Source organism: Papaver somniferum, chromosome 2 (genome assembly GCF_003573695.1).
Source record: "Papaver somniferum cultivar HN1 chromosome 2, ASM357369v1, whole genome shotgun sequence".
Lineage (NCBI taxonomy): Eukaryota > Viridiplantae > Streptophyta > Magnoliopsida > Ranunculales > Papaveraceae > Papaver > Papaver somniferum.
In genome coordinates this window covers 31,002,345-31,073,882 of record NC_039359.1, presented here as the reverse complement: position 1 = coordinate 31,073,882, position 71,538 = coordinate 31,002,345, and the positions used below count along the sequence as shown (strand labels likewise).

The window sequence follows — 71,538 nt, the reverse complement described above, 5'->3', positions numbered from 1 at the left end:
AATTATCACCTCCATTTTGAATAAAATTCAAAGAGAAAGAGACTGAAAAAAGAATGAGGTCATTCCGAGTTCGGAAGAAGAAGATACGACCAAAACAAGTTTACCGAATATCGACGTCAAGTATGCATACGGATTTGCAAACGAATTTTCGTATCCTGGAGCAGTATGCAGACGGGGTTTGCGAACTTAAACCCCTGGACTTTGGATTTAAATGATGTTATGAATACTTAGTATGCGTACCATGAAGTCCAAACATCCCGAACTAATGTTTTCAAACCTAAACATTTAAGAACCTTAAACACAGATCAAGTTAGGTAGAAATGAACGATAAGAAAGGTACATGGATCATTATAAATACTCTAAGCAAATAAATAAAAGCACCAATATTTCTCAAGTTTATAGACATTACCTTTTTGGATGAATCCAATCGAATTCTACAGCCTTACCAAACATGATCTCTGCGCCCCAATTTTCGTGCTTCCCTCACCGTATACATAATAGGGTATTCCTTAGTGAGGATGCACTTACAACACAATCAAGTTGCGTTGGGGTGAACAATGTCTTACTCACAACAAGTTACCGTTGGATTATCATGAAAGAGATCGCTTTTAGAACCTTCCACATCCAATTCCATTTTCCCAAAAAACTTGTAAAGTTCCAACATCATGGATACTGCCTTCTCCATAGTCATGGAATTTTCTGGAAGATCATTTATTTTCACACTCAAAGCATCATTGCCTTTATTTGGTACCCACTTCTGAGTGCGTTTAGGAATAGCCGGAACCTTCTTCCCATTACTCTCTTCAAGATTTCTCAGAAGAGAATTGGATTGACTATTCTTTTGCAAGTTAGTCTTTCTCCAATTGGGAGCATCGGATTTTGTCTTAGTCTTTGCGTAGTTATTCTTTTGATAACCATTACGATTGTGAAAAGACTTTGTATGACTTTTATAGGCAAATCTAGGATTATCACAACACTGATTCCTTTGGCTAAAGGTTGGACTTTTACTGCCCATAATGTCGAGAGTGTTATCCTTAACATATGATACCGGTTTAATCAATTATTTTGACACCCAAACAAGAATATCATGAAGTTTTTCATTACTTATACGAAAACAACATCTCCTTTCCAGGTGACCTTTGTTTCCACAATAATGACAAATATAAGGAACGTTCTTACCCGGATTCATGTGTGCTGATTTTGGAAGTTGATATACTTTGCTCTTTTGAACCTTAACTTCCGGTGAAGGTATCTCACTTTTGCCATCAGTGGAAACCTTTTTTTGAGAAGAATCACTAGCCTTGACAAATTTTACCTCTTTGATAATATTTGGAGCATCTATTCCCTTATATCCCAATCCTCGTGTATCACGATGATTTTTACTTTCTCCTAGCATAGTGGTTAATTTGCTTGAACTAGTATTGAACTTTTTCAAGTCATCTTCCAACATCTTGATTTTATCAAGAGCAGCAGTTAAATCAGCCTCACGTTTTTCTCGAACGAAACAGGCACTTTCTCTGTCATCAAAACTAATTTGTTGAGAGTTACACCTTGCTTCGGATTCTGCAAGTTTCTCTTCCAACAAAAAGTACTTTTGATAAAGATTATCACATTCAAGTGACTTCATACATAGGTTTTCCTCAGAATCCTTGAGGATCGATTCGTTAGAACGATTCGAAAAATAAACACCTGCGTAACATCTTCTCAACTTCTTGTTTTCTCGATAGAGAGGAGTCAGAAGAGGTGTGACATGAGAAGTTTTAATCTTCTTCATTTTCCACGAATCCAAAAACTTAACATACTCTGAGATTTCCTCATCAATATCTCTACCAATATCTGAATCACCTTCATCAGAAAGTTCATCCAACTGTTCTTGTAAGAGTGTTTCCCAATCAACAGTTTTTACATCAAGAGAATGGTTAGATATTGACTTAGATGTGACAGTTCTCTCAGGTGAATCCAAGCTTTCAAAATCATTTGGTAATTTATGAACTAGTACGTTATTAGAGATACACTCGTCCATAATCAGATCACTACAAACACAGACTTATAAGGTCTTTAATATGTTTGCCTGTTCTGACAATTGAAAAAGCGGGGGTCTAACAACACCACCCAATATTTCGCTTAGCAATCTGTATGAACTAACTCCGATATACTTTCTAGAGAATCAACTAGACAGTTAGACTCAATCTAGGTAAAAGTATTATCAAGGAGTTAATATCTCTCTCTCTCTTGATTTGATTTACTCAAGCTAATAGATATCAGCGAGTCTTTATCAAATACAAGGAATAACTTGGATGGTACCAAAGACCAACATCCAAGTGTCAATCAATGTAAATCAACAACTACAAGGTCGGATATTCTAATTGATTGAACTTCAATGCACAACCTGTATTATTTCAATTATAATGATAAACAATATAATGCGGAAATTGAAATAACACAGACAACAAAATTTTGTTAACGAGGAAACCGCAAATGCAGAAAACCCCCGAAACCTAGTCCAGATTGAACACACATTGTATTAAGCCGCTACAGACACTAGCCTACCCAAGCTAACTTCGGACTGGACTGTAGTTGAAACCCAATCAGTCTCCCACTGATCCAAGGTACAATTGTACTCCCCACGCCTCTGATACCAGCAGGATACTGCGCACTTGATTCCCTTAGATGATCTCACACATAACTAAGAGTTGCTACGAACCAAAATTGCAGGCTTTGACAATAAACAAATCTGTCTCACACAGACAAGTCTATCAAAGGATCAATCTATTTCCCACAGATAAACCCTAAAAGATTTTGTTCCGTCTTTTAATGATAATCAAGGTGAACAAAAACCAATTGATAATCCGTTCTTATATTCCCGAAGAACAGCCTAGAGTTATCAATCACCTCGCAACAATCTTAATCGTATGGTAGCGAAACAAGATGTTGCGGAATTACAAATAATGAGACGAAGATGTTTGTGATTACTTTTTATATCTTGCCTATCGTAGATATCAATCTCAAGCCAATCAATCTGATTGTACTCGTACGATAGAAGATGCAATATCAGATCACACAACTACGATAAAAGTAGTATCGGTCTGGCTTCACAATCCCAATGAAGTCTTTAAGTCGTTAACCTGGTCTTAGAAGAAGAAAACCAAAGGTTAAAGGAGAACCGACTCTAGCACGCAAACTAGTATCACAAGTGAGGTGTGGGGATTAGTTTTGCCCAAATACTAGAGTTACCCTTATATAGTCTTTCAAATCAGGGTTTGCAATTAAGTTACCTTGGTAACAAAGTAATCAATATCCACCGTTAAATGAAAACCTGATTTAGATTCAAGCTAATATTCGTCAACCGTTAGATCGAAAACTTAGCTTGTTACACACACTTGACAATGCACGCTTCTAGGTTTGTCAACCGTACCCAAACGTATGCGCTTGTTGGGTCAACAATAGTTAACCAAATGGTTAGCCATATGAGCATTTCATATCAACCATGTTCTTCTTCACCATAACTAGTTCAAATGATTTCAAATGAACTAGTTACAGAGTTGTGCAATTGCAAGGAAATCTCATGTACTACTCAAGACACAATTGAAGCAAAGATGATTTGATCCACTCGAATCGGTATGAGAAATTCGCAGGTTCGCGGACTTAGTTTCACGCAAGTAGTTTGTCAACTCTAGCAGAAATACTCGGGTTTGAGAACTTTGGCAGTTCGCGGACTTGGCTCACGCCATTCTTCCGGTTCTCTTGATCAACAAAGTTCGTAAACTTTGGTTCAAGGAATAGGACTTATACATAAATGTGTTTCCTCAAAAATGCATATATCCACCATTGGTTATGTAATCTAAACTCTCATTTCAATTATTGAAACATTCTTAGAGGACGTTACATAGTTATTACACCATTTCTCGTCAAAGCAATTTTCAAGATGATTGAAACATATCATGACTTTCGTCACATGGTAAAGATAAACTTGGTTAAAGCGAAAAGCTTACCAACTCATATTTCGAGATATAGATAGACGAGGTATACTCGGCTCGAAATACCAAATGTGTATAATCAAAGTCTATATATATCGCAGACGACTTCTTGTCTCAAAGAGTAGGAGATAGAGTAGACAGACTTTTGAGTGATAGATAAGTTCAAGTCTTCACATACCTTTTTATCAAGAAGTTCCACCGGTTCCTTGAGTAGTTCTTCTACTTATATGATGAATCGCCATGAAGTCCTTGAGCTCAACTACACTTTTTATCCTAGTCCGAGACTTAGCTATAATAGACTAGAAATCAAGACTTATAGTTTTGATCATTAACATTGACAAACATGCTTGAGATAGCAACTGGGAAACCTAATCCCCACACCTCCTGTGTGATACTAGTTGCATAACTAGAGTTGATTATCCTTTAACCTTAGGTTTCTTCTCGAGACCCTGTAGGTTAACGACTTGAAGACTTCATTTGGATTGTGAATCCATACCCAACTATTCTCTTTGTAGTCGCGTGATCTGATCTTGCCGTTTCTATCGTGATTGAGTGCAATTGTAAAATTGGCTTGAGATTTATATCTCCGATAGGCAAGATAGAAAAGTAGTCACAAACACCTTTGTCTCATCGTTTGTGATTCCACAATAACTTGTTTCGCTAGTCGATTAAGTTTATTGTGAGGTGATTGATAATACTAGGTTGTTCTTCGGAAATATAAGTTTAGTTTATCAATTGGTTCCTGTTCACCTTGATTTATCAAAAGAAAGAACAAAAACTTTTGGGTCTTTCTGTGGGAGACAGATTTATTCAATCCTATAGACTTTTCTTTGTGATACAGATTTTTTTATCAAGTCTTCGACTTTGGGTCGTAGAAAATCTTAGTTGTGGGTGAGATCAGCTAAGGGAATCAAGTGCGTAGTATCCTGCTGGTATCATAGACGTAAGGAGCACAACTGTACCTTGAATAATTGTGAGATTGATTAGGGTTCAACTACAGTCCTGTCCGAAGTTAATTGGTAGTAGGCTAGTGTCTGTAGAGGCTTAATACAGTGTGGTGTTCAAACTGGACTAGGTCCCGGGGTTTTCTGCATTTGCGGTTTCCTCGTTAACAAAATTCTGGTGTCTGTGTTATTTCTTTACCACATTATATTTTGTTATATAATTGAAATATCACAGGTTATGCGTTAAGATCAATCAATTATAATATCCAACCTTTGGTTGTTGATTTACATTGATTGACACTTGAACATTGGTCTTTGGTACCGTTCAAGTAATTCCTCTTATATTTAGTTGGGCTCGCAGATTTCTATTTGCTGATTGCGGATTGAATTAAGAGTTAGAGATATTAAACTCTTTGATATACTTTATTCCAGATTGAGTCTGACTGTCTAGTTGATTCTCTAGAAAGTATATTGGAGTAAGTCCTCTCAGACTGCCAAACGAATTATTGGGTGTGGTTGTTAGACCCCCGCATTTTCACCTAGAAAATTAATTTCAAATAAGTGATTCTTGATTTCAAAGAAAAAAAATCAATTATTTTTCAAAAACTCTTTATTAAATCGATGTGCAATTGGCAGGTTTAACAAATTCAATTGTTGATTGGACAATAAGCACCAATTTTTATGATTTTTTTTTTTACAATCGGTAGTTTCGTCAAGTTATTTAAATACCGATTATAGAAGTAGCTCCAGAAATAAACTTTCCAAATTTATAAAATTTTGGTTTCTTCTCCTTTCATAATCAGTAGTTTAACTAATTAAATATCTAACGATTACGAAAGTAGTCCCGAAATATATTTTTCTCAAACTTTAAAATTTTCGAATTTTTCTACTTTAACAATCGATAGCATTAGCAGATTAGATATCTACTAATTTTGAAAGTAGCCCCAGAAAATAATTTTTCCAAATTTATAAAACTTTGAAGTTTTCTCCTTTCATGGTCGATAGTTTAGCTAATTAAATATCTGTTGATTATGACAATAGTCTAGAAATACTTTCCCAAAATTTTGGACGTTAAAATTTTCTACTTTCATAATCGATAGTTTTAGCAAATTAGTTATCTACCGATTATGAACGTATCCCCATAAGTAAAACTTTCCAAATTTATAAAATTTTGAATTTTTCTATTTTCATAATCGGTAGTTTGGTTAATTAGATATCTACCGACAATGAAAGTAGTCCCAAAGATAAATTTTCCCAAACTTTTAAATTTTTAGGATTTTTTGACTTTCATAATCGGTAGTTTTAGCAAATTAGTTATCTATCCAAGAGCAAAGGAGATGGGGTGTCTAAAAAAAATGTTAAAAGTACTACCTTACTAGTACAATTTTCGTCTCTGTCCTTTAAACCTTAAACTATTTTTTTTTCAATTTAACATTTTCTCTTTTTTTACTTTTTACTTTTTTTACATAGCTTGGTTAACTTTATTAGCTTCTTTGAAATCTACCTTTCCTGATCCACTGGTCTACACAGAAAGTCGAAAGATTTAAAGTAGATTCCTTTAGAGGTAGTGTATTTTCCCCACCACAAGTCTCTTTGAATGTCATTTATTCTCTTTATAATTTTTTTAGGCTGAACAAAATATCTAAAGTTCGGGCTTTTACTCTTGTCCTTAGAATCAAATGTAATTTGGGCGGCGAAAGTTTTCGTTTTTTATAACAAATATGTTATCAAGCATAGTTGAAAAGGAGATAGCCTATGGAAAATGCTAAACTACCTTTATTGGAATGACAATGTAACGGTGTGTCAGAACTCTTCCTTTGGAGAATATGGTCCTTTCTTATCAATATTACGAAGAAAACCTCTTTTTCCGTTAAAACAAAACAACAACAAATCATCTGAAAGACATATAAAGGTTAAAAAATGATTTCGAAATCCAAAATGAAATAAACAATTAGAATCTAAGAAGTACCAACAACAACAAATTATTCAAAAGGTATATAAAAATTAATAAATAGTAGTTTTCAAATCCAAGATGAAGTAACAATTGATAACTCGATAGATTTTATTTTTTTGTAAGTAAGATATTGCATAAAACATCTAAACTCAAAAAGATTCGCCGTTACAAAAGAAGTAGAGCCATCTAATATAGGATGTTGAGAGTTCCCAATATTAGATTTATCTACTAGAATTTTGTTTCTACTACAAATTGGAGGACAAAATCCCCATTCAAGACTTGAATTTAAAGACCTAACATGTTTTGCCAAGGTATCTGCTACTTGGTCACCTAGTCTAGGAATAAAAGAAAATCCCAAAAAGTTGTCACAAGATTGAGCTATTATGTTAGCTTCCATAATACAAGCTTTAGCTTTCCAGGAAATGTCTACATTTTCGTCATTTATGTAGTTGATGATTTTCTCACAGTCTCCTTCTGTACTGAAAATTTTGGAGTTGTTTTTCTTTAGCCCAAATTGCCGCTTGAAGGGTAACTAAAGCCTCTTCCTCTTGTGGATCTGAACTTGTTGCTTGCTCTTCTTTTCCTCCTTCATTATCACCTGTATCCTTTCTCAAAATAAAAGCATAATTAGATGGTAATAAATCAGAGATCCAAGTAGCATCTACATTGATCTTTAGAGTATCCTTATTTGGAGCTTTCCAAATAGGAATTGGTTTCTTCTTTCCAGCATAATTTCTCTTAGATGTTTTTTGTTTTCCTGAGAACCAGAAGTCTATGTGTCGTTGTATTTATATAGCTAAGGTATTAGCATTCTTAGTTTGGCTCTCAAAAGTTCAATCACACCTTTCTTTCCATATAAACCACATCGTGGTAAGCAATAATTTAGTAGATGTATCATTCTTGGGATTAGACATCCATTTTTACAGCAGTCAAGAATAGAATCTGAAACATCTATATTAAGATTGACAGGATTAGGAGAGGAATTCCAAACAGATTGAGATAAGGGCAATGAAAAAGAAGATGCTCTGTTGTTTCTATTTTAGTCTTACACATAGTACAAAATGGATTAACATCTTTAACTTTACCAAAGAGTTTAACATTTGTAGGCAGAGCATTTTGCAAACATTTCCAAAGAAAAAGCTTAATTCTTTCAGAGATATCAAGTTTCCATAGCGATTTCCAGAAAGATTCTGGTAAGGACAGACTTGTTACGCCCTGTCCGATTTCATTCAATTTCTCGTACATGGATTTGACAGTAAATTTACCAGAGTTTGTTAAACACAGTGTATTTTTTCCTTTCTAAGCTCATGGTTATGGTCTTTGAAAATATATACATGACTACTTTTGTGCACAATGTCAACAGGAAAAATCGAAGGAAGTAAGGACAAATTTCAAGAGCAAGTTTCAATATTAATTAAATCTGAGACTCTAATCAGGTGGTTGTTACTAGGATTATTAAAATGTTGTAAGGTTCCTTGTAATCCTGGTATCCAATTATCCTTCTAAATGTTAATATCCTGCCCATTTCCTACTTCCCAAATACTGTACTTTTGCACCAAATTTAATCCTTGTCTAATACATTTCCAAGTTCAAGAGCTTTTAGCAAAACATTTAGTTCTAAGAGGAGATTTGTTTCTGAAGTACCTAGTACCCATAGTTTTTACCCATAGAGCATCTGGTTCTTTTACCATTCTCCATGCTAACTTGGTCAGCATAGCAAGGTTGAACTTTCTAGCATCCTTAAAACCTAGTCCTCCTTTAAGAATTTGTTTACAAAGGGATGGCCATGCCTTAGGGTAATATCCTTTTCCCCCAGCATCCTTACCCACACCAAAAATCTCTTTGAATAACATCTATTTTATTTGTTATTTTCTTTGGTAAAAGAAGCAACCCATAAGATAAGTAGGTATACTAGCTAAAACTGCTCTATTTAGAACTGCTCTACAGGGTTGAGCCAATATCAAACTTTTCCATCCTTTTGACTTTGATTCCATTCTTTCCATAATTGGGGTAAAGGTTTTTATTTTTGATCTTTCCATAAAAAAGGGGCTCTTAAATAAGGGTCTCTAAGGTTTATGTGTTTAATCTTCGACATTTTTGACATCATCCTTTGATGTTTTGGTTATACTTTCCTACTAAAGAACACTCCGGATTTTTCAAAATTAATCAATTGCCTTGAAGCTTTACTAAAGATTGCAATAGTATATAGTAACTTTCTACACTCTAACAGACCGGCTTTAACAAAGAGTAAACAATCGTCAGCGAAAAAAGATGTGAGATTGGTTCACTTTTAGGTGTGATTTTAACTCCATGTAAGGTTTTATTTTGTTCTTGAGCTAGAAGAAGTCTAGAGAAGATTTCCATACAGATAATAAAGAGGTAAGGCGATAGGGGATCTCCCTGATGCAAGCCTCTAGAAGGGTTAAAAGCTTCACCAGGTTTACCATTAAGAAGGACTGAAATAGAAATCGTTGAGATACATTGTTCAATCAATTGACAAACCTCACCATTAAAACCAAAAGTTTTAAGAGCAGTTAGCAAGAAATTCCATTTAACTCTATCAAAAGCCTTTGACATATCTATTTTAATTCCCAAGCCTCCAGTTCTTGCTTTTCTCTTTTTGAAAGAATGAATTATTTCACGGGCTACTATAATATTGTTCGAAATTTGCCTAGAGGAAAGAAAAGTTGATTGAAAGGGTGAGATGATCTTTTGCATAGAAGGTTTTGTTCTATTAGCTAGTAGTTTCGCTATAACTTTGTAAATTGTGTTACAAAGACCAATAGGTCTTAATTGACTAGGATTCTTAGGGTGCTTGAGCTTAGGGATAAGAAATAGATGTGTTTTAGTTAAATCTGGGTTCATTTTCTTATCTCTGAAGAAGTTTTGAATTATATCTGTCACTTGTGCTCCCACTACATTCCAGTTGTGCAAGAAAAAACTAACTGGGAAACCGTCCGGTCCTGGCAATTTATTCGGTTTCGTGTTTTTTAAAACCAAATGAATTTCATCCATAGTAGGGATAGCCAAAATTCTATCATTATCTATTAGTGAAATTCTAGTAGTGATATTAGAGAAGATAGTATTAGAAGAAGTAGATTCAGTAAAAAGATTCTTAAAACAAGAGGTTAAGATGATATCAATTTCTTTCATATCTTTTATAACAGTGTTCTGGTCATTTACTAGGCTCTCTTTGGTATTCCATTTTCTTCTTCTCAAGGTTATAGGATGGAAGTATTTCGTGTTCTTTTCTCCTAATTTGATGATATTATCTCTAGATTGTTGTTTGGCTATGGTTTCTTGAGTGTCATACAAGTTTTCTAGTTCTTTTAATTTTCTCTGTTGATGTACAGTTATGCTATCAGATTGAAGTCTTTCAATCTCTTTTAGTAGTTTATTAATCTGTTTATTAGGGAGATCAAAAACATTCTTTTTCCAATCTAATAAATTTTTCTCTGCTTGTCTGAGATTTTGAACTAAGCACTCGGAAGCAATTTCGGTGGAAGAAGAATTCCAAGATTCATGAATCACTTGAATGCACGACCTTTCCTTTAACCAAGTATCATAGAACTAAATGAATGTGAAGGATTTGAAAACAACTCAAAAACTGAGTTAACTCACTTTATCGCCGGATTACCCGAGTGCCGGTAAAGACATCTGACTCACACTAGGGAATCTTATTTTCTCCGATTCCATTATGCCATCCCAGTACGCCGATAAAATATAGACAAACACAGATTGGATTGCCTCTTGGCTCCCTTCACTCACCTTTTCTTGTTATTATTTGTTGTCGCGAATTTAATGATTCTGGGAAGTGGATTGAATAGAGACTAGAAAAAAAGGATTGAACTTTTTCCTTTGTCCTCTATACCGAAATTTCCTTCTATTGAATTCAATGGCGCATGGAGTCGGTATTTCTCCCTCATTATCTTCCTCATCCATCTTCATCAAGTATCCCCAGAATTTCCCCAAATTTTTATCTTCAAAAGCTTCTTATTCTACCACTGCTTCATCGCCTTCTCTCAAATTTCACCATCAAATTCCAGGCAACTACACCCCTCTATCTCCCTTCCTTTATCTTCCCATTTTCTGCTTTCACCCGTTTTCTTTCACCTGATTGATGTTTCTCTCTTATTACACAGTTCGCAAATCCGAATCGCATAGGAAAAAGACGAGAATCACTTGCTCTGAGAAAACCTCAACAACAACTGAGGTTGTCAAAGAGAGAAGTGTTTCTGTGCTTCTTTTGGCTGGAGGAAAGGGCACCAGAATGGGTGTAAGTTTCTCCTTTCTTGTTCAGTTATTATTATATACACTGTATTAAAATCAGCTTCCAGAGGTTGATTATACATTATATGTTTTGGGTATTGGTACATTTTGTATATATAGATGAATTATCTCTGTGTTTGTATGTAGGCAAGCATGCCAAAGCAGTATATTCCACTCCTAGGTCAACCAATCGCGCTATATAGGTAATGAATGCATAATTTATAATACATTTGTATAAAAATCTTTACAAGTCTTCCATGTTTTTAATCTACTGTTTGATTTATGAAGATATTTTATTCGTGGACTAGGTTGGTGGCATGCGAGTTTGAAAGTGTACACCATAAGTATACTTGGATCTGGAAGTAATTTGCAATTGAACTCTATATTATAGAGCATATGAGAAATTAGCCTATTGTCACCACTGCATTCCTTCTTAGAGTTGGTTGCTTGACACTTGACAGGGTTTCCCTCTAGGAGGTATCATAAAGTGGATTAAGTAGATAGTTCATATTTCTGAACTTATAACTATTTTATACATCGTACCTGTAAGTCCTATACTTTCCAGGAATTAACTTATAACAAGATTTCACAACCATTTGAATAGTTATAGTGCAATAGTATATCATGTCTGGAACTGGATTGTGACTCTGTGAGCTCGAAAGCATTACATGAAAACCAAGTTGCTGGTAGAGTGTTACAGATTGTGAAACAGATACCCTATTCTGTGTATTTGTCTCTGCTTATGTTCTTCAGAACCCGAGTTCTAATTCCTATCATTCATTTGTAGTTTCTACACTTTCTCATGCATGATTGAAGTGAAGGAAATTATTGTCGTTTGTGATCCGTCTTACAAGGATGTCTTCGAAGGTTTGTAGAAAATTCTGTGTTTTCATATAAGTTTTGAGCTCAGTTTTACTCTCATTATTTTGGTTCCCAATGTATATAGCCAATTTTATGGCTCGAAGTTAGTTTCCCTTTGTTAGGTATTGTTAGTTTTTGCATATCCTCTTTCTTCTTCTAATTTTTCCTTTCAGGCAGACCATTTGATGTATATTATGCTATAGTGGACATCACAAGTCAATTATCTTTATTTTAGACAATCGTGAAAAGATCCATGTAGACCTCAAATTTGCATTGCCTGGAAAGGAGAGACAAGATTCTGTCTTCAGTGGACTTCAGGTGCATGTTCATTCTGTTGTGAGGTTATTAATATTGATTCTTCTCTTCCTCAATCCTTTAACTGTGATATGTTTTAAGTTTTTATAGCAGTCTTTCCTGCGCTCAAGTTATTAATCATCTGATTATTGATATATTTTGAATCTTTGATCCTTTAATTGTCCTATTAATCATCAGAACTTTAGGAGTTGGCAGCCTATGTCATTTAGGTTTGCCACACGTCCTCATCAACTGGTTGATTGGTTGTTTTTTTTTAACTCCCTCGTGCTGGAGTACATCCTGTGTCACTATATACCTGTTCTCTACATGACTGCTCAACTTGTTCTTTGACCGATAAATGGTTTTGAGTTTGTGGTACCGTATTCTCGTAGTGTTCCTTGCATTTATCTGGTACACTCTTATAGATCATTAGATCGTATTTGAACTGTTCACTGAAATGTTCAGCATTTGATACTTTCAAATTCAGATGTTTGAGTAAGAAAAAAGATTGTATTATTACTTTGTGTTCATGTCAGCTTTAACCCAGTCAGGCAGTCACACAATTACATTCTATTTTTCTACTTTTCCAGGCAATAGATGTTAATTCAGAACTCGTATGCGTTCACGACTCAGCGCGACCTCTCGTATTAGCTGAGGATATAAAAAAGGTTGGACCTGAGAGTTATATACAACATTTGTTTACTTTTACGGGACAGTGCAACTAGCATGTTTTATAGTTTGTTTGAACATCGATAATGTTTATTAGTGCAAATGAATTTCCTTTAAGTGGGAATTTAACTCCCACATCTATGTCCATGTTCTGAAAACTAAAAACGCCGATTTATATGATTTAATTGTTAAAAATATAAATAGAGTATCCTACTTGAGTGCATGACAAAGAAATGCTACATGATTTTCGCATTTAAAGCAGTATTTTAAGTTTCTTTTGTTGCTGCTAGGTTCTAATTGATGGTCAGTTGAATGGCGCAGCAGTACTTGGTGTTCCTGTGAAAGCTACAATCAAAGAGGTACGTATCTAACGAGTTTCTTCGAATTACAAATGATCGAAAAAGTGACATCCCAACTTAGTGATTTATGTGATAATAGCAACATCTTTATTTCTTTCTTGAAGTAGTCGATACATTGACCCCACATGTTACGCAATCTTATAATGGTTATTACTTTCTAATATGATCCCACTTAGTTATGTTTCTTCATACCAGCTTTTCCATAACCTGAATGATCATTCAACAAGACGATGCTTCTTATTGATTTTTCAGTCACAGATGAATATATGCACTTCTTCGATTGTGTTATGGATACTTCTTCTTTCTTTTTTTTTCCTATTCAAGCCTTTATACTTCCGTGCAATTTGTTATTAGTCCAACACCTACAACATGTAGCTTTCAAATATATAGCCAAAAAGTGTTTGAGTATATCCTTTTTGCTCTCTCCACGAAGATTTTCTGTTTATTCTTTATAGTTGTCGTAAATTGGTTTAAACTGGTACAGGGTCACTAGAAAAGTCTGTCACAGAAAAATGTGGAGGAAGTTAAGATATTTTTGTTAACCGGTTAGGAGAAAATGAGTAAGATAAAATCTGCTTATGAGTTGAGGTATTAAATGTTTGATTAGACGACCAAGGCTTTGTTGGGCAAGAAAGCGTGCAGAAAGGAGTTCCTTGCAGAAATTAGAGAATAGTGATGGAAATTGTGGATTTAGATTGGAGTAGTTATGTAGGATATTTCGAGGCTAAGAAGGGTACTTGAATGGTGTAACCATTCCCCTTCAAGGGGTAACAACTGATTCAAGATCAGCATATGAAGCATTATAACTAACCACATCTTAATTGTAATTCTTTAGGTTTATGAACCTCTATTGTAAGTCTGTAACTGGCGCAACTAGTTGGGCTTCTTCCTGTACTATATATAATGATGAGATCGGTCTATGTTTCTTGTTGTATATGCAGGCAAATAATGCATCCTTTGTTGTTAAAACACTGGACAGGAAGACGCTTTGGGAAATGCAGACCCCCCAGGTAACCTGGACGCATATATTTTCCCGCTCGGTATGTTCTTGCTAGATATTCTTGACATATAAAAGGTGGGTCTCGTTGCAGGTTATGAAGCCCGAGTTACTTAGAAGAGGTTTCGAGCTAGTAAATGAGTACGTAATAAACTAAAACTTTCCAGTAAACACTATTTTATGCAATCAATAGTTCCAGTGAGTTTATTATATAAGTAACAGCAGCCATCCGCCGAGAAACAGACTTCATGATAACAAACTTATCACAATTATTTAATATTAGTAATCCCTTTTGTCTCAAAATTCCATAAAAGGAGCTAGTTCCTCTTCTTCGTTTTGACTTGAATCATTTTTAGTACATGGTGAGGACTATCTGAGAAATTATTTGACATTTTTTTTATATGGGACTATGTTCCATAACTGACATTGCAGGAAAAGGCTTGAAGTCACTGATGACGTCTCTATTGTGGAGCACCTTAATCATCCCGTGTACATCACTGAAGGGTCTTACACCAACATTAAGGTTAGCCAAAACCACTTTCTTGTTAAAGTATAACAAATAGTTCTGAGTTTTTTTAACCCAACATCTATCTAGAGCTTTAGAACAGATTTCAATGTTTGGAACCTTCGTCAAAATTAAACCACATGATTACGAAGTTGAAAGCCTTAGGGACACCGTCTTAGCCTATATGCCAGCAGGTGAAAAGATGATCAAACCCTAATGGACAGGGCAATGTGGTGTTGCAGTAAGCTTGAATCTTTTGTTTGTAGAATAGCTTTTAAAAAAATCATCTTCTTTGAAGTGTAGTTTTGACAAATTGCTGCATCCAAATGTGGCTTTTTAGTTTCCTAAACGACATTACAAGGTGGTGAACAAAATCAAATTCCATTAGAAGGACCAAAGTACTGTGTTGTGAAATTTGCACTTTGAAATGAACATTAATAAAATCTTTTGGTTGCATCTATGCAGGTTACAACTCCTGATGATCTGTTACTTGCTGAGAGAATATTGAGTGTGAAGAAAGCTTAGTGGGCTAATTATTTCTTTGCTAGTTTAACACTTTAACCCCAGATTTTACGGACAACTGAATGCGCAGCCATATGCCACAGTATGGTATTGACTACTATGTAGTAGTGACGACACATAAACTTTTGAAATCAAATCAGAATCTATGAAATTCAATTCGCCACTTTTTACATGACTAACTTTTGAGTTGAAGAACACCTAATTCGTTGCACTTGGAAATTTGCTTCTTGGATGATTAATTGGATGGCCATTTATACATAAAATAAAGCCCTTCCCCATCCTTGTGGTATAAATACCAGCCGGATTCACGGATACTCCAGTAGCAATTATCCCCACATAATCTCCAATCTCTTCTAACAAAATAGATATCATAAGTTCCTTGTACAATTTGTCCAGTACTGTTACTCCACTGCATTGAACACCAAAATCTTGTCCACTGGAATACATCTATATGAAAAGACCAATGAATATCTTGACGATGAGCGAGCTCATGCTCACCAAGATCGTCGTCTCTCGATTGGCAATGAACAGTTAATGGTTGATTGTTCTCCAAGTCATTCTGAACAAAAACAGTGATGGTATCGAAAATTATACCATTCACTAAAGTTACACCAACACTGCTCACTGCCATAAAAACGAAGAGAAATATGAACTTGAAATTGCTGTTGCCGCTGCCCATAGTAATTTCTAAATTTCTTGGTTTACTAGCTAATTCTCTTTAAATTTCCTGGTTCATTTTATACTTCTTCGCTCACCTTTAAACCGCGAATTGTATGATTTAACGGACAATTCATCAGTTGTTGAATCATGCCAATTTTGCTAGCACGTGTGTGGATTTCTCGATTCGCGAGTCAACAAAAACGAATCGTATCGCGATTCACGATTTTGAAACGAGTCGTAGCATAAGACGAATAAAATCTCCCATTTGTACTTGCGTTTTAGTTCAAAAATTCGTCAAAAAAAAAACATATTAGGGTTTATGCTCATTTTCTTCTCCGTCTCCCATTTTTCTAATTCAAATCGCTTACTTTCTGTTATACTAAGTTTAGGTTTCTGGCCTCTGGAGATATCAGTGATGAATTCTTGTCGTTGAGGCTAAATTCATGTGTTGTAGTTATGAATAAAACGAATGGCTGTTCAATGTAGGAAACCGATGGTTTCAGAATAAAAAGAATTCAAAGGTGTCATTTATTCTTTCATTCTTAACGTATCATTTTATGTTAGATGTCTGCTAATCATTATGATTGCTTACAATTCACTCTTTTGTTATGTGATTTAGAGATTTTGTTAGTGCTGAGATTTTGTATCCAATGTGTTCGATAAAATGGCTGAATGAGTTACACTTGAGGAAATTGGCTGAACTATTAATCATTCCTTGCAAAAATGATATGAATTGCTTTTGCAGTCTTGAGATTTTTTTTTTTTTTTTTCTATTCAATTTCTAAACTTATTTTCTAATGTCTTGTTTCAGGTGTATAGCTATATCTGGTTGAAGTATCTTTCCAGGTTGACATAAGTGTTGGTTTCACAAAATATGTTTAAGCGGGTATTCCAAAATGCATGGAGCAACAAAGGGGTTTGTGAATTTCAAAGGAACAAAAGTAGGCCAATTTGGTATGCCTTAACTCAGAGCATTCACAGTGGACAGGTATGCATACTTTATATCAGATAATTTTCCATAAGTTTGTGAATCTCTTAAGTTCCAACCCATTTTAGGCACCACTGGATACCACCTAATTAATACAATATAGAAACACATCTTGGAAAACGAATAAAAAGTTGATCACTCTTTGTCTGCTGAGAGCCATTTTTCAGATTTTCGGATTATGTTATCTGCGCCTGGTAACCAAGTTTCTTGTCAATCTCGTAAAAAGAACTGTTGATAGTATTTTAGGCACTGTTAATGACGAATTCTGCCATAGTGCCGCTCCATAATCATGCATTCCAGGGAGCTCATTGATAGAATTTGCATTTCTGCTGTCGGTGACTATGCTCCATAAAATGAACCATATCACATTTTGTTTTGCTCAATCTTTTAATCCATCCATAATACATTGGAGCATTGCTTTCCCATACTTGGTAATAAAGGGAATTTTTAGGATCTCCAGGCTCACGGAGAGTCTTGTCGACTAAGGATATTTTACTGGAACAAATAGTACTAACAGATTTTAACTGTCTATATAGTTGTCATGTAACAAGCATATGGTTGGCTATCTTTTCTTGATTTGTGGTGTATTTTTACAGGTTAATTATGCTCCAAGAAGCTTCTTTGGGGTGGAGGATTTCCAAGACGATGATAATAGTCGTCCATACACTTACCAGAAGGATAAGAAATCAAGGAACCCACACAAGCAACTTTCGTTCAAGCAGCGGACAGTAGCATACATGGAACCATTTACGCTGGATGTCCTCATTTCCAAGCGGTTTGTTTCAGCATCTCTGACACACAGAGTGACCTGTAAGCAGGTAGCAGTTGCTGGCACAAATTCTAAAGACATCAAAGCCGTTCTTAACTCTAGGTCAGACATACCCGCGTGCATAGCTGTTGGTAAAATCTTAGCTGATCGGGCAAGAGAAGCCGATGTTTACACTGCTTGTTATACTCCGAGGGAGCGTGATAAGTTTGAGGGGAAGATTAGGGCAGTAGTTCAGTCTCTCATAGATAGTGGAATTGATGTTAAAGTGTATCTCGATTGAAAGAGTAGTCATTCTAATGGGATAGGGTCATCATATATATTAGTTCCAGTTCTATACTCTTTATCTTATAAAATAAATATACCGTGAGTGTGGTGGAACTGGACTCTCATTGGCAAACAGTATACAAGTATACGTATACAACAAATGTCCCAGGGAAGAAATTTGAGTCTGTCGGTAACACCATAAGCCGGCAGAATTTCTGACTCCTAAATGTACTCCGTACTACTTATTTTTGTAGCAGGGTTCTCTGATCTGTCTACTGCTCTGTCTATAGTGCAATCCTGATTCCTTGGTTCTTTTTTGGTTGTCTCTAGGCCTAGAATGCCTATGGAAGTAAATTTCTAATGTCTAATCATGACTAGCACTGTCTCATAACATTCTCAACTGCATACATAATATGTAGAAATCAATTAGACGGCCAAAAGGACTTGCAGCCATTTTTGGAGTGGGATTTTATCAAAGAAAGATGATACGTATCTGTTATTAGGGAAAATAAATAAGATAGGTGAACCAACTCCTCTCCATCATACATAGGACATAATACAACCAACCAAAAGACACTGATCCAGGGGTACTGCAACTGCATAAACTTCTCAAATTGGCTGCAACCAAAAGACATAATACAACTCCTCTCTATCATACATAGGACATAACACCAATCTCTCAATTCAGTGTTCCTGCAACTGCATAAACTTCTCAAATCACTCAAATCACACACAAACACCCCTCCCAGCAACATACCAGATGAAGAAGGTCACCAAAATCACAGCAATTACCAAAATCGCAAGAATTACTAACATCACTAGCATCACAATCGGCGGAAATCACTCAGAACATTACCGAATCACTAGTCACTCTAACCAGGAAGCTGGGTTTCCCCCTTCCATGGAAAACTCTGCACCCAATTTTATTACCAAGTTACATTACACAGAAGAGTCCTCAATTAGCATTAGAAGCAACAAATCGTTCAATTTCAAGGAACAAAAGTATTTCCCTTATCTGCACTACAAAATCCTACAAACCCAAACCCAACCTTTTGGGATTTTCCCTCAAAAGATTTTTTCTCATCACAAAATTTACCAAAATCACCAAAATCACTTCATCATCAAAAATACCCAGATCTCTGATGTTTTCACGACACTCACTACTCTCATTCTCGAGGATGTGAAGAAAAACATCAAATTTATTACAGCCTTATTCAATCTCAGACCTTCTTATTTCTCTCACAGTGGCTACTACATTGTATAGATACAGATTCAACATTGGACTACAAGGTTTCTCCTGACCTTTTTGCTACAACAATTTAAATCTCTAGCTCTGAGATATCTAGGCTGCTATGATTCTTGGGTCATCTTCTGGATTCCTGCAAACCATCATCCTGGTATGTATCAGTCTACAATATTGGTTTCACAGTCTGGGGATAAGTATCTGACTCTCTCTCCCTTTCTTAATGTACTATTCTACCCAAAGCTTCTTAAAAGCTTATTCAACTCAAATCATTATAAATCTGCACCTATATTTAGTACTTTCTGTAATCTGAAACAAGGTAATCCTCAGGAGCCCCTACCCTTGTATGCTTACTGGCCCTCCTATATCTCCAATCTAGCTATGGTTGGGATGCATTGCATAATTGTTTCAAACACCATAAATGTTAACATGCTCACTGACTTAACAAAAAAAAACAATTCTAAAACCCAACATCACTTTGTTCTGCATTTGTGTAGCATGGTACAAACCAAAAAATAAAGTTGTTTGTTTGTATATTACTGCTCACATCACTCTGTGCAGCTCTTTGAAGCCTACCTGGCTAGATTTTGCTTGCATCTCCAATCCACTTGCTGCATCCTTGACAGCTCTAGCCACAACATCTTGATACACCTTCGCTACAACCCTTGCATCAGCTCCAGGTGGCAAGGTTTCATCAGTTGGCACTTCAGGAGGCCGAGGTATCTCTCCACGCATTTCACTGGCTCTAGCAGCTCTATATACCTGACCCACAATTCTAGAATCAACCCCTGGTGTCAAAAGTTCCTCTTCTGGTATTTCATGCGGATGAGTTACTTCACCAATTCCTACCTGGGATACTTCGGCCACATCCTTAGCCATCTGCCTAAGTGCTGGAGCAAGCATGAACAGGTTAGGGAAGAGTACCTTTTCAGGAGTGGGAGGACGGATATCATTAATGCGAATCTGATCTTTGACGTCATCAGGAATTGGGGAAGCAAAGAACCCCTGTCGAGAACCCCCACATATAATCCTCTCATCACCCACAACACAATACATTCCTTTACCACTCGTCGGTCTTGAGTGGGATGAAGTGCAAACAGAACCCGACCATCCTTAACGCCCACAAGCTGCCCATTCTCGATACGCCCTCGCTCGATCCTCTGCTGTTGTTTACCAGTCTCGGGAAATGCATGTACATCTCTCTCATCTCCAGTTCCTGCGCTACCAAGACTTGCAACAAAATTATAGTGCAACTGATTCTCATTTATACCAGTAAAACCTTCACACACCCTTGCAGTACTATCCTACAAAACTTTCATACCAATTCTCAAAATTTTATGAACACCCATTCTATCCTCCTAAACATTGGAACACAAATCATACTCAAAAATAGATTGAATCTCAGAAAAACAAACCTGATGCAAAGGTTGACTTACTCGGGCTCGTTTTTGTTCTCCCTGATTCACATCTTGGGGTATCTGATCACATTCCATAGCTTGAATATTCAAAGAGAGTATTTTGCTGGGATATCTCTAGGACATAAGGAAATGGTAGTGTTAACTGGTTGTTTTCATGAAAAACTGAATGAGAAACTGAAAGGAATTACCCTCTCTGCGGTTTTATTTGGGCCGGGAAGAGCAACAACTATTCAATCTCAACCGTCAGATTCCCAAGGTGGCACCTCGATTCCCAGCTCTAAAGATTGGCCTTGCAACTTGATGCGCATAATCAAGCCTACTAGCATCATAATTTGGCCTAGTACAAGCAAAGATTGTCCATCGGCCCATGTGAAATGGCAGCTAACACTTGGCAAGAAAACCTTGACTACTCCAGCGGGTCTGATCATGAGTAAAAGTCCATGGAGCAAACCCCTGATGTCCGACCCAAGTAAAGATCATTATCATCCAGGGTTGGACCAATTAGAAAATCTGACTCAGAAACCCCCTTCCAATCCAATGCAAGCTGAGTCACATTCGAAGGGGGCAGCTAAGGGGCCAACTCGGCCTGAGGTATGGTGGATGTCAACATTTTATACCCCAGACACTAATCAAATCACATTCAGTAACAAGGTAATTGTGCAGCACAACGGAAAGGTAAAAACTATTTCACTCATCTTGAATTATGTTTTCAAGCTCAAGCCAAAAAACAAAGTAAGCCTAGAAAACTCAAGATTTCCTCACTCAAGCCATACTAACTTCTTTAGGATGAGTAAGGCCCTTCTGTTTTGGCTTGATTTGACCAGGTTTTAGAAAATTCTCCTGCTAGTCCTGCTGGACAAAGTAAACATTACTATCTCAGTCAGCCCCATCCGCAAGTACAAGGACTCTGTCAAAATCAGCTTATACCATTACGACAAAAAACTTTATCATCCCGTGACAAACGTTCAAAATAAAGCTAGTTGTATCACCATCACATGCTTGGATTACAATAACTCTTGCTGGAGCACTGATAAGGATACCAGACAATATGAAGGCTATGAAATTACTATCTGCTACCCCCAATGGGAAAGACAAGGTAATAATCTCAACAAACTAATTTGCATTATAACTCAATTTTTGTGCAGGAATCTGAGCCAGACCCCATTAGCCATCAACACCAACGACAGTCTCCACAAGTTAAGTCACAATCACCAGTACACAGAGGAGAAACATCAAGTCAACCAGGAAAAATCAAATCACTGCAATGATCTTATCCCACCCATTGACCAGTACTCATCTAAACCATTTATAATTGGAATGAGGACAACCCAAAAATTAACCAGATACCTACAAAGCTTTTGTCTTGCTGACAGGATGAAGAATCTTTTTCAAATTAAAGCCTGGTCTGATTCCTCTCATCATTATTGCTGGCTTTGTCTCACCAAATTACACAGTGGTCATTATATCTACTAGAGGATTCTTCTTAACTCTCTCATAATATCTACACAAATGGCTTCCTCTTCAAACTCTTCAAATCCATCCATTGAAAACCTTGTTGCTCAGATGAACAAAACTCTCAATATGCCTGAAGAAGATCTTTACCCCAAGGTTTTCTTAAACCATGAAAATGTCAGAACAAAATAATCTCTAGACTGGAAATGGTGCTTCATTGGGAAGCTTTGCAGCAATATTTGTTTTGAAACATCCCGAGTTAGCAACTTCATCAACAACAACTGGGAATTCAATGGCAAAGTTGAGATGGACATTTGGAACAGGAGAAGGAATTATTACATTCTCAGACTCACCCATGAAGAAGACTATTCAACACTTAGAAATGGAGGAACTAGAGGAGTGTTTGATAATCTTATGGTGTTGGTTAGATTTCAAGAGGGAGGTCCAGATTTAATTCATGAAGAACAATTCACCAAGGTTATGATATGGCTCCTCATCAAAAAAATCCCAACCTATATTATACCAGATATCCAAAATATCCTGCAACCTGTTGGAGTATATCAAACTGCTAAGAGACCATATGGGAGAGACAGATTTTAGAAAAATCTAGAAATCAAGCTCACAATTGATGTTACTAGACCTTTAAAGTTTGGCATTGAAGCCTTTGAAGCACCAACTATATCTCATTAGCTTGAATTTGCTTATGCTCTCAATGGTATTAGATTCTGCAAAGTCTGTAGAATCCTAGATCACCCTTCTCCTCCTTGTCCCATCCCACCTACACCCTCAAAATCTCACTACACTAACTACAAAAACCTACCAACTCCACAACCACTACCACTACCACCACCCCAAACTGCCTATCAAAAAGTTGTTCAAGAAGGGAGAAATGTCATCCATAGAGGCTACATTGATGCTGATGCTGCAGCAATCTTTGAAACCAAAATAAGAAATGCTAAGCAGAAAGATCTAGAGAAAGCTATTGCAAAGTTTGCTCCCTCATCCTCCAAACATCTCACTTTTGAAGCTTCTTCTAAAGTTGATCCTGACTCACCCTCACCCCACCCTGATGTCATTGCTTGTCAAATAAGGAACAAGAAACTTGAACTCTCGAAGAAAATATCCATCAATTACAAGAATCATCAATCCAAGATAAAGCTCAAGGAAGTATCCAGAACCAAACACTCTCATCCACCTAACACTATTGCTGGCTTTGTCTCACCAAATTACACAGTGGTCACTATATCTACTGGAGGATTCTTCTTAACTCTCTCATAATATCTACACAAATGGCTTCCTCTTCAAACTCTTCAACTCCATCCATTGAAAACCTTGTTGCTCAGATGAACAAAACCCTCAATATGCCTGAAGCAGATCTTTACCCCAAGGTTTTCTTAAACCATGAAAATGTCAGAACAAAACAATCTCTAGACTGGAAATGGTGCTTCATTGGGAAGCTTTGCAACAATATTTGTTTTGAAACATCCCGAGTTAGCAACTTCATCAACAACAACTGGGAATTCAATGGCAAAGTTGAGCTGGATATTTGGAACAGGAGAAGGAATTATTACATTCTCAGACTCACCCATGAAGAAGACTATTCAACACTTAGAAATGGAGGAACTAGATGAGTGTTTGATAATCTTATGGTGTTGGTTGGAGTTCCAGAGGGAGGTCCAGATTTAATTCATGAAGAACAATTCACCAAGGTTATGATATAGATCCTCATCAAAAGAATCCCAACCCATATTATACCAGATATCTAAAATATCCTGCAACCTATTGGAGTATATCAAACTGCTAAGAGACCATATGGGAGAGACAGATTTGAGAAAAACCTAGAAATCAAGCTCACAATTGATGTTACTAGACCTTTAAAGTTTGGCACTGAAGCATTTGAAACACCAACTATCTCTCATTGGCTTGAATTTGGTTATGCTCTCAATGGTATTAGATTCTGCAAAGTCTGTAAAATCCTAGATCACCCTTCTCCTCCTTGTCCCATCCCACCTACACCCTCAAAATCTCACTACACTAACTACAAAAACCTACCAACTCCACAACCACTACCACCACCCCAAACTGCCTATCAAAAAGCTGTTCAAGAAGGGAGAAATGTCATCCATAGAGGCTACACTGATGTTGATGCTGATGTTGCAACAATCTTTGAAACCAAAATGAGAAATGCTAAGCAGAAAGAGCTAGAGAAGGATATTGCAAAGTTTGCTCCCTCATCCTCCAAACATCTCACTTTTGAAGCTTCTTCTAGAGTTGATCCTGACTCACCCCACCCTGATGTCATTGCTTGTCAAATAAGGAACATGAAACTTGAACTCTCGAAGAAAATATCCATCAATTACAAGAATCATCAATCCAAGATAAAGCTCAAGGAAGCAGCCATAACCAAACAATATCCTCCCACCTAACACTATCCTCCCCCCACCCCCCCACCCCCCAGATCTAGATCCAACTAGCTTCTTCCCAGCTGTTCCCCTTCAAGCTTTACCAACTTTGTCTCAAATCAAAGAAATGATAGAGGTTGAAACATCCAAGCTCAAAAAGCAGGCTTGGAAAGCTAGGAAGAAAATTCATGTCTTTGCTGAAAAAACCACAGCCACTGATCCTGATTCTTCTTATGGAACTGGCAAGCTTAATTCTATGCCTAAGAGGAAACATTCAAATCCTGCTGAAGGCACTATGGAAACTAATGTAGCTGATAACACCAAAAGATTCAAGGATTACCCTGACAACTATGCTGAACCTCTGGACTCAAGCACTCCCCAAAAGGCTAATGGGGACTCTGGCACCTACACATTTAATCCTGAGGTATATCTCATTACCATCTCTCATAGTAAACAGTATTATAAGCACTGCTACCATAATTCTTCATATTGTTGCATGATAGCTTACTTTGACCCCCTTGCTAGAAGGCTTCTCTCTAAATATCCCTCAGTTTCCTATTTCTGGCAGTTCTTCATTTCAATAGCTTGGAACTGCCAAGGGCTAGGTAAAAAACATACCAAGAAATACCTTAATGACATGCTGAACAAATTCAATCCTGACATCTGTTTCATATCTGAAACTAAATAGAAGCATGGAAAACTTATAAAAACTGTGCAACAACATAATATTCAGAACTATTGGCATGTTAACCCTGGAGGGGCTAGTGGTACAGCTGGAGGCCTAGTAATGATATGGAAGAACAATCTAGATGTTGAAATTCTGGATTACTCCATCAACCATATCAATGCTATAATCAAGCCTACTAGTGGCCCTTCTTGGTTATTTACTGGTTACTATGGAAATCCTTATGAGACTAAGGATAAAATTCAATCTTGGAATACTCTGGAGTACACAACTGCGAAACACTCTTTACCTTGGTTGGTCATTGGAGATTTCAACTTCATTTTGCATGATAATGAAAAGTACAGTACCCAACCTCTTGACAATGTTGAAGCAAATCTCTTTAGTAACAAATCATTGATTTGGATCTGAATGATTTAGGAAGTACAGGCTGCCCTTTCACTTGGTCTAATAAGAGAAGTGGTCCTGCTCTTAGTGAGCAGAGACTGGATAGAGGACTTGCCACTGAATCCTGGCTGCTCTTGTATCCAAATTCCACTATCACTAATCTTCTAGCTATTGGCTCTGACCATCACCCTATTATTCTTAACACTAATCCTACTTGGTCCACTGGTAAAATCCCTTTCAAATTCTTTGGTCCTTGGCTAGATCATAAGGATTGTAAGGACATCATTGTTGAATGCTGGCAGAGAAATTTATCTGGTTCTAGTGCTTTTCTTATAGCCAGAAAGCTTAAAGACATTAAGATGAGGCTAAAAGTTTGGAATAGAGAAGTTTATGGCAACATCAAGTCTAATATTGAAGAAAGTGAACAACATCTTCACTGGCTATAAGGAAACTACTTCGAACACGACAAAAGTGAAGCTATAAAAGCTGCAATGCAAGTTCTCAGAGATTGGAAAGACATAGAAGAAAAATTCTAGAAAACCAAAAGCAGAGATCAATTCATCAAGTTGGGGGACAAGAATACTAATTATTTCCACAGAGCTACAAAATGCAGAATAAGAAGAAATAGAATTGACTCTATACAAGATAGTGCTGGAAACTGGACTGAGGACTACCAAGAAATAAAGCAATGCTTCACCAACCATTTCACCAAGATGGCCACTGCTGAATCTCCTGCTTTGAACCATGAAATTATCAACCTCATCCCAACCTCTATAACCAACTCTGACAACAACAATCTCAAAAGAATTCCAGACATACAAGAGGTCAAGGCAATTCTTTTCAGTATGGCTAAAGATAAAGCTCCAGGTCCAGATGGTTTCCCACCAAACTTCTTTCAAGCCAACTGGGACATTGTGGGAGAAGACTTGGTTAAAATGGTACAACATTTCTTCATGTCTGGGCATCTTCTCAAAGAAATGAATACTACCTTCATATCCCTGATACCCAAAATTGACAACCTATCTTGTCCTAGTCACTTCAGACCCATTAGCCTCTGCAACACCACCTACAAAATCATATCCAAACTCTTAGCCCAAAGAATGAAACCATATCTAAATAAAATCATTTCACCTTACCAGTCTGCTTTTATACCTGGAAGACAAATTGCTGACAACATAGCTATTGTCCATGAAATTATTCACTCCATGAGAACCAGAAAAGGTATCAAAGGTAATAAAGGAAGTATGGGGATCAAGATTGATATGGCAAAAGCCTTTGATAGAGTTGACTGGAAATTTCTCCATTTCATTATGACAAAAATAGGCTTCAACTCTGGTTGGTGCAACAAGATTATGCAATGCATCTCCACCACTTCTGCAGCTGTTCTTATAAATGGCTCTCCAGATACTTTCTTCAAACCCTCAAGAGGGCTCAGACAAGGGGACCCTCTATCCCCATACCTATTCATTTTCTGTATGAAAGCTCTTTCTAGAACTCTATCTCATGCTGAAGACCTGGGCATTATCTCTGGAATAAAAATATGCAAAAATGCCCCATCAATAAAACATCTTTTTTTTTACTGATGATTGTATGGTCTTCTGCAAAGCCAACACTACTGAAGCCCAAAATCTTAAGGATATCCTTAATATTTTTGGAGAAACCTCTGGTCAACTTATCAACTTCAACAAATTTGTTGCCTTCTTCAGCAAAGACACAAATCCAGCTCTAATTCCCTCTATATGCAATTTGTTAGGAGTTCAAGTTCTACCCTTAAATGACAAATATTTAGGCTCTCCTCTCTTCACTAATAGAAGCAAGATTCAATCTTTCAGACCAGGAGTGGATAAGATGAAGATAAGGCTCTCAAGTTGGAAGAACTCTCCTCTAAACCCAGCTGGAAGAGAAGTGTTAATAAAATATGTTACTTCAACAACCAGTATTTACCAAATGAACTGTTTCAGAATACCAAGCAAACTTGTAAAGATATGAACAAGTTACAAAGGGATTTCTTCTGGGGGGAAAACCTGGAAAATCCCACAGGTTACTACCCTAAATCTTGGACAGCTGTTTGCAAACCTAAGGAGCTTGGTGGTCTGGGATTCATGAATATTGAACTATTCAATAGCTCCATGTTAACAAAAATAGGGTGGAGATTGGAACAGGATAAAGATTCTCTGTGGTTCCAATTGATGGATGCTAAATACTTAATAGGAAGAAATGTGCTTAACATGAATACCAAAGCTAAAGATGGAGACTCTTGGATATGGAAAGGGGTTCTTGAAGGGATTCAGAACATTCAGCAACACTATTCCTGGAGAATAGGCAATGTCAACAAAATAAGAATCTGGGAAGATATATGGATACCAAATTCAACTGACAAGCTCACAAAACCTTCCAACTGCTCCAATGATATTCAAATTCTAGCTCACTTGATGACAGATCAAAAGGAATGGAACATTCAGCTTATTCAACAAATATTTACTCCTGATATTGCTCAAGCTATCTCTGACCTTGCTATACACCCCAGGGAAGAGGATAGTATGCAATGGAGCCTCAACAACACAGGCAAATTCTCTATTAAAGCTTTGTACAAAGCCAAAATAGAGAATCTTTACCGAAATGACCAAACTACAAGAGACTGGGGAGCTATATGGAATTTGGAAGTTGCACCTGCTATCAAAATCTTTCTCTGGAAATATGCTCATGAAATCCTCCCTACTAATGCAAAAACTGCAAGTATTCTTCATTATATTGATCCCGTATGCAAAATATGCAAAAGTGGGGAGGAGACAATGACACATTTGTTTCTTAACTGCCCAGCTGCTACTGATGTTTGGCAGCACATGCTAGGTGAAAGTCATGGTCTGTTTAACCATCAAACACCTTTCATGGACTGGTTCAATACTTGGTTTCAACATATCAGTACCAGTGAAAACATCAGCATCTATGAAACTACTTGCTGGTTCATTTGGAAGGCTAGATGTGATCTAGTTTTTCAAAACATCACACCCAATGCTAAAAAAACCTCCCTTAACATTCAACAACATCTACGTGACTTTAACAGAATTCACAATTTGCCTAACCAGGCCCTGAGTACTCAGGGGTTTCTCTCCGATATCGGTTCCCAAAGAGCAGAAACTGGTAGTCATGTTGGGATCCCTCAACAAAAACAGTATTATGGTTACATAATCAAAATCTGCACTATACAGGAACCTAACAGTTATCAGTTTTTTTCAGCCCTAACTGTTACTAATTTTGCAGGACACCATGTTGATAGCAGAGGACACACAGGCCAATGGGGAGCAGAAGGAGCCACAGGAGGAGCAGAACTAGCCTTTGGTTGGGCAGAGGAAAAGCAACACGTGAATATCGAGATACATGATGAAACAAATGAAATCCTAGAACACTTCAATGCTCTTTACATCAAAGTCATCAAAGGAAGATTCAGCAGGAACTTCCACAGGGAAAGGCAGCTTTTGAACGAAGAAATCACCTTAAACATTAAACCTGTAACTTTTGTCTTAACGGGTCTTAAACTTCTCATAGAACCCAAAACTTGCAAGCTTTAAATATAGCTATCGTCTGTAAGAATCTTGGCAGTCGGTCTGATATTTGTCCAAACAATGACACCACTTGCACAACTATGTATCACCTTCCTTAGGCATTGCCTAAGTTTTTTTTTTAAAAAAAAAGAAAACACTGATCCATTGACAATCAACAACCGCCAACCCATAAAGGTGGAGCAAACTGAACAGTCTTCTATCCAACAGAAACAGATGAAGGACAACAACTTATGGTTGAGGTCTTGAACCCAGAGGCTGCATTATTGATTTTTCATGGTAGATGAAGACGAAGAAAACCACCTGCATTTGGCGTATTGCATCCTGAGGCTACATTATCAGCTTTCTTTAACCACCGTTACGGCATTATAAGAAGCCAAGGTTGTTGCCCCAGGTGTCGATGATGGTCGATGGCCAACTCATGGTGATCAAACAATATCAGCAAGGGCCCTTGATGAAATTGGAGGAACTCCGTAATATGCAGAAGCCTGCATGGAGATTAATGATTTAAAATTGCATGCTCAGAGATAAAAATGACCAAGAACTCCATGTACTAGATATTGCATCTAATATAAAATACAGGAGTATTTTGATGATTGCATGCAAACAATCCCTTACGCCCTCCTCCATCAAGGCCCTTCATCATTGCAAACAATCGAGACCTACACTGAGGTTATTCTCTGATCGCTTTCTACCTCATTGGTCTTTTTTTATCACAAGTAGTACTTACTCGCATCTAGTTGCCCAGGAAGGAATAAAATCCCCATTATATAACAACCCATCTTTCATCAGAGTATGGAAGCCCTCACACGAACACAACATACTTTGATTCGGTCAAACTGCCACCATTTGTAAACCCATACAAAAATCCGTGCCATCAAGCCTTTGCCCAAATCCTGGAATCAGATGGCTTACTTTGCACCTGCAGACAACATTAGGATTTCTACATTTTTAGCCACTTGAAATGAATTGGTATATGCAAAATCTGTTGGGGCAAAAAAGGTGGAGGAAAATGCAACTAAAATATACTCTTAAACTTCAAAACAATGTACTCCTATAGATTGAACCTGATTGGTGGTTGACAGAGGCATCACAAGAACATAAACAAGATCGCAACAAAAAAGGATGCAGAATTCAACTTACCTGCACCAACAACTGGTCATCTCATCCTAGGGAGTAATTATGAGCTTCCACAAATATATGAAACTCCCAAATAAAAATGAGTGTCCCGGTGATAAGTGGGAAGATGTTGATATAAAGCTGCATCAATAATTTGGAACACAGCAGCCTTTTCAAGCAGATATCCAATCATCTGATCAATAAGATCTAGCCAGTGTTGCATATTGTGGTCAGCTAGTTTTTGTCCATAGCCGATTCTCAAAATACAAAGGCAACAGTCATGGAAATTTTTTTGGATCTGTTTCATTCAAATTTGTAACATAATAACTTAAAACTGGATGCAGGGCAACAATGATCGGGGGAAAATAATCATTTATTAATACATTTACAATAGATGATATGATGTACACATGTAGCTTCAGACTAAGCAAGTAACAGGAAGATTCAAATTGGAGAAACAGGAGTTAGAAGAAGAAAGCACAACAAATTGCTACAAGAAAAGAAAAATATAAGGAAACTATTTACTCTTGGTTACAGGAAGAAACTTTTCTCCATCTTTTCTGATCCATATAGAGGAGCGGGTCCTCTTTATATTATCATTGAAAAGACGATGCCTGTTTTAAAAAAGTGAAAAAGATATTAGAACAGTTGCAATATTTTTTGCTTAAATTCTTATATCTATTTTCTAATCCAAGATTGCGGACTGGTTACTATGAAAAATTCTATGTGCTGACTTGTAGGACTAACCTCTCATATTCCAACTTCTGCATAACAATCCCATTCAGAAGAAGCTCTGAACTGTAAATTGCTACTCCTGCAATTTAATAAATCACACCCACACAACTGTAAAATTTGTTCTTAGACTTGTTTATATTTGCAAAACATAAACTATTCAAGTTCAACTATGAAAATAAAGGAAATGTGTACCTTTTTCAAGGAGAGGCACACAAATTTCATAATCTTCTTCACATGAAAAAACTAAAAGATCATCTAGAACTCTATCATCTTTCATGGCAGATCTTCCTAATCTCTCCACAGCCTGGGAACACTATAATTAGTAGCGCAACACGAAATAATGTAAAGTAAAGATTTAACAGCATCCTTTATGAAAGTAAATATGTCTAATAACTGCTGCTGAAAACTCAAGCCACTTGACTGAAAGTAATAAGAAAAGGTGCTGAAAGGGTACCTGTCCATGAACAGCTTTAACCAAACTCGCAACCAATTCTTGACTAGGCTTGACACTTGCAGTAACAAAGACTCTTCTACCCTAAAAAGTCAATTAATCATAATTATGCACAATTTATCACCTTGTTACAGTACAAATTTAGACCAACTTGGAAGCCTGTTAATAAGTGAACTTTGGCCTACCTTCAATAGTGGACTTTGGCCTGCTCGTGTCAGAGATATTGGCATACTGAAACCAATCTCCTTTTCCTTCTTCAAATCCCTAAGTATATAATTTCTCTCATCAGTAAAACAGCTTACTTGTCCACAGCTCTTAAGCCACAAAGGTGTCACCACCGGTTTACCAAGAGCAATCGTTTCCAGCATATTCCTAGTACGCACAAACTTATCTGCTACAAAGTGTGTGGCTTCCAAAGAAGAGGATGCAACTGAAGCTCCAAGTCGTGCCAAAATCTGCAAAGATGAAACTAAAATGTCAACATATCTGTAGCACATTATCTGAACCCACTTCTACACACAACCCCAAAACATAAGAATAAAAGGAGGATGAAAAAGAGTGACCTTTTTCTGCTGCTTAATTATGTCATTACCCAAGTGGTGGCTGAATAAGACATGTATACTACCAATGTCTCTCCTTTTCCTCAAATCTTTGGATGAAGGAGTATGCACTGCATCCATATACAGATCATTAAGCTCCCTTGCAAGAGATGGCTTCGAGAGGCTTCTTTTACACGACAGTTTCTGATAGCCATTACCAAAACAAATTGGTGATGCCTCATTTAATGGGGTAGACACATTTGCAGGTGTTGTGCACTTATCGGGAGTAACACAGAGTAAGCCATGTGGAATAACTTTGGGAGTTGACAATCCAGCATTTTCCCCTGCAACATCTTTAGGAGTTGATACAGGACTGGCATCCCCTTTCTTTTCAAATTTCTTTGAAGCTGCATCTTTGCCATCATCTTTAAGAAGAGCTTTATCATTCACAGATAAAGAGCCATTAACAGCAGCGTCAGCACAAAGAGGTTCAACAACTTGCTTTATCAAATTACCCTTGGAATTTTTGACTGAAGAAGATGAAGGATGACCAGATACAGATGCTTGTGTTTTCCTCTTCAGATCTAGATCAATAGCGGTGCTTCTTATATGATTCCTTAACCTACCCGACCTTGTGATTGACCCATTAACTTCCAACACCCTGTCAACTACTGTGGACGAACTACCCAAGTTACCAGATTCCTTCAAGTGACCTTCCATGCTCACATCCTTTTCAAATTTCTTCGAAGCTGTAGCTTTGCCATCATCTTTAAGAATAGCTTTATCATTCACAGATAAAGAGCCGTTAATAGCAGCGTAAGCACAAAAAGGTTCAACAAATTGCTCTACCAAATTTCCCTTGGAATTCTTGACTGAAGAAGATGAAGGATGAACAAATATAGATGATTGTGTTGTCCTATTCATATCTAGCTCAGCAGCAGCGCTTCTTATTTCGTTTCTTAACCTACTCGACCTTCTGATGGGTCCATTAACTTCTAACGCCCTGTCAACTACTGTGGACGAACTACCCAAGTTACCAGATTCCTTCAAGTGACCTTTCATGCTCACATCCTTTTCAAATTTCTTCGAAGCTGTAGCTTTGCCATTATCTTTAAGAATAGCTTTATCATTCAGAGATAAAGAGCCATTAACCACAGCGTAAGCACAAAGAGGTTCAACAACTTGCTCTACCAAATTTCCCTTGAAATTCTTGACTGAAGAAGATGAAGGATGAACATATATAGATGATTGTGTTTTCTTATTCATATCTAGCTCCACAGCACTGCTTCTTATATCATTTCTTAACCTACTCGACCTTCTGATGGGCCCATTAACTTCTAACACCCCGTCAACTACTGTGGACGAACTACCCAAGTTACCAGATTCCTTCAAGTGACCTGACATGCTCACATTCTTTTTCCTTCCTCTATGTTTGCTCTCCGGATTTACTTCCGAACAGGTATCAGCTGACCTTTCATGTGAGAAATCGAGGCCTAGCGGCTCATGCAGAGTTGGCTTATCCTTTATAACATCATCAATTAGGTTGCGACCTGATTCAGAGCATCTTCCTTTATAAACCGAGGGCTCGAGAGTATATGTTCCCATTTTACTGCATACTTTCTCTATCTCAACAGCGTTGGCCACCGGCATATCATCATGTTTCTTTTCACCAGAACCACCAGGTAAGTTCTCTGGCTTCATAAGTGCATCTATTGTTCGACATTGCCTGGTACGACGGGCGACGGGACTTGGATTCTTATTCAGTAACTGCCGTGTAGTAGATGAACTCATTCCGCTGAGGGGGGACTTAGTGTGTTTATCTACCTCATTGGAATTAGATTTGTCAACTACTCCCACTGCTTTTCCCTGAGAAATCACTTTTGGCAATCTCCTGCTAGAGGTTTCACATAGAGCAGCAGAATTCCCAGTACTTGAGCTTACACCAGACTTCGGCCAACCCCTTTTTTGTTTTGGTTTAATTGCTGAACTTCCACTAAAAGCCTCCAGTTTAGTTCCCTTAGAACGTAATCGAGATGAAATAGGAACTGAAATTCCAGTATTTGGTTTTTCGATGGATATCGGCCTACCCCTCTTTCGTTTTGGTGTTGCTGTGAAATCCTGTCTCAAGTCCTCCCCAAGAGTCTTAGAACCCATTTGAGACGAAGTTAGAATTTCAGTACTTAATTTGGTATCATGTGTCTTTGTTCTCTTGGATTGCTTAAAAAGACCTTCTACATTGGATGAAGAAAGCCTCTTCCGTGTGGACGCATGCTCTTGGTAAGATGTAATGCCCATCACATCTCCCGAATTTGTTAAAACTTGAATAGCATCAGCAGTAGCATGGCTGTTTGGAAACCCACAAACCAAGGCTTCCATAGCTTCTGCAGCCCTTTGAGTGTCAATGGCAATATCACACATCCCCCGAGAGTCTTTGACAATATTAGTTTCTTCTAGTTGCTGCTCTGCAGACTCTAGATTCATCTGTTCATCGAATTCCTGGAAGAGATTCTTTCTAGCTTTTATTTGGGGTAGATTCTTATCATCTGCTCTCAACTTTTGCAACAATAGCCTTGAATCTGAATGAACTGTTCCCATTATTTTCTGACGGAGGTTTAAATCTTGTTCCTTATCATCCAAGCTCTTTCCCTGTCCGGATTTGAGACTCCTGGGGATCCTAGGTTGTGTAAAGGATTTGCGTCCGCGTCCGCGTCCACAGCTTGGGAACAACACATCCTTGTTCTTACTAAAGAACTCACCCCCTCCTTCATCCTCACGGCTAGCATCCCAGTCAAGGGTACCTACTCCGGCAACTGGACTTTTAGTATTGCTTCTATGTGCCAGAATCCGAGGGCCCTTTGCACTTGGGACAATAGGTGATTTATCTTTAACCATTTTTTCAAGGTAAACTTTATCTTCTTGAGAACAATCCACATTATTAATTAAAAGAAACTTGTCCACAACGTCCAACGCATTAGCTTGTGATAGCTCCCCGGGTTCTTGGGAGTTCAGATAGCTTAAATCCGCCAACTTGTGACCATCATCCAACTGTGGATAATCTCTTCCTCCATAGGTACTGTCACAGTAATTTGTTGCTCCACTGTTTTTATATGGTGTTTCATCAGCAAAAAGCTTTCTCACTGCATCCCTATTTCTTATATCATCCTTCAACTTCATGTTCTCACCTTCATAATCCCTATCAACATCTATTCTTTCCTCCTCAGCCGAAGATGGATCATCTATACCAGCCATTTCACCATCCTCATCACTTGCCGCTGATGAGGTGGGTTCACTGCCATTCAGAACTGAAGCTCTGTTGGCATTGGTTCCATCAACACTTGGTACAAGCCCTAAATCAATAGAAGAACATAATTGATGTCCATTAGTCCAACAACTCCATCCTATATGTATGTGGTAACACGCAAATTTATTATGGAAATAACAAGGAATTATCATAGAAGCTTCTTACCACAATCTGGCTCTTTGGTGCCGTTGCTCAGAGGTATTGCAGTTAAAACATTTTGCCCTAAAATGAAATACACATTCACTGTTATGTTCTTGAAAGAGATCCATACCTTACTTAAACAAGAACCTCAAAAGACAAATGAAAGATTAGCTTCCGTACTGTAAGACATCCACAGTTGAGAAGGACAGTACGTCCACTCCTATTGAGGCATTGCCAAAAACAACCTTTCATTTAGAGGTGAAGGAAGCTTTTTTATGCTCATTTTGGTTCTCCAGATTTGACAAGAGTGAACAGAATTGGAATGACTACAGTAATAGAAAACGAACAAGGTTTATGCAATATAAAGTACTCACCTGAATTGCAGCGTTCACTTGTTGAATCATTGAAATAAACAGCATCATCATCTCCTAATCCAACTCCTCTTTCGGACTCACAGTCAGATTCTCCAGCCTCAGTCAGTACATCAGTTCTATCTGACAATTCTCCATCATCACCATCACCATCACCATAATCCTGTACCTCCGTATCATCTACCACTAACTGTGTCATAATCCCATTCTCATCATAGTTATCGCAATCTTCTACGATCTCCTGAGTCTCATCATCTACCCATACCTGTGTCTCAAATTCCACTGGAGCCGTACTCGTATCATTAAATGGCTCTGTGGATTGGAATTCAAGCCCATTTAAATCACTGATTTCCAATGAAGAATCACTATCAAATCTTTGAGTTTCCAAGTCATCATCTGCATTTTCATTTTCCTTTATTAAATCCTTTTCATCATCTCCATCAGAACCCATATCACAATCACTGAAGATGCTACTGGACCCTGACGAACACACAGTAAATGGGAAATTACACAGATGTAAATAAATAGAGGAACCCATAAAAGCACACAGAAAGTAAGCATAAGAGAGAACACTAGAAATCTAGTGAGTACTACGCCATTCTACATTTCCATCACTGTTGTATTGATCTGCTTTTGCTCCAAATTGTACAAATCGTACATGACAGATTAACGGAAACAAATTAGTACGATGTGTGACTTAGGAAATAACTATAGTTCCACTACAATTTCACCACAATATCTCCCGGTTCATTGCATTTTCGCTTGGAATTAGGTAGAAAATTATGCCAGCACTCACCCTGACAGCGGTTGCTAGTATTATGAGGAATAAAACAAAAAACAAACCTATGAAAAGGGACTTCACTGATTCAATTTCTCAGCAGTGAAATGAATAAGTAAAATAAATATAAAAAAGATAACTTACAAAATCATTAAAACTGGTAGCGGTAATCTGAAAATTAAAGAAAGACAATAGAACTTAGTATTTTTATAATAACCATCGATTTTCAACGCCAACAAGCAACAAGTAATTAACTTGACATTATAGAAAAACAAAAAGAGGAGAAATTTACCAATAAATCAATAAGAAGACCAACTCAAAAACCCTAGAAGTGTCGATAAATAACCCTAATCCCTTCACCAAAATCTGATCTTCTTAATCGAAAATTTTATACTAGTATATCAGAGTGAGAAAGAGAAATAAAGGGCGAGCGTGGGTTGTTGAAAAGGTTGAGAGGGAGAGGGGGAAAGTGTGTTTTTATCTTTGAAGGGTTTCTTCTCGATTGGCAGAGATGAGCTTATGGCGCCAAAAAGAGAAACTAAACCCTTTTCCTTCTATTCGCACCCCAAAATGAAAAGTGAAAATACTAGAACCCCCTACTATATGGGTTCAACCATATACAAGCCCCACAAAATGGATCTTACACCCTCAACTCCACACTTTCCATTTTTGATATTTCTAGGCCCAGAAATTTTTTTTTGGGGCCTGGTTTTCAATTTTCCCGGATTGCTGACGTCATCAGGATTTTTAATAAAAGTAAAAATACCGAAATTAACCTTCCCTATTTATAGACGTTTTATACCTACCAGAAACTGAAAACCAAATCAGATTCAGCTCTTTCTTCTCTCCGCTCTCGTTCAGAAACAGAATTGGAGATTTTTCTTCAGACGAATTCGTGAATTTTGATAGTTTCATACTGATTTTCGTTAATTTGATAGGAAGAAAACGAGAAGAAGAACAACATAAACGAGAAGAAGAAAAAACGAATTTCTCTCAATTCGTTGAGGTGTATTCGTCTGTTTTTCAGATTTGACGAGATAGTGAAGCTGCATTGATGAACAACAAATAGGTTGTTTTCGTTTTTAGCTTTTCTGTTGCTTGATTCACTAGTTTTCTCATCGATTTTTGAATCTCGATCTTCTACTGATTACGATTTTTGTTCTGTTTCGAATTTGTTTAGCTGAGAAGAGGAAGAAGACAGTTGGGAATACATAAATCAAATAGGTACGAATTGTGAGTTCGATTAGTTTTCAAATTCAATTGATTTTGATTTTACCGTTTCGATCTATTTTTGTCACTTTTGATACTTACACATGTTTTTGTTGATGCTTACACATGTTTGTTTGATACTGAGAAGAGGAACAAAATAAACATTGTTTCAGAAGAAAGAAAACAACAAATCTAGGTAAGAATTTTATGTTGTTTTTGATTTCAGATCTGTTTTCAATTTTTTTTTTGAATTATTTTGTTGTTCTTTCATGTGCGATCTGTTAATTTGTTGTTTTACTTTTTGTTTACTGAGAGAAGTATGAAGAAACAATTTTGTTTCAAAAAAACAACTTCAAATTGATTTGTATACATGCTGTTTTTTTTGTTACAGTATGTGTAACTTGAGGTTACACATATATATCATGTTGTATTTTAAGCATGCTTAAAGAAGATGCAGATGTTTTTTAGTTGCAGCATGTGTAAATTTATTTTACACATATATATCCTCTTTGTATTTTTAAGCATGTGTGAGGAAGATGCAGATGTTTTTTTAGTTACAACATGTGTAATTTTAGTTTACACATATATATCCTGTTGTATTTTAAGAATGTGTAAGTTGAAGTTACATATATATGTCCTGTAACATGTTTTATTTGTAAACAATTGTATCATCTGTATCTTTTACTTATATTTAGCTTGCCGCATAGAATATACTTCTCACGAGGGGGCAACGCCCCCGAGTGAATTGCGTTCGTTTTCAAATTTTGATATTCTTATTGTGTATTTGATATTTTCAGGTTGTCATGGCTGTTGTTAGTTGCGCTGCTGTTAGTTGCATTGCTGTTGTTCGCTACTTTTCTGATTTCATTACCCTGCGTGTTAATACTGATATCAAACTTGATGAGTTTAAGGAACAAGTTTGCAAGGAATGGAAGCAGTTACTCCACTTGGTATTACTTTCTTCTTTCGAGAAAGTGGGAAAGATTTTCCGCTTGACTGTGATTTTTCTTTGCAAGCTCTTATATCTATCACAAATAGTAAACAGAAGACCAGTGTTGATATTTTCTTGCAAAATGTTCCTCGTGTGGCCTCTTCCTCTAGCTCTAGGGCAGATTCTTCTATTTCTAATGGGTCTAGTAGTACGTCTTCGTCCACAAACAATCTTACTGTTGCAATGTATTTGGAAGATAAAAGTAAGCCAGCGAAACCTTTGTTATCGGATGGTTGGCCCAAGGTTCTTGGTGATATTGGCCATGTGTTTGTTGAAGGAGTTAAGCAAGTCAGGGTTGCTTTTACCAAGTATCGTCTTCGCACTGGTTTCCAAATGATTGTAACTCACAATGAGCGTTCTAGGTTCACGGCTAAGTGTGCAGATGAAAAATGCGGCTGGAAATTCCATGCAGCTTCTATCGATGAAAGGAACGAAATGTTTCAGGTAGGTTTTCCGTGTTCTGTCATCTAATGCTTAGCATATGTTATGTTTTGTTACAGTATGTGTAACTTTGGTTTACACATGATGTTTTTGGCACCATATTGTGTTTTGGTTGAATTGTTTATATTTTGTATGAATCTCTTCAGGTCAGGTCTTATAACCCTGAGCACATTTGTGGTGCTGGTGGACGCAACTTGAACCAAACTTACTCCACCAGCTTCTCGTCTAGTTTGATTGAGGAAGAAGTTCGCAAAAATCCTCACAAGAAGCCCAAGCAAATTGCTGCTGATTTCCAGACCAACTATGGGATCAACATGGAGTACTACCAGGCATATAATGCTAGGGAAAAGGTTTATGATACGATTTATGGCGACGATGTCAAGTCCTACTCGCACTTGGTATGGTATATTGATGCTATAAGGGAAACCAACCCTGGTAGTGTGATAAAGTTTGAACGTGAAAATAAACAGTTCCAGCGGATTTTCATCGCATTTGCTGCATGCATCAAAGGGTACCGGTTTTGTCGTCCAATGGTATACTTGGATACTACTTTCCTGACTGGTACATTCAAAGGTTGCTTGATGGCAGCTACTGGGATCAATGGTGGTAAAGGTATGTTTTTTCTATGTGTTTTTTTTTTATGAACAACTTCAGTTGACAAATAACTAACAGTTACACATGTGTAACTCTCAGTTACACATTACTTTACTCAGTGTGTAACTAAGAAAACAGCATCTGTAACCTTAAGTTACATATTTGTTTTAGCATGTGTAACCTTAAGTTACATATTTGTTTTAGCATGTGTGAAACTTATTATTCTTTCGATTCTGCACAATTTTTTTGTAGGATTTTTCCCCCTTGCTTTTGCACTAGTCGATTCTGAGACGATCGACAACTGGGAGTGGTTTTTAAGGAATTTGAAAGAAGTTGTTGGTGATGGGAGGCCAATCACCTTCCTTTCGGATCGCCATGAAGGACTCTTGCAAGGTGTTCCACTTGTTTATCCAGATGGGTTCCACAGCTTCTGCTACTATCATTTGACGAAGAATATACCCATCACTGCAACAGATCCTAGGTACTCACTTGTGATGGACCATTTCCGAGAGGCGACATACGCACTCTCACCTGAAAACCATGCGAAAGCCATACAGAAGATTAGAGATTTGAACTGCGATTGGGTGGCTGATTACATCGAGACAATCCCACCTGAAGCATATGCGAATGCCTATTTCAAAGGTTGTCGGTATGGACGAACATCTAGTACTCTAGCAGAATCAGTCAATAGCTGGGTTCTGGTTCACAAGAAGATGCCTGCATCTGCTCTTCTTGATCAGGTTAATTGAGTGTGTGTGTGTTTTGTTGTTTTGTTGTCTTTTTATTTCATGTTTTGTCACTTTATGCATTGATGAGTTTTTTTCTCCTTTTCAGATTAGGAGGAAAATAATGTGTTTGATGGCGGAGCGTCGTGAAATTGGTGCTAATATGATGACTCCATTAACCCCTGAGTATGAAGAAAAGCTTGTGGCTCTTCAAGATGAAGGTTTGGCTTGGGAAGTATTGGTTGCTAGTCCTACCGTGTTTGAAGTTATTAGTGAAAGGTCTCACATGGTGGACCTCGAACACGAGACTTGCACCTGTCAAAGGTTTGGTTTCTTATGCTTTTTTCTTCTCTTTGTATGTTCTTTTTTTTAAGAATGTGTATATCCACTTTACATTAGATATATGCATGTGTTAATAATAGTTACAAATTTATTTTATATGTAACTTAAAGATACACATCCTGTACATGCACCTGTAGCTAGCTAATTTTGAGTGTTTTATGATTTGTATGTGCAACTAACTGATTTTTGATTTGTTTTTTGTTTTCTTCCAGGTGGCGCGTATATGGTTTTCCTTGTGCTCATGCTCTTGCAGCCATACGCAAGATTAAACGTGAGGCTATTGATTTCATTTCACCGTATTTTACAAGCGACTATTTTAGGAAGACTTATATGCATGCCATCCAGCCGATTCCCAACTACAACAGGCCTGTTGAATATCATCCAGACGACACCGTCAACCCACCTACCGTGAAGAAGCATCAGGTAGACCACCAGGGAAAAGGATTATAAGTAAACACGAGAAGAAGGTGAAGAGGAAAGTTCATTGCAGCAACTGCAAGGAAACAGGTCACAACAAGGCAGGTTGCAGGAATCCTCGGAAGTTCACACCCCACTAGCTTGAGCCTAACAAAATTCATTTCTGCAACTAATGATTTGATTGTTATTTATCTTTGATTATTTGTTTTTTTAGTTTTCTTCATGTTGGTTTTCATGGACCAAACGTTTTTATTTTTCTTCAACGTTGATTATGTGTAAGGATGATTCATTCAGATTTTATATTTTGTCAGTTCACAGTTGAAATGCGTTTTATTCTATTTTTGATTTATTGTATACGTCTGATCAGTGGTCAAATGCTTTCTGTAACTTTTGTTTACACTCAAATATATGGATGTGTAACCGGAAGTTACACTGCTGTGATGCATGTGTAACATTAGCTTACACATGATAAATGCTGGTGTAACTTTATTTTGATTTATTGGGAATCCGATCAATGGCTTGTGTAACTTCAGTTTACACTCAAATATATGGATGTGTAACATTAGCTTACACATGATAAATGTATATGTAAACTCAGGTTACACTTTCTGCATCAAATTAAGATGTGTAGTTACTTAACCTGTTGCATACTTTCTGAAACCTGTACACACAGCAGTAGTAGTTCTAACAAGATAAAAGTTTTTAATTCAAAGAATTTCAACCCAAAAATATTTTGCAAAACTAAGAACTGCTAAAATCTACTAACTGACGAAATTTAAAAGTTTCTAACAACATATTTTCCAAGTCTAACATCTGTTTGTGGCTAACAACATATTTGCGAGTATAGAATTTTTTCTAATCCTAATGACTGCTTTACACATCTCTAGATGGATCCGAAAGAATCTTGTATAGCATGCTTCCTCTCATGCGGTTCAGCTTGTCAGTCCACCATAGCATCATAGTTGAGGTTAATTTTTTGTCAAGTGGTTTATTCTTCATCCTGATCTTCATGTAATTGCATACACATGGAAGACAGTCAGGAATTGTACCTTGTGGGGGCGCATTGAGATTCTTGGCATTTTCATTCATCCCAAGAGCAAAAGGACAGCGGAGTCTCAGTTCTGTAGTAATTGCAAATGCATATTTCTTGGCTTGAAGAAGGTGTTCACCCTTGAGTTCCTTAACGTTTGACGAGTTCATGTAGGACCAAGGATTAGAGCTCCTCAAGTCATACTCCAGCAGTGTGTAGTGTGTTGTTGTTGCACATTGGGGCGAAAAGTCTGACTGCATCGTTCTTGTACTTGACATACTCCTTCGCAAGCTTCGGAATCCAAAATTTCTTGAATTCTTCGTAATCCTTCAAGTAAGAGATCTGCAAAAACCATTTGGAATGTCAAACTCACATTTTTAATCAAAAGTTACAAATGAACAAGTGATTATGTAAACAGAAGTTACACATAGGGCCTTGGGTTTTACACTGGAAAAAAATCTTGAGTATGTTATCATAATCTTACAACATATACTACACATTATAAATGCAATAAGATTTTAAATATATCGAAGTACTTACGTATGCTTTTGGCGACAGGAATATCGCCTTGTCATACTTGCTGTTAGAGTTCATCTTCGTCCTCAATCTGCTAATGTAGAAGTCGATGAATTCTGACTCCAAGAAGGATTCTTTCTTTGTAAGCTGTATCATTAGTTCTCCAGATATATCAAACAGCTCGCTACCATCTTCTTTGCGTTCCATCCAAGTAATGTCTCTGCATTACAAAGAAGTAAACTATTATCAATCAAGATAACAGAATCAAGTAGTAAAATACAACAATCAATAACAGAATCAAGCCTACTTGGAGTCAAGCTACTTACGTTTTCGGATGAGTATTGAAATATTCAAGAACTTTATTCTTTTTCTCGCCTTCCAGCCTTTCGATAACTTCTGAACCTTTCACATCGTTTCTCATTGTTCCATCATCTTCTTCAGCAACCTCAGCCATTCTATCTTCTTCTACTTCTGGAACTGCGGCCATTTCTTCTTCATTAGCTGTCTTCTTAATCCTCTTTGAATTTCTTTGATATTGTTTCAGATCTTGTGTTGGGATTTTTCTATTCCTCAGCACACGTTGTTGTATTAATGATGGTTGCCTTTCTCTTATTGTATTCGCAGCTTCCTTCAGTAACTCTCCTGCAGGTTTTGGAGTTTTTTCTAATCCAAGGCTAAAAACGTTTTCCTGCGTTGTAGCTGCGCAAACAAATATAGGCAGAATCTCAGTAAAATTAGCACATGTATGTAACTTAAAGTTACACAAGCCAAAATAATAATGTACTGTATGTAACCTCAAGCTACACATGCCTTTTACAATGTGTAACTTGAAGTTACACTTCCATTACAAACAAAACACACTGTATGTAACCTCAAGCTACACATGCCTTTTACAATGTGTAACTTGAAGTTACACTTCCATTACAAACAAAACATAGAACGGAAGAGTGGTTACCAGTTGAGGTAGGTTCTGCATTCTCCGTCACTGCGGGTCCATGTTCAGTTTTGTTAATGTTGCTGACGATCTCATCTATCATTTAACTCACTTCAACATTCGTCATATCATCAGGGTTAGCTCCTAGTTGCACCAACCTGTAGGTCTGAGCATTGTCAGGCTGTGTTTGCGGTGTTGTAGCAGTTATCACCATGGAGTCCTCAAACTGTGTTGAAGCAGAACTGTCATCAAAAGTTCCAGGAGTTGGCTGAGTTGGAGCAGTCATAACCAAACCGTCACCAACAGTTGCAGGTGTATCCTCATTGACTTTTGCAGTAACATCATCACCTACGGCTTTTGCAGCTACATCATCACCTGGCCCATCCACAACTCCACCATCTGCAGCTTTCTTTTGTGCCTCATCCGTAACAGGTGTCTCTTCAACATCTTTCTTCTGCTCCTCATCAACATTATTTGTAGGAGTGGGCTTTTGCTTTGCGACAGGCCTTTTCTTTGGTGGAGTCTTGCAAGTTGTCACACTCTTCATACTCGAACTATATGTCCTGAGTGGTCTTTTGTGCCCCTCTGCAGCAGTTTGAGCTTGCAGAATTGTTGGCGTATTTCCAGCTGCAAGGCTCATACATGGAACTGCACAAGAATTGAAACGAGAATTAGGATGATGATGATGATGTTAAATTTTTTTAATAAAATTTCAAGAAGAATATATCATGTGTAATCGACTGGCTTGGATAACTAATATGTGTAACTTCATGTTACACATGAATATGGCATGGATACCTAGTGTAACATGGAGTTACACATGCATCTAACTAGTGTAACCAGAAGTTACACATGCATGTGGCATGTGTAACTAGGGATTACACATCCATATGATCAGTTTACTCAACATTTATTAAGTCTAATCAAGTTAAACAAGCAAGTTAAAAATGAACAAGTAAAATATGAAATTAAAAAGGTTCAAAGACCTTAGTGTCAACTAATTGGGTACCTCTATCAAGTTAAAGAAGCATATTAAAAATGAACAACTACTTACATTCTTCATTGAAGGAAGTTTCCGCGTCATCTTTCTCTTTCTCTTGCTCAGTACTTCCATCTCCTTGTTGCTCTGTCTCAACTAATTGTAACTCTTCTTTTTCATGCTCAGTAGCTCCATGCTCAGTACCTCCATGTACATCATCTTCATGTTGCATAAACTCTTCCTGGGTCACTTTGTAAGGATCAATACCCATTGCTTGCATAATTTGGCAACTAAATTTGTGAACCTTGAATTCCGCTGTTCCTGAAAGGTCCCCTTCTGATATCCCTTCTCTTGCAATTGCATACACTGCTTTAAGCATTGCTTGCTTTTCTTGCAGTTGCTCTTTTAGATGGCTATTCTCAATAGTTTGCGCTTTCAGCCAACTTTGCAGGTCGTCCTTGCTGGGTACCACGGTTGATATACCCAGCTGCTTCTCAAGCTGTGAAAACTCAGCCACAAAGCTAGGAGTTGGCTGCAATTAACAGATGGAGAGGTTAAAAAGAGATTGCAAAAAACAGTTGAACATTCTAAATATACATTTTTCGGTTGTATGTGTAACTTAAAGTTACATAAGCACATTTTATATGTGTAACCTATAGTTACATAAGCACATTAGATATATCTAATGTAAAGTGGATATGTGTAACTAAAGGTTACACATATATCTAATGTAAAGTGGATATACATATAAAATGTGTAACCTATAGTTACATAAGCACAGGATATATATACAAACAGGATATATATGTTACATAACCTATAGTTGCATTCACTTGTGTTATCTTTTGCATGTGTAAGTATAAATTACACAAGCACATTTAAATGTGTAACTTATAGCTACACATGACAATTTTGATTACATCAAAGTTTTATCTAAATTACATTACCATAAATTTACAAAACCTAAACCAACTGACATATAACACTTACCGAAAACTGTGTCATGTCTGTTTTCCAAATGTAATCAGAAATCTGGTATATATCCCATCTCCCAACCCTCGGGATATCTTCCTCGTGGTTCTCAACTTTCGGGATTAATCCTGCTGGCGTGTGTTCAGCAAACAATAACTGCAACATATAAATTTTAATTAGTCGATTGAACAAAAATATCCATCACGTAACACTAAAACTGCTGGAATAGAAATTACACACAAGCTTTTTACCAGTAGGTATTGCACACAAGCCTTCACATTTGACAAACAACTAAGATTAGTATGAATCTCTTCAAACAAGTGCTCGTGTATTAAATCAGGCCACGACACCTTGAGCACCGTATCATAAGTTTCAACGATACTAAGATATTTCGCGTTCACTCCATTGGCATTTTTGTCGCCAAAAAACAATACACAGCAAAGATAAAGACCTATAAGGCAAACTAGATCCTTTTCATCAACTTTCTTTCTTTTCCCACTTTTTCTCCTTTTTTCCATAAGTTGTTTTATCTTCTCTAAAATGTTTGTCTTAGTCACCGTCGCCTGATGCTTTGTAGATTTGATATCGGTGAAGTATTTGTTGTATAAAACATTGTCAGTCAAATCACTAGGACAATAGTACTTTAACAGCTTCTGACCCTTTCTGCTTCCAATCCTCTGCATGCAAAATATACCAGCCAGCTTTGCCGGTGTAGACTCTATAATCTTATCATCAGCAAACTTGAATGAACATGGTGTCTCACAATCCATGTCAAAGCAGTTCAAGAGCTTCAAGACGCCGTGTTTGTTGGTAGTTATCTGTCTTGTTGTAGTTGGTACAGTTGTATCATAGTCATCGTAATACATCATTACGAGTTCTCCGTAAGCAGCTCTCCTAAGATATCTACGAGCCCTATCAGTCAGTCCTATAGGCTTTATCACCTTTACTAAATCCTTTACTGCATTCAACGACTGCCTTAGGTTTCCTGTACACAAAAATAGCATGAGTCAGTATGTTGTGTACTTATCAAATACACTCGTTTTTAACTACAAAATGAAAATCATGTTACAAACTATGTGCATTTTCCAAGTACACAAACTGAATCATTCTATTATGTGTTGTGTAACCTTAACTTACATGCATATGAAGGTTTAAAGGGGTCATTTTTTTATGTCCAACTATAATTTACAAACACAATACAGTCATAGGTTATATTTTTGCATGTGTAACTTTTAGTTATCTAGGCAATTGCCAAATCAGTTATGTTATTATGCATGTGTAACTTAAGGTTACACAGTCAATTGGCAAGTCAGTGATTAGATTTTCAATGTGTATCTTATAGTTACACAGCCACTTTGCAAGTCATTGGTAACATCTTGAATGTGTAACTCACAGTTAAGATGTGTAACTACAAGTTACACAACCACTTCTGCAAGGCTCATTTGTATGTGTAACTACAAGTTACACACTCAATATACAAACCACAACATAGTGGTGAGATTTTGAATGTGTAACTTAAAGTTACACAGGCCCTTGTTTGCGTAGTTATACATTCAAAAGCATCACTTACATTAGAAACTTTTAAATTTCTTCAGTTAGTAGATTTTAACTACAAGTTACACACTCAATCCTAGACATTCTACAAGGTGTAACTTTAACTTACACATGCATATTAATGAGTAACTTTAATTTACACAACCAATTTTCTGTGTAACTACAAGTTACACATCCTAAACACAACCAATTTTTTATGTGCAACTACTAGTTACACATCCCTAGGCAAGTCAGTGGTGACAGGCTCACTTGGTATGTGTAACTATAAGTTACACAATCAATATACAAACCACAACACAGTCAGTGGTTACATTTTGAGTGTGTAACTTATAGTTACACATGTCCTTGTCTGTGTAATTACATATTCACAAGCATTATATGAGAAATAAACATGAGACCATGACAACAATAGTTTTCACAACTTAGTACCTGTAATTGTATCATCTTTTCTAGGGGGATTCATTTTTCCTTTCACCATTTTTATTCCAAAAGAAATTTGATTCTGAATCTGCAGTTGATGTAGTAATAAAATCAAGTTAGTTGATTGCAATTCAACTTAGAGTTTCTAGGGTTTTCAAACAGTAACATCTCAGAAATGAAATCCACTAAATCAATCAGTTATATCACATCCATGACTTACCTTTGTTTCTATTTAATCAGTTATTTCATGGATTTTATGCACAAACGATTGTTCTCCTTCTCCGATCTGTAAAATTATCAGTCAGAATGAGTTATGTTTGTTGTAATCTTATTACAAACCCTAGTTCAGAAATTTTCGACCCACGAATCAGTAACAACAGGAATCAAAACTAACAGCTTCAAATCAAAACTTACCTAGTGATTAATCGTCGGAGTATTTCATCAACAGGAATCAGTAACAACAGCGATTTAGGGTTTGAATCTGAAACTGAATCTGAAACTGTTTCTTTTGATTTTTTTTGGTTTTTGAATCTGAAACTTTTTCGATCTGTTTCTCTGATTTAGGGGTTAGCAAATGATGAATAGTTTTTGATCTCGATCTTTGTTTTGGAACAGATTTCAGGAAGATTTCTTGATTTTTTGGGTTTTTTTCTAGATTTCTTTCTGTTTCAGGTGAGTGAGATTTGTTTTCTCTCTCCTTGGAAATGAAATAATGGCGTCTGAACGAGAGAAAGGTAGGTGACGCCTCTTATATACTTGAGGCTAATTTAGTCTTTTCGCTTTTATTAAATTTATTTTTTAATTCAGGGCCTACTAATGAAACTCTTTTATCTAGGGGCCTCATATTATGGGTTATCCATGGGTTGGGTCTGATCCTAATTTTCCCAAATGAAAAGTGGTCTCGGTCGGATCACCCAATAAACCCGACTCGATTATCACAGTGGAAACGAACATCAAATAGGAATATCCAAATTGTGCCGGAGAATATTGCATGAAAGTGAGCTGAGTAATCGCATGACATGGTGAAGTTGTAATAAAAGGTTCGGATCATGCCCCTATCATGTTGTCATTGTATATTAACTTTTCAGGCTCTAGCAGAACTTGGAAATTCTTTGAACACTGGTTCCAAATTGACACTTGTTTGAATGAAATCAAGAATGTTTGGGTATCTAATGCTTCAGGATCCTCTGCTTTTATTATGAATGATAAATTGTCTAATACTAGACATTTAATCGAATGGAGTAAAAACATCTATGAGAATATTCAAGGCAGAATTACAGCTCTTCAATAAAAATTAGCTCAATTTCAGTATGAAGATATACAAGGTAATAATACTGAAGGTTTTTGAATCTTGAGAAGGAAATTGATTCTTTAAATGAAATACAAGCTTCATCTTATAGGCAGAAGTCAAAAGATCATTATTACAATGGTATGGATAAGAACTCCAAAAAATTTCATATTAGAGCAAATCAAAGAAGGGTCAGGAACAGGATAGACTCCTTGCAAGCTCCAGATGGGTCATGGTGTCAAGATAAAAATACTATAGAAGATCTCATAGTCTCTCACTTCAAGAGAATAAGTACAACTTCAAATCCAGCTGACAGTGGAAATTTTCTGCAATATGTTCCTTCTTGTATTTCAGATGAAGACAATGTAGCTTTAATCTCCATTCCTTCTCCCCATGAAATTCATCAAGCTCTAAAGTTAATGGATCCATGGACCTCCCCAAGACCAGATGGTTTTCCACCAGGGTTCTATCAATCTCAGTGGCAGCTAGTCCAAGATGATATACGCAAATCAGTACAATCTTTCTTCAGATATGGATTCCTTATAAAAAAAACTTAACAACACCAGAAGTACCTTAATTCCTAAGACTACATCAGCTCACAAGCCAGAAGACTTCAGGCTCATTGCTCTTTGGAATACACTATACAAACTTATTTCTAAGATAATTGCTCTAATACTTAAGAAACACATGGGAAAAATAATTTCTCCAATGCAATCTGCATATGTGTCTGGTCGACTTATTTCTGAAAATGTTTGTCTAGTTCAAGAGCTTGTGAAGGAAATGAAGAGAAAAAAAGGAAGAACATGTCATCTAGCACTTAAAATGGATATGTCAAAGGCATTTGACAGACTTGAATGGTCTTTTCTCATAGATGTGCTTAAAATTTTTGGTTTTTGTGAGAAATTCTGTCATCTAATCATGCAGTGCATCAGTACTACTCAGGTGGAAACTATGGTTAATGGTTCTCCCACTAAGGATTTCAAACCAACAAGAGGAATTATACAAGGAGATCTCTTATCTCTGTCACGTGTGACAGTTAGATATTATTGCTCACTAGTAAAGTAATCACACTAGGGTCTGTTGTTAGTAATTCCGTTGTGTGACTTAATCTGTATTGATTGGATGTATCGGATGTCGACACGTGTGTTGCATCCATTGAGTCTTAGCTAGGGACGGTGATTGGTATTTAAAGATCCTGTAAGAATACCAATCTTATCTATCTGAACTTTAATGAAGTTTTAACTTCTTGGCTGCGTTTCTTAGCAAAGAATTGGCCTGAGTTTCTATTCAGAAAGTGAATTATCACCAATCTATCCAAAAACCCCTCATCTGATTGAAAAATTGTTGTATCTATACAACATTTGGCATCAGAGCCGTTCCATTTCACTCAATCAACCCTCAAAAAAAAAATCATCATGACTTTGAAAGAATTTGAATCAGATGTTGATAAGCTCAAAGGATGTTATGACAAGCTTACTACTGAAGTATCTGACATTCGTGGTTCAGTTGATAAACTAACCAAACAGTTCGACACTCTCCTCAAGTTCCTAAAGAAATCTCAACAACAACCTGAGAAGATGCTGGATCTAATTCAGGAGCTAACGAGACTCATTCCTTCACACCTCCATCATACAATGCTCCTCAATACAAGGTTCCTAAACTAGATTTTCCACGATTTGATGGTGATAATCCAAGGGGATGGATTCAAAAAAGTGAAAGATATTTCAAGCTCAATGGAATTGAAGACCATCTGAAGGTAAATATTTCTGCTATTTACTTAGAGGGTAAAGCTGAAAAATGGTTTTTAAATTTTCAAGTTAATAGAAATCGTATTACATGGCCAGATCTAGCTACTCATTTAATTGCTAGATTCGAAAATCCAATTGAAGAAAATATTGTGGGTAGCTTCAATAAATTAGTTCAACTCTCTACTGTGGATGAATATTATGAAGCATATGAATCTTTAAAAGCCTTAATGCTGAACATGAACCCAACTCTTACTGAGGATTATTTTGTTATGAGTTTCCTGAGTGGTCTTAAGAAGGAAATTGGTAAGTCTATGTCCATGTTTCATCCTGCCACACTTACTGAGGCTTTTTCACTAGCTAGGCTACAGGAGCAGAATGTCAATTTAGCAGCTACAACTACAAGGCAATTCAATAGGTCTCTCAATGCCTCTTATTCTTCTAACAGACAATACTCATCACCCTCCTTCCCACCTAAACCCATTTTGACTTCCCTAAAATCCACACGTCAAACACCAAAATCTTTTTTCACGCCTCAGTACAAGCCTACCACTACAAGCCCCACAATTAAAAGACTAACCCCAGAAGAGATGCAAAAGAGAAGGGACCAAGGCCTTTGCTATAATTGTGATGCTGTGTACAAGCCAGGCCACCTTTGCAAAGGAAAACAAAAGATATTCATGTTACAAATGGAACCTTATGACTCACAGGAAACTGAAGAAGAAGAATATTTTTTTGAAGAAGCTGTGGAATCTCCAGTACATTCTGATATGGAGATTTCTTTACATGCTCTAACAGGTACTGTTACAGGAGACACAATAAGGATTCCTGGCATTATCCACAAGCTCAAGGTGTCCATATTAATTGATTCAGGTAGCACAACTAGCTTTATAGACAGTTCATTGGCTGCTAATATTCATTGTATTGTCAGTCAAACTTCTCCTATGATGGTGACTGTGGAAAATGGTGACAAAACTGTAAGTACTGGTATATGTCTTCGACTGAAATGGAGTATGAAGAGCCATAGATTTACTGAAGATTTGAGGATTTTACCTTTAGGAGGCTGTGACATGGTGCTTGGAGCTGATTGGCTCAGGAAATCGGGTGATGTACTATTTAACTTCTCTAAGTTGAGTATTTCCTTCAAGCACTATAACAAGAAAATTACATTGCAGGGATCTCCTCCAAACAATTCATTACTTATGATGAGTGGCTCAACTGTCAAAAAGTTCATTTCCAAAACTACTCATATGGTGATAGGTCATTTATTCTCCATCTCTGCCACTACTGCAACTCCTACACCTCCTGCAGCTATTTCACCATTATTACAAGAATTCAATGACATATTTCAGGAACCCACCAAACTTCCACCTAAGAGAAGTTTGGATCACAAAATCCCATTGCAACCACTATCCACACCAGTTAACCAAAGAGCTTATAAGTGCCCATATATTCAAAAAGCTACAGTTGAGAAACTTGTACAGGAAATGCTTCAGTCTGGTATAATTCAACCTAGCCACAGTCCATTTGCTTCCCCAATTCTATTGGTTAAAAAGAAAGATAATTCTTGGAGATTCTGTGTTGATTACAGAAAACTCAACAACATCACTATTAAAGATAAATTTCCCATTCCAATTGTGGGAGAATTATTGGATGAGCTGAAGGGTGCAATTATCTTCACTAAGATTAATCTTAGAGCTGGCTATTTTCAGATTAGAGTCCATGATTTGGACATATTCAAGACAGCTTTTAGAACTCATCAAGGGCACTATGAGTTCAAGGTCATGCCCTTTGTCTTGACAAATGCACCTGCTACCTTCCAGGGTTTAATGAATGAAATTTTTCAGCCTTACTTAAAGAAGTTTGTTCTTGTTTTCTTTGATGATATCCTTATTTACAGCTCATGTATGGAGGAGCATTTGGAACATTTGAAGATTTTTTTTCCCTCCTAAGACAACATCAACTTTTTGCTAAGATGTCCAAGTGCTTCTTTGGCCAACCTTCTTTGGAGTATCTTGGTCATATAATCTCAGCTAATGGTGTGTGTGCTGACCCATCTAAAATTGCATGTATGCAGAATTGTCCTATACCAAGAACCATCAAGGAGTTGAGAGGATTTTTGGGACTTACTGGTTACTATAGGAAATTTTTTCAAGGGCATAGCTTGATTAGTAAACCATTAACGTCTCTACTCAAGAAGATCTCTTTCATGTGGAGTCCAGCTGCCACCACTGCATTTGAAAAGCTCAAACAGGCAATGTCAACTACTCCAATTTTGGTCTTTCCAGACTTCAATAAGCCTTTTATTGTCGAAAGTGATGCAAGTGACACATGTTTAGGTGCAGTACTACTCCAAGAGGGCAGACCAATTGCTTTTTTCAGCAAACCTTTGGGTCCAAGAGCTCAAGCTCTTTCTACTTATGAGAAGGAATTTCTTGCTATTGTACTAGTTGTGCAAAGATGGAGACAGTACTTACAAGGCACCAAATTCATCATCAGAACATATCATCAAAGCTTGAATTATTTCCTTGAGCAAAAGATCACTACTCCCTTGCAGCAAAGATGGATGATCAAGCTCTTGGGTTTTGATTACAACATTGAATACAAAAAGGGAGCTAAAAATGTTGTAGCTGATGCTCTATCAAGAAGGCCTACTGAATCTGCTACCTATCATTCATTGACTCTCTCTACACCTGCATGGGTTCAGGAAGTTACTACCAGCTATATTGATGATGATACAGCACAACAACTCATCTCTCAACTCCTTCTTAATCCTAGTGGTGTTCCCCGCTTCACTTATAAGGATGGTTTTCTGAGATACAAAGATAAACTCTACATTGGGATGGGAGGCAACATCATACATAACCTACTTACTTCACTTCATGTATCTGAAATTGGTGGCTATTCAGGTGTTCAAGCTACTTCTGTTAGATCTAGAAATCATTTCTATTGGAGGGGTATGCATAGAGATATTGTGCTTTTTGTTTCTCAATGTGAAGTTTGTCAAAGGAACAAAAGTGACCTTACTAACTCTGCTGGGTTACTACAACCTCTTCCCATTCCTGAGCAAGCTTGGCAGCATATAACTATGAACTTCATAGATGGTCTTCCTCTCAGGAACAAGAAGAGTGTCATCATGGTGATTGTAGATAGGTTGACCAAATATGCACATTTTGTGGCTCTTCAGCATCCATACACAGCTTCCACTGTGGTAAAGGATTTTCTCACTCAAGTATTCAAGTTACATGGGCTAGCCGCCTCTATTGTATCTGACAGAGACAAGGTTTTCACTAGCCATTTTTGGCAAGATCTATTCAAGGCATTAGGGACAAGCCTTAACTTAAGCAAAACTTATCACCCTCAGACAGATGGCCAAACTGAGAGGGTGAATGGTTGCTTAGAAAATTACTTAAAGTGCCTCACAGGTCACAAGCCTAGCAAATGGAGTGAGTAGCTAGCTCTAGCTGAATGGTGGTACAACACCAGCTTTCATACCAGCTTGAAGATTTCTCCATTCCAGGCACTTTATGGGTATGTACCTCCTCACTTAGCTTTTCCTTCTCAGATCACTACTTCAGTGGAGGCAGTTGAAGTTTACCTTAAGGAGAGAGAATCTTGTCTTGATATCCTCAAGGAATCCATTCATAAAGCTCAAGAGAGAATGAAGCTTTATGCTGACCAATCCAGGAAGGATAGATCTTTTGAAGTGGGAGATATGGTATACTTAAAACTTCAACCTTACAGGCAAGCCTCTCTTGCATTGCGAAAAAAACTTTAAACTCTCCTCCAAGTTCTATGGACCATTCAAAGTGTTGCAGAAAATTGGACCAGTGGCTTACAAATTGGAGCTTCCTTCTCATGCGCGCATTCACCCTGTGTTCCATGTTTCTCAGCTGAAGCAACATATTGGCCTCAAGCACACTCCCTCAATCACCCTACCAATTGTATATCATGAAGGTGCAATCATAATGGTTCCTCAGCAAGTCTTGCGCAGCCGCACTATGTTGAGGAGGAAACAGCTGATTCGACAAGTGCTCATTCAATGGACAAATTCATCCCCAGAAAACGCTACTTGGGAGGTGTTTGAGGGTGAAAACAATTTCTGCTGATTTCGGTAATTTCGCGTGAGTGGGTGAGAAACGAGTCTAAACCCTAAACAATGTACTACAAGGGAGTACTTTAGATTCGAGAGATCAATCTGTACAAATCCGTCCTAAACCAAGAAATGGTCGTTCCAGACTTGCTTAGGTCACAAAGAGGAGGAGAAGGGTTGGTTTTGGGGAGGGAAGCGAAGAGAGTGTTGAGACCAGAATAGTCGGTTCTGGAAGAGTAGTTGTTTGACTTGTATCAGAAAGTGAAAGCTAACAGATGGGAAAGCTAACAAGTGATTTCTGAGTGTTGTATGTTCCTGACCGAAAACTTATTGTTCGGTGATAATAGGTAAGACCTATTTATACAAGTCGAAGTGAAACATACTCTGATCTCGTAAGAAATGGAAACAGATGAGTAAATGGGAGAAGGTGGTAACCGGTAACGCCTGGAATTGATGTTCCATAATGAACGAAAGCGTTTCACCATTACTCCCGGTATTTACTAACCGCCCCATTCTTATGACACTGTCTTGTAACGGGACTAGTGTACGCCACACGATGTAAACTGCCAAACCAATACCCTAATGAGCATCCCCCAGTTTGTGACATGTGTTGATGTCTCGAGTGTTTTCGTGGAAAACATGTAGCAGGTTGCTGCTGTTTGGCAAGTTGAGCTTGGGATACTTGCCGGCTCGGTGGTGACTCTCGGCGGTCGAGATTTACATCTTGATAGGAAGGCTAGCCGTTGATTATTGCAACCCTTCGTTTGGTAGCCAACGACATGAAAGCATGGCCGGCATGTCTTTGACATGGTTAGGCGTGGCCAAGCTTGGATTTTGGCATAGTTTAGGCGCGGCCAAGAACTAGGGTTTTGGCATGGTTTGGGCGCAGCCAAAATTAGGGCTTGGCAATGAGCCAAAGGTTACCCCTCATTAGCTGGTGACCTTAGACGGCTAAGATCTGCATCTTAAATGGAAGGGTGGTCGTTGATTGTCGCAACCATTCGTTTTGGCATCCAACGGCGTGGAGGAAAGGCTGGCATGGTTTTGGCACAGTGGTGCGGCTAGCATGGTTGGCATGCCTTGGCGCGGAGATATGGCTGGCACGGCATGCCATTGGCACATGTGGAGCGCTGGCATGGTTGGTATGCTTTGGGAGCGGAGATGTGGCGTGGCATGCCATTGGAACATGCGGCATGGTTGGCATGCCTTGGCGCGGAAAGGTTGCACGGCATGCCATTGACACATGTGGCATGGTTGGTGTGGTTTATGCATGGACAATCTAGGATTTCGGCATAGTATAGGTGCGACCAAAAACTAGGGTTTTGGCATAGTTTGGGTGCAGACAAAATTTGGGCCAAAGGCTACCACGCATTAGCTGGCGACCTTGGACGGCTAAGATTTGCATCTCAGATGGAAGGGTGGTCGCTGATTGTTGCAACCCTTCGTTTTGGCAGCCGTGAAGGAAAGGCCGATAAGGCATGGTTTAGGCGTGGCCATGCTAGGATTTTGGCATGGTTTAGGCGCAGCCAGAAACTGGGGTTTTGGCATAGTTTGGGCGCGGCCAAAATTTGGGCCAAAGGCTACCACGCGTTACCTGACGACCTTGGACGGCTAAGATTTGCATCTCAGATGGAAGTTTGGCCTTTGATTGTTGCAACCCTTCGTTTTGGCAGTCGTGAAGGAAAGGCCGGTATGGCATGGTTTAGGCGTGGCAAAGCTAGGATTTTGGCATAGTTTAGGCGCGTCCAGAAACTAGGGTTTTGGAATAGTTTGGGCGCGGCCAAAATTTAGGCCAAAGGCTACCACGTGTTACCTAGCGACCTTGAACGGCTAAGATTTGCATCTCAGATGGAAGGGTGGTCGTTGATTGTTGCAACCCTTCGTTTTGGCAGCCGTGAGGGAAAGGCCGGCATGGTTTAGGCACGCCTTGGCGTGGAGACGTGGCTGACATGGTTTTCCGTTGGCACGGTGGCGCGGTTGGCATGGTTGGCATGCCTTGGCGCAGAGACGTGGCTGACATGGTTTTCCATTGGCACAGTGGCGCGGTTGGCACGCCTTGGCGCGGAGACGTGCCTGGCATGGCATGCCATTGGCGCGGTGGCGCGGCTGGCATGCCTTGGCGTGGAGACATGGATGGCATGGTTTGCCATTGGCACGGTGGAGCGGCTGGCATGGTTGGCATGCATTGGTGCGGAGACGAGGCTGGCATGGTTTTCCATTGGCACGGTGGCGCGGCTGGCATGGTTGGCATGCCATGGCGCGGAGACGTGGCTGGCATGGTTTTCCATTGGCACGGTGGTAAGGTTGGCATTGTTGGCATGCCTTGGCACGGAGAGGTGGCTGGCATGGTTTTCCATTGGCACGGTGGTGCGGCTGGCATGGTTGGCATTCCTTGGCGCGGAGACGTGACTGGCATAGTTTTCCATTGGCACGGTGATGCGGCTGGCATGGTCGGCATGCCTTGGCGCGGAGACGTAGCTGGCATGGTTTTCCATTGGCACGGTGGTGCAGCTGGCATGGTCGGCATGCCTTGGCGCGGAGACGTGGCTGGCATGGTTTGCCATTGGCACGGTGGCGTGAGAATGAGGGTTTGGTATGTACGAAGATGATGTCGGTCAATACTAAGGGTTCTGCCGTGGAACATGACACATGTATAAAAAAAAGGTACCCTGGTAATTCTTACGTAGGCATGTTGATTGATTCAATAAATGTGCTAGTGGTCATAGTGACGTCATGTCAGATGTAAGGTTTTACGATTTTAACCCTAAGCTAAAAACCACCATCAACAGGAGGATATTTCGAATGTCAGAACTCACTACCCTAAGTTCATCCTTGAGGACAAGGATATTTTTCAGGAGAGGGCAATGTCATAGTGTGACAGTTAGATATTATTGCTCACTAGTAAAGTAATCACACTAGGGTCTGCTGTTAGTAATTCCGTTGTGTTCCTTAATCTGTATTGATTGGATGTATCGGATGTCGGCACGTGTGTTGTATCCATTGAGTCTTAGATAGGGAATGTGATTGGCATTTAAAGACCCTGTAAGAATACGAATCTTATATATCTGAACTTTAATGAAGTTTTAACTTCTTGGCTGCGCTTCTTAGCACAGAATTGTCCTGAGTTTCGATTCAGGAGGTGAATTATCACCAATCTATCCAAAACCCTCTCATCTGATTGACAAATTGTTGTACCTATACAAAAATCTCCTTATATATTTATTCTTGCAATGAAAGCATTTTCTACACAAATGAATCATTGTGAGAATATGAATTTGTTAACAGGTATGAAGATTTCAAGAAATGCTCTAAAAATTAACCACTTGTTGTTTGCAGATGACTGCCTACTTTTTTGTAAAGCAAATCAGATAAATACTAACAAGCTTCTTCAGTTGATTCAAGACTTTAGTGCTTGCTCAGGACAACTCATTAATTTTCATAAATCAGAAGTTTATTTCAGTAACAACATGAGTCCACACTCTTGTCATCTCATCAGTGGGTTACTCAATTAAACATTAAAGAAGAAAAATATTTAGGGCTCCCTTTCTTTGTTGGTAGAAACAAGAAGATCCCTTTCTCAAGCCTCATTACTAAGATGGAAAACAGACTCTCAAGATGGAATGGTTCAAATATGTCTGAAGCTGGTAGAGGAGTTATGATCAAAAATGTAACTAATGCTGTCCTAGTTCACCATATGACAAGTTTTAAGCTACCATACAACACAATTGATCAACTAAACTCAATCCAGCAAAATTTTTGGAGAAACAAGAAGACTAAGATATGTAAACACTACATAAGATGGAGAAGTGTTAATAATCCAAAAGAAGAATGAGGGCTTGGTTTCCAGAGATTTACAGTTATTCAACAGAGCTCTCCTTGCAAAATCTGCTTGGAAATTATGTTCTGACACTACTTCTATATGTTTTGCTTCTCTACAAGCCAAATATTTTCAAGATGGTAATATCTTCAATGTTACGGATAATGAAAACTCAACCTGGTTTTGGAAGAGTATTAGCTATGAACTTCCTTTCATCAAAACACATAGTTGTTGATGTGTAGGCAATGGATAAAAGATCATGATATGGCATCATAGATGGATTCCTGAATTGGATCTCCTTCCAAAGCTTAAAGATGGTGCTTTCCATTCTCAAGATTATACTTATATTCATCAATTATTCTCTGCACATAATGATGGTTGGAATTCAGGTCTAATCCTATCTCTTTTTGATCCACAAATTGCTGCCCTAATTCTGAATATCTCTATTCGTAGTTCTCAGGAAGATAAGTTGGTATGGACTCTTGAAAAAAGTGGTAAATTTTCAGTCAAGTCAGCTTATAATAGAATGCTTAAAGAAAGAAATGGAGATTACTCAGTAAGCACAAGAATACAGGGAATTTTTAAGAAATTATGGAGATTACCTATTCTTCCAAGAACCAAGCAATTCATGTGGAAATGTGTCAAGAAGATTCTTCCAACAAGAGATACACTGATTGGAGTTATTCAGGATTATAATTTCAGCTGTCCCCTTTGTTCTCATGAACTTGAAACTGCAACTCATATTATTCTTGATTGTTCTTTATCTTAGGCACTTTGGTTTGCAGTTCTGGGATTGCACATTGTGCAGGGTAGTATGCTAGCAGACTGGATTTGTGGACAGTTTGATAAGTTCATAGACAGGCAGATTCAGAAAGATGAAATTTGCAAGATAGGAATTATAGCTTGGTGTATTTGGAATGCTAGATGTGATAAGGTCTTCAAATGAGTCACTTTAATTCTTGAAAGCATCATACGGAGATGCAGAAGAGAATTTGCAGTATTTGATCATAAACCAGTTACAAACCATAGACTCCTTGTCCCTCAAAATAGGATTAGCCTTCACTAGCAACCACCTTGCTCTGGTTATTTTAAAATTAATTTTGATGGCTCATTTATTGCAGGAAATAATTCTGGAGGCATTGGCCTAATCTGTCGAGATTTTGCAGGTGCGCATCACGGATCAAAGTGCATCTATCTAACTACTGCAAATAGTCCAGAGCAAGCGGAGAGTAAAGCTTTATGGGAGGCAATGCAATGGGCATTAGAAAAGAACCTGGAGAAAATCATTTTTGAGCTGGATGCAAAGCTTGTAGTGGATGCAGTCTTGGGAGATTCACTTAACATCGATTGGAGATTACACAACTTAATTTTTAGATATTAAGAACTTATTAAGTATTCATTCCTCTTGGCAGTGTTCCTATGTGCCCAAAGAGGAAAATAAAGTAGCAGACTCTCTTTCTAAATTAGCTAGAACTCAATTTATTAGCGGTGTTTGGTTTTTAGCTCCTCCAGATGAAATTATTTATCAACTTCACGAGGATGCACACAATGTAAACACTATTTGATCTTCAATTAATATTTTAGTTTCAAAAAAAAAAAAAAAGGCACATGATGCTGGTGAAAGCTCCTTTGTCTTGTTTTTCATTTTTTTCTTACACTCCACTGATATCTGACTTGCTCTAAAGAAAGAGTACATGCATCTCTGAAACCTCGGTTAGCCAGGGTTGTCAACCTTTATTACAAACAGACTAACAGAGCTCAAGTCAAACGCTAAGCTAGGCGCATAGCATCATTTATAAGTTGAACTCAAGTCCTAACCGGAAAATATTCTGGAGCAGCCTCCGAAGTTCATTGGTTTCAAAAGCATTCCGCCGACCATTCTTAAAATGTATAGAAGTGACTTACTATTATGGAATGGTGAATTGGACTCAGCTTTTTAAGAAATTTATTTTGGTAAAAAGATGTTGTCACCTTTTTATTCTGACAATAAAGAGAGAATAAATAATTTAATACTGTAAATAAGATGGTCAGAGATACCTTTTCTGTTGTTTCAATTACATGTACTTAAATTATGAAAGATACAGCCGGAAATTGTAATACATGGGGAACAAGCAGAGCATATCCGAAGCAGAATTCATGCTTTTCATTTACTAAATCTACTTCGTTCAGTCTTCTTAGGCTTCATGCAATTCCCAAACAACAAAAATTGCTTATTTTTGTGTGATCGAACCGGGGTTCCTTGTTTAACCTGTTACATTTCAAGAATAGGATGGACGATCATCTAATGCTGATCTTTTAAAAGAAAGAAAGAAAGAAAGAAAAGTACTAAAAACTGAAACTTCAAAATCAGAAAAACTTATATACACTTCAAAAGCTTACCTTCCCTTTGTTGTAAGGCTTAGTCTTTTTCCAACAAAGAAGTCCATTACAAGTAGGAGCTGTCCCTGATTCATATCCCCTGTAGAAAATAAAGCAAACGAGTAATAAATATAGTAGTAGCAAAAAAAGGGAAAAAAATGACGGTCGTGGTGAACTAGGTTGATTGATACCTAAAAACTCGGCCGCGTTCGGTCTTTTTTGTACATAAATGAATACAGATTACCAAGGCTAACCAAACATATGGAAGAAACTACAGTTCCTGGGCATCGTCCCATATTGATTCGTTTTATATAAACATGGACCTTAAATTGTAGCTAGTAGGACTTCAACTCTGATTTAATACAAGGCTAAATCCTAGACCAGCAGTGCAGTGTGAAATGATCATAAGATTTCCTAACATTGGGCAAAAGCTTATAAACAATCCATATTAGGAAGAAAAAAAAATTAAGGCCAACCATTAATCTTGCAGATGTAAAGAGGCATATTGATTATATAAACATGGACCTCAAATTGCAGCTAGTTAGGACTTCAACTCTGAGTTAATACAAGGCTAAATCCTAGACTAGTAGTGCAGTGTGAAATGATCCAAAAATTTCCTAACATGGGCAAAGTTTAATCCATATGTGACACGATTGGTTTTGTTAAACACATAGCAAAGATGAAAGCCAATCTCATGAAAAATCCTACTGAAAGAACTCACTGATTTTCATTGCCTGCTAAGCTTTTGTTGTGCAGCAAGCTTGGAGACATGGAATAATTCTCGACCCTTTTACCAGTCTGGTCATGGTGGCCCCTCCCACCATTAACATTCAATGATTTAAGTTCATGAGTAAGCTCATTCTCCCATTTCTGAGAAGACAGCTCCGTCGAAATTATAGAAGCCATCTGATTTGGACGATAAACTCCATCCTGGGGCATAACTTGGTTCCTTTCAGCTTTTAACCTGCTCAAAGATCCTGGAGTTCCCTTCTCTGCAGTTTGTAACCACGCGCTTTCTAATCGTTGCTCGTCGATAATGGCTTGTATTCTTTGCAGAGGAATTTCCTCGTTTTTTTCTCCTGTGCCACACATCCCAGACACATATTCTGTCAAACCTAATGGTAAGTCTGAAGTCACTCTACTAAACACATCAACCCTGTTTACGAGAAATTAAGTGGCTGCGGAGAACCTGAAAACTTACCTTCGGAGTAATATCTTTCCTTAGGTGCTCTGACCTGTTCATAATTTCGCTCCGACTCTGAACGACCACTTGGTGAATTATTGGAATCACGTCGTAGTTCCCTCTCTGTATCAGATGCTGCCATCTCCCTCTGAGATGAACTTGCAGGAGATTCAGCCCTGTTAATAGAAGCCTCTCGCTGTACCATCAGTCCCATTCTAACCTCGACATTGTGCTTCATAACAATTTCAATTGAATTTGTGATACTACGTTGAAATCTTTCAGCTCTGGATTTGATATCCCCATCCTTGAATCCTATGAAGGCAACCAGAGCACCTACAATTTCAAACATGTTAGACTCCAGAAATTCTGTGACACACACATATACTACAACAACCTAGAAAAGGTTTTATAGATTGATGTTTGTACACCACAGCATAAATTTCAGAGTAGTTACTAATATAAATTTTTAGTTTGCTCCGTAGAAAATAATTTGAACAACATCACCTGAGAAGCTTTTCGAGATCTAGTTTTTACTTAAAATTACGATAATAAAGAGAAATGGGTGAACATTTAAAGCAAATATGCTCTAGCAAGGAAGATAGTGTTTCACCTTCAACTTCAGCAATTGAGACAAGCCTTGCATGTAAACGTAGCAACTGCCTTAGTGTATTTGAGTGACATCTGTCGATGCACATCTCCCAAATCTCGTCCAACTTTTTTGGGCGTATGTACCGGCAGACCCTATTTTCAGCTAGAGTGGCATTTGATGCACCTTCCTCCACCGATTGGGATTTGGTAGCGGAATGAACAGTATCAACCATCAACAGTGGTTCGCCGTGGTAATCAAAATTTCCATCTAGTGGGCCACGAGATGAGGCTGTTGAAGTTGACTTCCGCCGCCTTTGTAGAGCATCAGATCTTTTCTTGTGAGCAGAGACTTCTCTTGAAGATCCAGATGGCTCATCATCTGTTGCCCTCGAGCTCTGTTTCCTACTGCTACCAGAATTAGTCGGATTGGAAGATGTAACAGAACCTAGTTGCAGTAGAGCTGCAGTAAACCATGTTGACCGTTCACTTGACACCCTTAGCTGCCTCTCGGCTTCAGAAAGAAGCTTCAGAGCTTGTTTTAGTCTTTCCAACTCTGCATCAGTTACTGCAGAATCCCACCGCAGTTCCCCAGAAGATTCAAAAGGATAAGGAATACTAGTATCAGGATATATATATATATATATATTCAGAATTATAATCTTGAACACAAGCATCGTGAAAAAACAGGATCAGAAGCATTTTGGCCTTGGAAAATAAAGATCACTGGCCATAGAAGGACCACGAATCTTTGCTAAGACTTTTAAAACAGTAAATGAAAAAACTCTACAATTACTGTTCCATTAGGTAATTGCTTTTAATCCTATCGTTACTAGAGACAATAGTATAATTAGATAGCATGCAGTACTTACAACTTCTTCCAGCAAAAAATGAACTGCTGCATTTCGAATTAACCAGATGGTAAGTTCCGGCAATAATATCCATAATAAGACCTGCTAGTTGAGATGTCAATGCCATTGGATCAACCCCTGAATCCATCAATTCCCTGGTTCTTTTCACTGTTTCTGCAGTGTCAGATGACATGGCTAACTCCAAAAGATCAAGTAATTTTTCATCTGAAACAACCCCTACCTGTAGAAGGATAGTTATAGAATGTTAAAAATATGATAAAGAAAAGCTTAACAAATTAAGATGATGAGTTGGATGCAAACTTGCCAGTTCATTTACTAGGGATGCAGTTATCCTCTTCCCCAGTAAACTTAATTGATCCAACATTGTTTCTCCATCTCGAAGTGAACCCTCTGCACTCATAGCGATCAAATCAAGAGCATCCGATTCAATTTCAAAGTTTTCATCAGCAGCAACCTTCTTCAACCTGGTAATAATATCTGCATCTTTGATTTTGTTAAAAAGATATTTCTGGCACCGAGATGATACGGTATGGGGCAGATTGTCGATATCAGTTGTTATGAATATTATTACAACTCGTGGTAGTGGCTCTTCAAGAAACTTAATAAAAGACGACCATGTTTTTGAGGGTAGCAAGTGGCAGTCATTGATGATAAATACATGGTAGGGGGAAAAAGAAGATGTGGGTGCCGTAGACAAGCTCTTTAGCAAGTACCTAACTCTATCTATTCCTTTATCATTTGTGGCATCAACTTCTCTCAAGTCCATGGTCTTACCGGATATGAAATCAGTGCATTCCTTACAGAAACCACATGGCTTGTTTTCTTCTGTAGAGTCACAACTTAAAGCAGCAGCGAATATCCTTGCCACTGATGTTTTTCCCGTACCCCGAGGACCTTGGAAGAGATAAACAGGAGCAATTCTTCCCCTTGAAATGGCATTAGTCAGTGAATGAACCACAATGTTCTGCCCAATTATTTCATCAAAGAACCTTGGTCTATATTTTTGGCTCAAGCTCCTAACACGGTCTGATGTACCTTCTTGGGCTCCTGTCGAGAGGGGTACTATTTCTAGCCCTTCCTGGCTTCGACAGCTGGACCATCTTCTCCCATCCAACCGGCTCAAACCTTCCATATCGAGCTCCCCAAAGTTTGTTGAAAGCTCATCATCATCACTTCGTCCACTATCCAAAGATGAACCTCCTCTTCCATCACTGCTGTTTGTCAACAATGGCATAACAAGTCTTCGTTTGTTAGACGCTGATGATCGACGTTTCTTCTGCAACGTTCTGGTTCCACACAGAATGCTACTTCCTTTTCTTCTCAGAGTATCAGAAAATGAGGGGGAGTAACAGCTACCGTATCTTCCATGTTTTGTCTTCCTTTTCGACCGGTAGCATGAAATTCCACATCCTTGCCGGCTTGACAAATTCAAGTGATCTATTTCATCTCCATCCGCTGAAGTTGTATTTCCATCCCAAGACCCAACATTACTGGGATTCTGATTTCTATACTTGTTGTACGAATTGGTTGATGCTGGGGTGTAAGGATAAGAAGAATCATCTCTCCAGATGCTTTTCAAGAGTTTGGAAGTTCCGGACCAGTTCTCTCCCCTAGTGGGCATTGATGATGTTGATCTCGAAGTGTACCCAGTTTTTGGTGTTATATCCCGTGACCGTGAATCCTCGGATTTGCAGTATTCCACATTGTTAGATTGTTGAACTGATGTAACTGCTCCCAACGAGATTGATGGAAGATCTAGCAAGTTTGAAGCCGTTGAGTTTCTAAGAGTGCCACGCTTTGAGATAACAGTGCCCTTCTTTAACTTCTTACCTGTTCTCCTCACAGGTTTCTCAAGGTTTGCCTCTCTGGCCTTGAAGGCCATCATTGGCTCAGCAGTATACAAGTCACTCCTATAATCTTCTTTTTGAGCAATTCCCATGCTATCTTTGATGCTATCCTCTACTGACCCTACGTCGAATTTTTCCACATCTAATTTTATACCTAAATCACTTGATTTGCCCGATTGAGTCCCCCAATTGTAGAGGAATACTTTTTTTTCATTTGTTTCGCTTCTAGTAGGCAAACATGTCTCTGGATCCGTGAACCCCAGAGCATGATGTGCTCCCATACGGTTTGATCTGGTTCCATGTAGTCCGTAATTCCAACTAGGTGAAGCAGTAACTGGTCTAGAATTCAACGGTGACCTCAATGAAGAAGTGGTTTCTGGATCACGTAAATGTCGTGCAGCTTTTCGAAGACCAGTAAGTTCTTTCTTCCAGTGAAGTTCTCTTGGATCAACATGGGCGATTGACATTCTCTCTTGCAATTACCCACACTGACCCAGAATTCCATGCAAATGTAAAGAAGATAATTTACAGCTTTTCTAACTTGAGCTCAACATTTCATCCAAATGTATATTCACTTCTTTACAACATAGATACACATTGTGGACTATCTAACGACTTCCCAGTTGTCTTAACCTCAAACTCCAAACATGTCTGATGATGCAATATACAACTTTTGGATCTTCTTTCTGCAACACCACCAAACAGTAAACATTTAGATGCATGCTTACATGGCAAGCAATTCAAGAACATACGGATCAAGTAAAAAGAGATTCAAACTTCAGCTATCAATGACAAGATTAAGCGGAAAATCCATTTTCAGATGTGCCCAGTGTCAACAATTCAACTGATTTGAAGTGAATCAAGAACCACATATTTAAACAATGGCATGGCCAGAAATCTCGTGGTAAAACCAAAAGTTCAAGTTGGTACAGTGCATATCTGAATCCTAGGACATTGTTTTCCTTGCACTGCGTCGAGATAATGTTCAAAACAGTTTAGTCATCAGAGCTGTAAGCAAACCTAAGCTTGATCGGCAATGCGAGTTTTCTTTTTCCTTTTCGGTATTTGGAGACCCGACATTCACTGGCTGGACCTACCAACTCCAGATTGATCTCTAAGATTTACTTTGAGGGTTAATTAGTCATTTAATACGTTAATCAAACGCCTTTATTGTTTACTTTGGATTTCCTTCATGCCATGCGTGAAAAAAGCTAGAAATCCACAATTCTCAGTCCTAGCAAATACAGAAGCTCAATGTTAACACGAACAGGAGATAGATGATCTCGAACATAAATAATAAATGATAATGCAGAACTGTTCAATGTTCGGAACTGTAGAAGCTCTAGTCCTAGTAGTGGGGAGATCAACATAAATGTCCTAGGATTCAGTTTATGTGTGGGTTCACAGGTCAAAACGTTAAATCATAATTGACCTAAGGCATAAATAATAAATCAAATTCCCCAATTCGTCTATAACTATATAAGAGCTGAGTCATTTGCATACAGTCTCAAGGATGCTTTTTATTTGGCATGATAACATCTGCATGTTAGCGACATGATCCCATCCCACACTGTCAGAGCGAGATGGTATCATATTGTCCGACCTTGTGTTTTCAAGTAGCTTTGATATCACATGCACAAATCCAATCATATTTTTTTGACAAGGAACTAGTTCCATTAAAAGAAAACCTAAATCCTGATGAATCTGAAACAATTTATTCACCCTGTGTCTTACTGTTATAATCCCTAAAGTTAATATGAGTAATCAATTATAGAAATCCCTTTCCAAACTCCATCATTTCATTTGTAGCACTTGTGTCTTTATCATCTTTTTCTTTAAAGCTTTACCGACTTATAGTCGGTATTAAGCCTTCTAAAGCCTCTTTCCTCGGATTCCAAACAAACTTCTTTCCTCGACTCTTTTGAAACATTCTACAAAACTGACCCTTAATCTCGAATAAGCACACGACTATAATCATAACTTTAACGATTAAACTACACTTCACATCCTTTACCTATTCCTATCCAATTTATCCTTCTGGGACTTCTTTTTCTAAATCACAGTACTTCAATTATCAACATCATCGCAACGTGAATCATGACTGATCTCATTATTGACTACAGTTGAGATTGTTGTTAATGTTATTACCAGTACTATCATTACTGCTACTCTCCACTAATTAATAACGTAATACAAGGACAGTAGAAATGAAAAGGGGCCTACACCTGAGTAAGTAATTCAAACAAGAAAAAGGTAGTCAAAATAAAACATAAGTGTATCCCAAATACGGCATCATCAAATTATTAATGATAAACTGTATCTAAAGATTAGTACATTCTAATCAGGAAACATGAAGCAGGGATACAGAAAACAAAGTGCAACAAGATTTGACCTTCGACATGAGCTAATCTAAGTGAAATTGCAGATCTTTAAGCATTTCAATCAGAATTAAATCAAACCCAAATCTGAAATTTTCAGATCAAGGAAAGGAATACCTGGAAAATGTGAGTGAGCTTCAAAGTGAAATGAAATTGAAGATTTTGGATTCTTCAAAAAATCTAATCCAATCTATAAGGTGTAGAGAAGAAAGAGAAAGAAAGAAAAAAAAAGTGTTTGAGATCTGTATTTTTTTACAAATTAAATGGAGTTATGGACTGATGGTGAGTGTGGTGAATGAATTTTTCTAGGGTTTTTATTTTTGGATGTAAGAAGAAGGGGAAGAAAAAATAAATCAAAAACTCCCTCCAAACGCGCCGAGATTCTCTTTTTTGTCCCAAGTCCACTTATTTTCTTTCTATACTCCCTTATCTGTGTCTTTCATAATTCAAACAGACGTCAATTTTGAGCACGCTTAAAGTTCTAATTTGGACATCCGGGAGTCCCGTTTTTGCCTGGACAATCACGGTATCTAGTGTGACACGTTATTCTGGATTAGGGGGTTTATAATAGTTTTCACTTCCGGATATATTGTTCATAAATATGTCCAAATGGGTGGATTGTACTTGTGATGTTATTTCTTGGTGATGTAAAATTACTCCCTCTAGATTTCTTCTGATCCTATGTTAATTTTGAATGTATGATATTATTTTGATCATAATAAACAGTGTCGGACACGATATATATAATAGTTAATTCTACATTTCGGATTTATTTCAAACAGATCTATATATCTTGCGAGCCTTCTTATCCCATTTTTGATCTTTCCATCTCTGCTACTTGTGTTTGAATTCCTTTTATTCTTGTTTGTTTTTTTGCACTTGTTCAAAAGTTAGCTTCGTGGATTTCTTTCTCTTCTTTCGACATCTTTATCTTCTCTTGTGAGTGCCCCTGTTAGGTTCCTTTTAGCTCAAGCACCATGAAACTGCTATCCTGGAATGTCTAGGGCATTGGAACTCCCTTAACCAATGACCATTTTAATTTTTTGTGCCAATACTACAAGCCAGACATAGTGTTTTTAGCAGAGACAAAATCCCCATTGTCCCGAATGGACTCTTTATCAAGAATTCCCCTTTCCATGACTGGTTCATCGTTCCATCCGTGGGAATAGCCAAGGGTTTAACAATAGCCCGGCACAACAATATAGACATGAAATTAATATCTTTTAAGTTTAATGTTTGTCATTTTGATTCAAAGATAGGAGATACAGATATCATGCTCACATGTGTCTATGGAGCAGTCGAAGCTGATAATAAAATCGAACAATGGACCCATATCTCAGACATCGCACAACAAATAAATAAACCTTGGGTTCTGATAGGGGAATTAAGTGTTATTTTGGACCCAGACGAAAAACAACGTGGAAATAAAGCATGCTCCAGTAGTAAATCTTTCATCGTCGATATTATCAATTCTTTGGGACTTCAAGACGCGGGATAATGATGGATCGCCTTTCACTTGGTCAAATAATCGAAAGGAAGCAAACATATGCGAAAGAATTGACAGAGCGCTTACATCCTTCATGTGGTCTCAGAATTTTCCGGACACTAAGGTAACTAACCTCCCGAGAGTAGGTTCTGATCATATGCAAATTTTATCAGATTCAAACCCAGGAAAAATTAGGCTCGAGAAACCATTTAGATGTATTATGTCTTGGTTAACTCATTCCACTTTATCTATTGTAGTTGAAGCCTCTTGGAAATTACATTCTGAAAAATCCCGAGAAAGAAATTTTTCTTGGCTCCTTAAATGGTTATCCTCCGGTTTAGCCCATTCGAACTCAAATACCTTTGGGAACATTCATAAACATATAAAGTCCCTAAACAATAAAATTAACAATATCCATAAATCCGGAAACATTTCCAAGGACATAGATTAATTAAAAAACCTTCAAGCGGATTTAGGAAAATGGTACAAAATCAAAAACGACTACTATCATCAACTTTCTAGGGATAAGTTCTTCAAAGAATATGACCAAAACACATAATATTTCCATGCCACCACCTCGAATAGAAAAAGAATCAATGCGATAAATTCTCTTAGAGAACCTTCTGGGCTTTGGATTTCAGATAGAGATCAAATCAATTCGCTTCTGGTTAACCATTTCCAACAAATAGGCACTTCCCAAAGCAACAATTTTGTTTTTGATCTATCAAGCATCATAAATCCTTGCATCAATGTTAAAAAAAATATTTCCTTGTCAGAAATCCCTACTAAATAAGAGATTTGGCTCATCCTATCAAATATGAACCAATGGGGAGCCCCAGGCCCGATCGGGCATTCTCGACAAAGATTTTAACCATTCCTTCATAACCCTCATCCAAAAAAATTCCACGACTCAAACTCCGGGAGATTTCAGACTTATTAGCCTGGGAAATACCATTTATAAAATAATCTCAAAAATATTAGCTAATAGATTAAAACCCATACTTAGTAAAATAATCTCTCACAATCAATCGACGTTTCTTCCCGCCTGACAAATCACAGATTAATTGCTCATGAACTTATCCACTCGATGAAAATTTTCAAGAAAATAAAGGGTTTTCTAGCGTTAAAACTAGACCTATCAAAAGCTTTCATAGGGTTGAATGGACTTTTATTGAGAAAGTCCTCTTAGCTTTTGGATTTTCGGAAAACTAGACAAACCTCATTTTGCAATGCATATCGACAACCTCTTTTTCAATTCTTTTCAACGGTCCCCGTGACCCACTTCCAACACTTCGATAGGTTTAAGACAAGGTGATCCATTATCGCCGTATCTTTTACTAATATGCATGGAAATTATATCTAGACTCCTTGAAAAAGCTATTGAAGACAAGAAAATCACTGTATTTCAAATCAACAAAAATGCTCCCAATATATCCCACTTATTTTTCGCGGATGACTGCTTTTTATTTACAAAAGGGGATCTGGGGGAACCGAAAAGTCTTTTGGAAATCTTAGAATTATTTGGGAACATCGTAGGCCAAATGGTTAATCTTCAAAATCCAGCGTCTACTTCAGCCCACGAATTCATCTGAAACATGGAAAGATTATAGCAAAAATTTTAAAAGTCCAACTGATGACCAAAAACGATAGATACCTGGATACCCCACTCTTCTTTGATAAGAATCGAAAATCCAATTTTGAGCCTTTACTACAACGATATTATTCTACTTTACAAGGTTGGAAATCAAAACTGTTATCTCAAGCGAGTAGGAATGTCTTGATTAAATCTATCCTTCAATCTTACCCAACCTATCAAATGCAATTTCTTGCTCTGCCAAAAGATACTCTTGATCAACTAGACCGGATTCAGAGAAATTTCTGGCAGAAAAAATATGGGCAAAAAATAAAAAGAGGATTTATAAAAACTTGGAAAAGTATATGAAAGCCCATTTCCCAAGGTGGTTTAGGAATTAAAAAACCCCATCATTTCAATATAGCTCTTCTCACTAAACTGGCCAGTAGATTGGTAATCGAACAAGACCAATTATGACTCAAACTCTTAAAAGCAAAATATTTCCCAATTATGGGTCAAACTCCTCGAATTTGTCTTGGATTTGAACCAGCATACAAAAAGGTTACAGCTAAGGGTGC

General features: G+C 37.7%; 6 protein-coding genes across 7 annotated transcripts; 2 read left to right on the top strand and 4 right to left on the bottom strand.

Moving 5' to 3' along the window:
* The first annotated feature begins 10,621 nt into the window (after window positions 1-10,621).
* Window positions 10,622-15,530, top strand: LOC113347268 (2-C-methyl-D-erythritol 4-phosphate cytidylyltransferase, chloroplastic-like). The gene is made up of 11 exons (XM_026590890.1): window positions 10,622-10,921; window positions 11,018-11,151; window positions 11,292-11,347; window positions 11,932-12,011; window positions 12,241-12,323; window positions 12,890-12,967; window positions 13,259-13,327; window positions 14,269-14,337; window positions 14,419-14,465; window positions 14,757-14,847; window positions 15,295-15,530. Exons 1-11 carry the CDS (start codon window positions 10,771-10,773, stop codon window positions 15,352-15,354), a joined length of 918 nt encoding a protein of 305 aa, XP_026446675.1. The 5' UTR covers window positions 10,622-10,770; the 3' UTR covers window positions 15,355-15,530.
* A 56-nt stretch (window positions 15,531-15,586) lies between these two features.
* On the bottom strand, window positions 15,587-16,030 carry LOC113350808 (S-protein homolog 5-like). The gene has a single exon (XM_026594925.1). It carries the CDS (start codon window positions 16,028-16,030, stop codon window positions 15,587-15,589), a length of 444 nt encoding a protein of 147 aa, XP_026450710.1.
* Window positions 16,031-16,310: 280 nt separating this feature from the next.
* Window positions 16,311-18,104, top strand: LOC113347269. The gene is made up of 3 exons (XM_026590891.1): window positions 16,311-16,532; window positions 16,823-16,999; window positions 17,596-18,104. Exons 2-3 carry the CDS (start codon window positions 16,886-16,888, stop codon window positions 18,046-18,048), a joined length of 567 nt encoding a protein of 188 aa, XP_026446676.1. The 5' UTR covers window positions 16,311-16,532; window positions 16,823-16,885; the 3' UTR covers window positions 18,049-18,104.
* A 12,546-nt stretch (window positions 18,105-30,650) lies between these two features.
* LOC113347267 lies at window positions 30,651-37,106 on the bottom strand. The gene is made up of 10 exons (XM_026590889.1): window positions 36,904-37,106; window positions 36,756-36,782; window positions 35,837-36,313; window positions 35,487-35,543; window positions 32,045-35,367; window positions 31,667-31,936; window positions 31,485-31,565; window positions 31,223-31,334; window positions 31,043-31,109; window positions 30,651-30,909 (listed from the first exon to the last, which is right to left on the bottom strand). Exons 3-10 carry the CDS (start codon window positions 36,282-36,284, stop codon window positions 30,813-30,815), a joined length of 4,455 nt encoding a protein of 1,484 aa, XP_026446674.1. The 5' UTR covers window positions 36,285-36,313; window positions 36,756-36,782; window positions 36,904-37,106; the 3' UTR covers window positions 30,651-30,812.
* Window positions 37,107-44,945: 7,839 nt separating this feature from the next.
* LOC113350807 lies at window positions 44,946-48,183 on the bottom strand. Its single transcript, XM_026594924.1, has 6 exons — window positions 48,150-48,183; window positions 47,956-48,021; window positions 47,745-47,823; window positions 45,780-45,917; window positions 45,094-45,321; window positions 44,946-44,993 (listed from the first exon to the last, which is right to left on the bottom strand). Exons 3-6 carry the CDS (start codon window positions 47,757-47,759, stop codon window positions 44,946-44,948), a joined length of 429 nt encoding a protein of 142 aa, XP_026450709.1. The 5' UTR covers window positions 47,760-47,823; window positions 47,956-48,021; window positions 48,150-48,183.
* Window positions 48,184-60,626: 12,443 nt separating this feature from the next.
* LOC113347266 (protein STICHEL-like) lies at window positions 60,627-68,439 on the bottom strand. 2 transcript variants are annotated; one of them, XM_026590888.1, is made up of 9 exons: window positions 68,019-68,439; window positions 66,544-66,757; window positions 63,981-66,209; window positions 63,677-63,896; window positions 62,830-63,372; window positions 62,238-62,552; window positions 61,758-62,115; window positions 61,058-61,136; window positions 60,627-60,926 (listed from the first exon to the last, which is right to left on the bottom strand). In XM_026590888.1, exons 3-9 carry the CDS (start codon window positions 65,988-65,990, stop codon window positions 60,822-60,824), a joined length of 3,630 nt encoding a protein of 1,209 aa, XP_026446673.1. In that variant the 5' UTR covers window positions 65,991-66,209; window positions 66,544-66,757; window positions 68,019-68,439; the 3' UTR covers window positions 60,627-60,821. The 2 variants fall into 2 exon arrangements, with proteins under 2 accessions (XP_026446673.1, XP_026446672.1); XM_026590887.1 differs by lacking the exon at window positions 66,544-66,757.
* Between the last annotated feature and the right edge of the window lie 3,099 nt (window positions 68,440-71,538).

Bases quoted from the DNA above. Each gene is read 5' to 3' on its own strand.
- LOC113347268 (XM_026590890.1), top strand. From the start codon at position 10,771: ATGGCGCATGGAGTCGGTATTTCTCCCTCATTATCTTCCTCATCCATC. The intron at 10,922-11,017 runs GCAACTACACCC...CTTATTACACAG, and splicing joins ATTTCACCATCAAATTCCAG to TTCGCAAATCCGAATCGCAT. The intron at 14,466-14,756 runs GTACGTAATAAA...CTGACATTGCAG, and splicing joins GGTTTCGAGCTAGTAAATGA to GAAAAGGCTTGAAGTCACTG.
- LOC113350808 (XM_026594925.1), bottom strand. From the start codon at position 16,030: ATGGGCAGCGGCAACAGCAATTTCAAGTTCATATTTCTCTTCGTTTTT.
- LOC113347267 (XM_026590889.1), bottom strand. From the start codon at position 36,284: ATGGGTTCTGATGGAGATGATGAAAAGGATTTAATAAAGGAAAATGAA. The intron at 35,368-35,486 runs GTAAGAAGCTTC...CTATTGATTTAG, and splicing joins CACCAAAGAGCCAGATTGTG to GGCTTGTACCAAGTGTTGAT. The intron at 31,335-31,484 runs GTACCCTTTCAG...TAGTGTTCCCAG, and splicing joins TTAAAGCTGTTCATGGACAG to GCTGTGGAGAGATTAGGAAG.
- LOC113347266 (XM_026590888.1), bottom strand. From the start codon at position 65,990: ATGTCAATCGCCCATGTTGATCCAAGAGAACTTCACTGGAAGAAAGAA. The intron at 63,373-63,676 runs GTAAGTACTGCA...GGGATTCTGCAG, and splicing joins ATTTTTTGCTGGAAGAAGTT to TAACTGATGCAGAGTTGGAA. The intron at 61,137-61,757 runs GTGAGTTCTTTC...TATTTTCTACAG, and splicing joins TTAGCAGGCAATGAAAATCA to GGGATATGAATCAGGGACAG.
- LOC113347269 (XM_026590891.1), top strand. From the start codon at position 16,886: ATGTTTAAGCGGGTATTCCAAAATGCATGGAGCAACAAAGGGGTTTGT. The intron at 17,000-17,595 runs GTATGCATACTT...GTATTTTTACAG, and splicing joins AGAGCATTCACAGTGGACAG to GTTAATTATGCTCCAAGAAG.
- LOC113350807 (XM_026594924.1), bottom strand. The intron at 45,322-45,779 runs GTAAGTGTTATA...TGTTAATTGCAG, and splicing joins CAGACATGACACAGTTTTCG to CCAACTCCTAGCTTTGTGGC. The intron at 44,994-45,093 runs GTTCACAAATTT...ATGTACATGGAG, and splicing joins CAGGAACAGCGGAATTCAAG to GTACTGAGCATGGAGCTACT.